Here is a 58,615-nt window from a genome sequence, read left to right as displayed (position 1 = left end):
GTAGATATGTGGTAGTAGAGTAGGGGTCTGAGGGACACAGTGTATTGTAGATATTGTTGTAAGTGGAGTAGGGGGCCTGAGGGACACAGTGTATTGTAGATATGTGTAGTGGTGGAGTAGGGGGCCTGAGGGACACAGTGTATTTGTAGATATGTGGTAGTAGAGTAGTGGTCTGAAGGACCCCAGTGTATTGGTAGATATGTGGTAGTGGAGGTAGGGGTCTGAGGGGAACACAGTGTATTGTAGATATGTGGTAGTAGAGTAGTGGTCTGAAGGAACACAGTGTATTGTAGATATGTGGTAGTGGTGGAGTAGGGGGCCTGAGGGAACACAGTGTATTGTAGATATGTGGTAGTGGTGGAGTAGGGGGCCTGAGGGAACACAGTGTATTGTCTATATTGGGTAGTAGAGTAGGGGTCTGAGGGAACACAGTGTATTGTAGATAGTGGTAGTAGAGTAGGGGGTCTGAGGGAACACAGTGTATTGTAGATATGTGGTAGTGGTGGAGTAGGGGCCTGAGGGAACACAGTGTATTGTAGATATGTGGTAGTAGAGTAGGGGGTCTGAGGGAACACAGTGTATTGTAGATATGTGGTAATAGAGTAGGGGTCTGAGGGAACACAGTGTATTGTAGATATGTGGTAGTAGAGTAGGGGGTCTGAGGGAACACAGTGTATTGTAGATATGTGGTAGTGGTGGAGTAGGGGTCTGAGGGAACACAGTGTATTGTAGATATGTGATAGTAGAGTAGGGGGTCTGAGGGAACACAGTGTATTGTAGATATGTGGTAGTAGAGTAGGGGGTCTGAGGGAACACAGTGTATTGTAGATATGTGGTAGTAGAGTAGGGGGCCTGAGGGAACACAGTGTATTGTAGATATGTGGTAGTGGTGGAGTAGGGGGTCTGAGGGAACACAGTGTATTGTAGATATGTGGTAGTAGAGTAGGGGTCTGAGGGAACACAGTGTATTGTAGATATGTGGTAGTAGAGTAGGGGGTCTGAGGGAACACAGTGTATTGTAGATATGTGGTAGTAAGTAAGGGGTCTGAGGGAACACAGTGTATTGTAGATATGTGGTAGTAGAGTAGGGGGTCTGAGGGAACACGTGTATTGTAGATATGTGGTAGTGTGGAGTAGGGGTCTGAGGGAACCAGTGTATTGTAGATATGTGGTAGTGGTGGAGTAGGGGTCTGAGGGAACACAGTGTTTGTAGATATGTGGTAGTGGTGGAGTAGGGGGCCTGAGGGAACACGTGTATTGTAGATATGTGGTAGTAGAGTAGGGGTCTGAGGGAACACAGTGTATTGTAGATATGTGTTGTAGTAGGGGTCTGAGGGAACACAGTGTATTGTAGATATGTGGTAGTAGAGTAGGGGCTCTGAGGGAACACAGTGTATTGTAGATATGTGGTAGTAAGTAGGGGTCTGAGGGAACACAGTGTTGTAGATATTTGGTAGTGGAGTAGGGGTCTGAGGGAACACCAGTGTATTGTAGATATGTGGTAGTAGAGTAGTGGGGTCTGAGGGAACACAGTGTATTGTAGATATGTGGTAGTAGAGTAGGGGCCTGAGGAACACAGTGTATTGTAGATATGTGTAGTGGTGGAGTAGGGGGCCTGGGGGAACACAGTGTATTGTAGATATTGGTAGTGGTGGAGTAGGGGGGCTGAGGGAACACAGTGTATTGTAGATATTGGTAGTGGTGGAGTAGGGGCCTGAGGGAACACAGTGTGTTGTAGATATGTGGTAGTAGAGTAGGGGGTCTGAGGGAACACAGTGTATTGTAGATATGTGGTAGTGGTGGAGTAGGGGCCTGATGGAACACAGTGTATTGTAGTATTGTGGTAGTGGTGGAGTAGTGGGTCTGAGGGAATACAGTGTATTGTAGATATGTGGTAGTAGAGTAGGGGTCTGAGGGAAGACAGTGTATTGTAGATATGTGGTATTAGAGTAGGGCCTGAGGAACACATGTATTGTAGATATGTGGGTAGTAGAGTAGGGGGTCTGAGGGAACACAGTGTATTGTAGATTTTGGTAGTGGTGGAGGAGGGCCTGAGGGAACACAGTGTATTGTAGATATGTGGTTATGGTGGAGTATGGGGGGCTGAGGGAACACAGTGTATTGTAATATGTGGTAGTGGTGTAGTAGGGGTCTGAGGGAACACAGTGTATATTAGATATGTGGTAGTGGTGGAGTAGGGGGTCTGAGGGAACACAGTGTATTGTAATATGTGGTAGTAAGTAGGGGCCTGAGGGAACACAGTGTATTGTAGATATGTGGTAGTAGAGTAGGGGGTCTGAGGGAACACAGTGTATTGTAGATATGTGGTAGTAGAGTAGGGTCTGAGGGAACACAGTGTATTGTAGATATGTGGTAGTGGTGGAGTAGGGGGTCTGAGGGAACACAGTGTATTGTAGATATGTGGTAGTAGAGTAGGGGGGTCTGAGGGAACACAGTGTATTGTAGATATGTGGTAGTAGAGTAGGGGGTCTGAGGGAACACAGTGTATTGTAGATATGTGGTAGTGGTGGAGTAGGGGTCTGAGGGAACACAGTGTATTGTAGATATGTGGTAGTAGAGTAGGGGGTCTGAGGGAACACAGTGTATTGTAGATATGTGGTAGTGGAGTAGGGGCCTGAGGGAACACAGTGTATTGTAGATATGTGGTAGTGGTGGAGTAGTGGGTCTGAGGGAATACAGTGTATTGTAGATATGTGGTAGTAGAGTAGGGGTCTGAGGGAAGACAGTGTATTGTAGATATGTGGTAGTAGAGTAGGGGCCTGAGGGAACACAGTGTATTGTAGATATGTGGTAGTAGAGTAGGGGGTCTGAGGGAACACAGTGTATTGTAGATATGTGGTAGTGGTGGAGTAGGGGGGCCTGAGGGAACACAGTGTATTGTAGATATGTGGTAGTAGAGTAGGGGTCTGAGGAACACAGTGGTATTGTAGATATGTTGGTAGTAGAGTAGGGGGTCTGAGGGAACACAGTGTATTGTAGATATGTGGTAGTAGAGTAGGGGCCTGAGGGAACACAGTGTATTGTAGATATGTGGTAGTGGTGGAGTAGGGGGTCTGAGGAACACAGTGTATTGTAGATATGTGGTAGTAGAGTAGGGGGGTCTGAGGGAACACAGTGTATTGTAGATATGTGGTAGTAGAGTAGGGGGGTCTGAGGGAAACACAGTGTATTGTAGATATGTGGTAATAGAGTAGGGGTCTGAGGGAACACAGTGTATTGTAGATATGTGGTAGTAGAGTAGGGGGTCTGAGGGAACACAGTGTATTGTAGATATGTGGTAGTGGTGGAGTAGGGGTCTGAGGGAACACAGTGTATTGTAGATATGTGGTAGTGGTGGAGTAGGGGGCCTGAGGGAACACAGTGTATTGTAGATATGTGGTAGTAGAGTAGGGGTCTGAGGGAACACAGTGTATTGTAGATATGTGGTAGTGGTGGAGTAGGGGGTCTGAGGGAACACAGTGTATTGTGGGATATGTGGTAGTGGTGGAGTAGGGGGTCTGAAGGAACACAGTGTATTGTAGATATGTGGTAGTAGAGTAGGGGGTCTGAGGGAACACAGTGTATTGTAGATATGTGGTAGTAGAGTAGGGGGTCTGAGGGAACACAGTGTATTGTAGATATGTGGTAGTAGAGTAGTGGTCTGAAGGAACACAGTGTATTGTAGATATGTGGTAGTGGTGGAGTAGGGGTCTGAGGGAACACAGTGTATTGTAGATATGTGGTAGTAGAGTAGGGGGTCTGAGGGAACACAGTGTATTGTAGATATGTGGTAGTAGAGTAGGGGGTCTGAGGGAACACAGTGTATTGTAGATATGTGGTAGTAGAGTAGGGGGGTCTGAGGGAACACAGTGTATTGTAGTGGTGGAGTAGGGGGTCTGAGGGAACACAGTGTATTGTAGATATGTGATAGTAGAGTAGGGGGTCTGAGGGAACACAGTGTTGTAGATAGTGTTAGGACAGTTATGATGTGGTAGTGGGTGTGAGTAGGGGGCTAGAAGGAACACAGTGTATTGTAGATATGTGGTAGTGGTGTACTAGAGGGGGTCTGAAGGAACACAGTGATATTGTAGTTATGTGGTAGTAGAGTACGGGTGGCCTGAGGGAACACAGTGGAATTGTAGATATGTGGGAGTAAGAGTAGAGGGGCCTGAGGGAACACAGCTGTATGTAGATATCGTGGTAGTGGTGGAGGTAGGGGGTCCTGAGGGAACACAGTGTAATGGGTAGACTATGTGGTAGTAGAGTAGGGGTCGGAGGGAAACACAGTGTATTGGTAGATATGTGGTAGTAGAGTAGGGGGTCTGAGGAACACAGTGTATTGTAGTGGTGGAGTAGGGGGCCTGAGGGAACACAGTGTATTGTAGATATGTGATAGTAGAGTAGGGGGTCTGAGGGAACACAGTGTATTGTAGATATGTGATAGTAGAGTAGTGGTCTGAGGGAACACGCTTCATGTGTTATGAATTGTAATGTCATATAATATTTTTTTATTGTTTAATACCGTTGAAGTCGGAAGTTTACATACACCTTAGCCAAAAAACATTTAAACTCAGTTTTCCACAATTCCTGACATTTAATCCTAGTAAAAATTCCCTGTCTTAGGTCAGTTAGGATCACCACTTTATTTTAAGAATGTGAAATGTCAGAATAATAGTAGAGAGAATTATTTATTTCAGCTTTTATTTCTTTCATCACATTCCCAGTGGGTCAGAAGTTTACATACACTCAATTAGTATTTGGTAGCATTGCCTTTAAATTGTTTAACTTGGGTCAAATGTTTCAGGTAGCCTTCCACAAGCTTCCCACTATAAGTTGGGTGAATTTTGTCCCATTCCTCCTGACAGCTGGTGTAACTGAGTCAGGTTTGTAGGCCTCCTTGCTCGCACACGATTTTTCAGTTCTGCCCACAAATGTTCTATAGGATTGAGGTCAGGGCTTTGTGATGGCCACTCCAATACCTTGACTGTGTTGTCCTTAAGCCATTTTGCCACAACTTTGGAAGTATGCTTGGGGTCATTGTCCATTTAGAAGACCCATTTGTGACCAAGCTTTAACTTCCTAACTGATGTCTTGAGATGTTGCTTCAATATATCCACATAATTTTCCTCCCTCATGATGGCATCTATTTTGTGAAGTGCACCAGTCCCTCCTGCAACAAAGCACACCCACAACATGATGCTGCCACCCCCATGCTTCACAGTTGGGATGGTGTTCTTCGACTTGCAAAGCCTCCCACTTTTTCCTCCAAACATAACGATGGTCATTATGGCCAAACAGTTCTATTTTTGTTTCATCAGACCAGACGACATTTCTCCAAAAAGTACGATCTTTGTCCCCATGTGCAGTTGCAAACCGTAGTCTAGCTTTTTTATGGCGGTTTTGGAGCAGTGGCTTCTTCCTTGTTGAGCGGCCTTTCAGGTTATGTCGATTATAGGACTCGTTTTTACTGTGGATATAGATACTTTTGTACCTGTTTCCTCCAGGGGACAATGCAAATAGTTATATCATTATAATAGTTATATCCAATAAAAAATATTACATGACATTACATTTCAAAACACCTTTCACAAGACATTAAGTGTGTTTCCTCAGGCCTGTGGAACAGGAAGTGCTTCAAGGTAACACAGCTGGGAGTCGGTTAGGTGGGCCAACCCAACACAGGTGTCCTACAACAACGGCAGTCTGGGTTTTGTGTGTCTAGACAGACCCACGTAAGAGGATCTATATGCAAACAGATGACATAGAAAGAACCATCTAGGCTATGTATCTGTTGGAGAGAGAGAGAGTATGTCTCTGTACCCTGAAGACTTAGTCAGGACTGTTAGAGGGAGAGAGAGTATGTCTCTGTACCCTGTAGACTTAGTCAGGACTGTTGGAGAGAGAGTATGTCTCTGTACCCTGTAGACTTAGTCAGGACTGTTAGAGAGAGAGAGAGAGAGCATGTCTCTGTACCTTGTAGACTTAGTCAGGACTGTTGGAGAGAGAGAGAGTATGTCTCTGTACCCTGTAGACTTAGTCAGGACTGTTAGAGAGAGAGAGAGAGCATGTCTCTGTACCTTGTAGACTTAGTCAGAACTGTTAGAGAGAGAGAGAGAGCATGTCTCTGTACCCTGTAGACTTAGTCAGGACTGTTGGAGAGAGAGAGAGAGCATGTCTCTGTACCCTGTAGACTTAGTCAGGACTGTTGGAGAGAGAGAGTATGTCTCTGTACCCTGTAGACTTAGTCAGGACTGTTGGAGAGAGAGAGAGAGCATGTCTCTGTACCCTGTTGACTTAGTCAGGACTGTTGGAGAGAGAGAGAGAGTATGTCTCTGTACCCTGCAGACTTAGTCAGGACTGTTGGAGAGAGAGAGAGAGTATGTCTCTGTACCCTGTAGACTTAGTCAGGACTGTTGGAGAGAGAGAGAGAGCATGTCTCTGTACCCTGCAGACTTAGTCAGGACTGTTAGAGAGAGAGAGAGAGAGAGAGTATGTCTCTGTACCCTGCAGACTTAGTCAGGACTGTTAGAGAGAGAGAGAGAGTATGTCTCTGTACCTTGTAGACTTAGTCAGGACTGTTAGAGAGAGAGAGAGAGAGAGCATGTCTCTATACCCTGTAGACTTAGTCAGGACTGTTGGAGAGAGAGAGAGAGTATGTCTCTATACCCTGTAGACTTAGTCAGGACTGTTGGAGAGAGAGAGAGTATGTCTCTATACCCTGTAGACTTAGTCAGGACTGTTGGAGAGAGAGAGAGAGAGTATGTCTCTATACCCTGCAGACTTAGTCAGGACTGTTGGAGAGAGAGAGTATGTCTCTATACCCTGCAGACTTAGTCAGGACTGTTGGAGAGAGAGAGAGAGAGTATGTCTCTGTACCCTGTAGACTTAGTCAGGACTGTTGGAGAGAGAGAGAGAGAGAGTATGTCTCTGTACCCTGTAGACTTAGTCAGGACTGTTAGAGAGAGAGAGAGAGAGAGAGAGAGTATGTCTCTGTACCCTGCAGACTTAGTCAGGACTGTTAGAGAGAGAGAGAGTATGTCTCTATACCCTGTAGACTTAGTCAGGACTGTTAGAGAGAGAGAGAGAGAGAGAGAGAGAGAGAGTATGTCTCTATACCCTGTAGACTTAGTCAGGACTGTTGGAGAGAGAGAGAGAGAGTATGTCTCTATACCCTGCAGACTTAGTCAGGACTGTTGGAGAGAGAGAGTATGTCTCTATACCCTGCAGACTTAGTCAGGACTGTTGGAGAGAGAGAGAGAGAGTATGTCTCTGTACCCTGTAGACTTAGTCAGGACTGTTGGAGAGAGAGAGAGAGAGAGAGAGAGTATGTCTCTGTACCCTGTAGACTTAGTCAGGACTGTTAGAGAGAGAGAGAGAGAGAGAGAGAGAGAGTATGTCTCTGTACCCTGCAGACTTAGTCAGGACTGTTAGAGAGAGAGAGAGTATGTCTCTATACCCTGTAGACTTAGTCAGGACTGTGAGAGAGAGAGAGAGAGAGAGAGAGAGAGAGAGAGAGAGAGAGAGAGAGAGGAGAGAGAGAGGGAGAGAGAGAGGAGAGAGAGAGAGAGAGAGAGAGAGAGAGAGAGAGAGAGAGAGAGAGGAGAGAGAGAGAGAGAGAGAGAGAGAGAGAGGAGAGAGAGAGAGAGAGAGAGAGAGAGAGAGAGAGAGAGAGAGAGAGAGGAGAGAGAGAGAGAGAGAGAGAGAGAGAGAGAGAGAGAGAGAGAGAGAGAGAGAGAGAGAGAGACTCTGTGCCCTGTACCCAGACTGCCGTTGTTGTAGGACACCTGTGTTGGCTTGGCCCACCTAAACGACTCCCAGCTGCGTTACCTTGAAGCTTTCATCTCCTCTTTAAAGCACTTCCTGTTCCACAGGAAATGGTTACGTCAGCTGACCAACCAGACTTTACTGCACACATGTGCAAAACCACTTGTTTTGATAGGAGCAGTCCCATTAAAGTGTCCGTTTCTCCCCTCCCTTTCTGTGTGTGGAGTTGAGCAGCGGTCTGTGTGGACTGCAGAGTGGAGGCAGGCCTGTTTCTGTCTTTCCATAGCCAAGCGGTGGTTTCCCCCCTCTGGTTTCATCACTACCAGTCCCACCGTGGACAGCTATGAACAACACTGCTAGTTTTCACAGCGCTCTGTGGTTTGGGAGGGAGGTTCTCTGGGAGTTCTCCCTGTTTGGAACGACAGCCTGCCCACAATTCCTCCTCCATTCAGACCTTCCATCCAGGGATACACACCACCCCTAAAACAGACCTCTACCCAGATACACACCACCCCTAAAACAGACCTCTACCCCAGATATACACCACCCCTAAAACAGACCTCTACCCCAGATACACACCACCCCTAAAACAGACCTCTACCCCAGATACACACCACCCCTAAAACAGACCTCTACCCAGATACACACCACCCCTAAAACAGACCTCTACCCCAGATACACACCACCCCTAAAACAGACCTCTACCCAGATACACACCACCCCTAAAACAGACCTCTCTACCCAGATACACACCACCCCTAAAACAGACCTCTACCCCAGATATAAACCACCCCTAAAACAGACCTCTCTACCCCAGATACACACCACCCCTAAAACAGACCTCTACCCCAGATACACACCACCCCTAAAACAGACCTCTACCCCAGATACACACCACCCCTAAAACAGACCTCTACCCCAGATACACACCACCCCTAAAACAGACCTCTACCCCAGATACACACCACCCCTAAAACAGACCTCTACCCCAGATACACACCACCCCTAAAACAGACCTCTACCCCAGATACACACCACCCCTAAAACAGACCTCTCTACCCCAGATACACACCACCCCTAAAACAGACCTCTACCCCAGGGACACACCACCCCTAAAACAGACCTCTACCCCAGATACACACCACCCCTAAAACAGACCTCTACCCCAGATACACACCACCCCTAAAACAGACCTCTCTACCCCAGATACACACCACCCCTAAAACAGACCTCTACCCCAGATACACACCACCCCTAAAACAGACCTCTACCCAGGGACACACACCCCCTAAGACAAGCAACTGTCCAATGACTAAACCCTGAGGGACTGCTCCCCCGAGACACAATGCATAACCCTATTGTGTGTGTGTGTGTGTGTGTGTGTGTTGTGTGTGTCTGTGTGTGTGTGTGTGTGTCTGTGTGTGTGTGTGTGTGTGTGTGTGTGTGTCCCTATGTAGAAGGATACTATCCTGTGGGAGAATCGACACCACACGTGTTTGTGTTTTGTTGCAAAACGTTTTGAAACGGTGTACCTTTATGAACACCAGACTGCAGGTTCAGGGGGGGTTCTAATCTGGAGGCTTGTCTCTGGAACAGCGTTGTCCAGGGGGTTCTAATCTGGAGGCTTGTCTCTAGAACAGCGTTGTCCAGGGGGGGTTCTAATCTGGAGGCTTGTCTCTAGAACAGCGTTGTCCAGGGGGGGTTCTAATCTGGAGGCTTGTCTCTGGAACAGCGTTGTCCAGGGGGTTCTAATCTGGAGGCTTGTCTCTAGAACAGCGTTGTCCAGGGGGGGTTCTAATCTGGAGGCTTGTCTCTAGAACAGCGTTGTCCAGGGGGGGTTCTAATCTGGAGGCTTGTCTCTAGAACAGCGTTGTCCAGGGGGGGTTCTAATCTGGAGGCTTGTCTCTAGAACAGCGTTGTCCAGGGGGGGTTCTAATCTGGAGGCTTGTCTCTAGAACAGCGTTGTCCAGGGGGGGTTCTAATCTGGAGGCTTGTCTCTAGAACAGCGTTGTCCAGGGGGTTCTAATCTGGAGGCTTATCTCTGGAACAGCATTGTCCAGGGGGGTTCTAATCTGGAGGCTTGTCTCTAGAACAGCGTTGTCCAGGGGGTTCTAATCTGGAGGCTTGTCTCTGGAACAGCGTTGTCCAGGGGGGGTTCTAATCTGGAGGCTTGTCTCTGGAACAGCGTTGTCCAGGGGGTTCTAATCTGGAGGCTTGTCTCTAGAACAGCGTTGTCCAGGGGGGTTCTAATCTGGAGGCTTGTCTCTAGAACAGCGTTGTCCAGGGGGGTTCTAATCTGGAGGCTTGTCTCTAGAACAGCGTTGTCCAGGGGGGGTTCTAATCTAGAGGCGTGTCTCTAGAACAGCGTTGTCCGGGGGGGGGGGGGGGGTCTAATCTGGAGGCGTGTCTCTAGAACAGCGTTGTCCGGGGGGGGGGGGTCTAATCTGGAGGCTTGTCTCTAGAACAGCGTTGTCCAGGGAGGGTTCTAATCTGGAGGCTTGTCTCTGGAACAGCGTTGTCCGGGGGGGGGGGGGGGGGGGGGTTCTAATCTGGAGGCTTGTCTCTAGAACAGCGTTGTCCAGGGGGGGGGGGGTCTAATCTGGAGGCGTGTCTCTAGAACAGCGTTGTCCAGGGGGGGGGGGGTCTAATCTGGAGGCTTGTCTCTAGAACAGCGTTGTCCAGGGGGGTTCTAATCTGGAGGCTTGTCTCTAGAACAGCGTTGACCAGAGGCAGGAGGATACCTGTCTAGAACAGCGTTGACCAGACACCAGAGGGTTAGGGTAGAAGGGAAGCCATTCAGAGTCCTCCTGTCACACTGATCCCACCCAGGATCCTAGAATCCCAGAGCTGAAGGGATACCTCCTCGTCTCAACCCCAGGTTGCGTCCCAAAATGGCACCCTATTCCCTACGTAGTGCACTATTTTTGACCAGGACCTATAGGGTAGTAGTGCGCTATGTAGGGAATAGGGTGCCATTTTGGGACATAAGCCCTTGAATGTCTTTTAATGAATCAGAGCATTTGTCAGTTAACCCTCAGACGACGTGAGCAGGCTAGATCCTTGAGACATGGGGCCGTGCATTATCATGCTATTATCATGCTATTATCATGCATTATCGTGCCATTGACATGATATTACCGTGCTATTATCACGCTATTATCATGCTATTATCATGCATTATCATGCATTATCATGCTGAAACATGAGGTGATGGAGGCGGATGAATGGCACAACAATGGGCCTCAGGATCTCATCACGGTATCTCTGTGCATTAAAATTAACATCGAAAAAATGCAATTGTGTTTGTTGTCTGTAGATTATTCCTGCCCACATCATAACCCCACCACCACCATGGGGCCCATACCATACCCCACCTCCACCATGGGGCCCATACCATAACCCCACCTCCACCACGGGGCCCATACCATAACCCCACCTCCACCATGGGGCCCATATCATAACCCCACGTCCACCACCATGGGGCCCATACCATACCCCACCTCCACCATGGGGCCCATACCATAACCCCACCTCCACCACGGGGCCCATACCATAACCCCACCTCCACCATGGGGCCCATATCATAACCCCACCTCCACCACGGGGCCCATGCCATAACCCCACCTCCACCATGGGGCCCATACCATAACCCCACCTCCACCACGGGGCCCATACCATAACCCCACCTCCACCATGGGGCCCACATCATAACCCCACCTCCACCATGGGGCCCATACCATAACCCCACCGCCACCATGGGGCCCATACCATAACCCCACCTCCACCATGGGGCCCACATCATAACCCCACCTCCACCACGGGGCCCATACCATAACCCCACCGCCACCACGGGGCCCATACCATAACCCCACCTCCACCACGGGGCTCAAATCGTAACCCCACCTCCACCATGGGGCCCATACCATAACCCCACCTCCACCATGGGGCCCATATCATAACCCCACCTCTACCACGGGACCCATACCATAACCCCACCTCCACCATGGGGCCCATACCATAACCCCACCATGGGGCCCATACCATAACCCCACCTCCACCATGGGGCCCATACCATAACCCCACCTCTACCACGGGACCCATACCATAACCCCACCTCCACCACGGGACCCATACCATAACCCCACCTCCACCACGGGGCCCATACCATAACCCCACCTCCACCACGGGGCCCATATCATAACCCCACCTCCACCACGGGGCCCATGCCATAACCCCACCTCCACCATGGGGCCCATACCATAACCCCACCTCCACCACGGGACCCATACCATAACCCCACCTCCACCATGGGGCCCACATCATAACCCCACCTCCACCATGGGGCCCATACCATAACCCCACCGCCACCATGGAGCCCATACCATAACCCCACCTCCACCATGGGGCCCACATCATAACCCCACCTCCACCACGGGGCCCATACCATAACCCCACCGCCACCACGGGGCCCATACCATAACCCCACCTCCACCACGGGGCCCAAATCATAACCCCACCTCCACCATGGGGCCCATACCATAACCCCACCTCCACCATGGGGCCCATATCATAACCCCACCTCTACCACGGGACCCATACCATAACCCCACCTCCACCATGGGGCCCATATCATAACCCCACCGCCACCAAGGGGCCCATATCATAACCCCACCGCCACCAAGGGGCCCATACCATAACCCCACCGCCACCAAGGGGCACTCTTTTCACAACGTTGATGTCAGCTGTCTGCCATCTGCCCGATACAGTTGAAACCGGGATTCATCCGTGAAGAGAAGACATCTCCAGCACGTGCCAGAGGTCATCGAAGGTCAGCATTTACCCACTGAAGTCCGTTACGACACAGAACTGCAGTCAGGTCAAGACCCTGGTGAGGACGACGAGCAGGCAGATGAGCTTCCCTGAAACGGTTTCTGACACTTTCTGCAGAAATTCTTTGGTTGTGCAAAACCCACAGTTTCATCAGTTGTCTGGGTGGCTGGTCTCAGATGATCCCGCAGGTGAAGAAGCTGGATTTGGAGGTCCTGGGTTGGCGTGGTTACACGTGGCCTGCGGATGTGAGGCCGGTCGGACATCCTGTCAAAAATTCTCTAAAACGACTTGAGGCGGCTTATAGTAGCGAAATTAACATTAAATTCTCTGGCAACAGCTCTGATGGACATTCCTGCAATCAGCATGCCAATTACACACTCCCTTAAAAACTTGAGACATCTGTAGCATTGTGTTGTGTGACAAAACCTCACATTTTAGAGTGGCCTTTTGTCGTCCCCAGCACAAGGTGCACCTTTGTAATGATCATGCTGTATAATCAGCTTCTTGATATGCCACACCTGTCAGGTGGATGGATGATCTTGGCAAAGAAGAAATGCTCAGTAAACATGGGACCATGTTGTGTTCAGTATAGAATAGTAGAACGGACATGAACCTTCCTATGATGGGATGAAAGGTCAGACATTTTGCTCAGGGAGTTGGTCAACCATGGTCAGCCAGTGCTGTGATACCACTCTGTAAAACAATGAATTTTATTAATTTATTTACACCTTATGTTTGTTAGCCAGCCAGCCAGCCAGCCAGTCAGTCAGTCAGCCACCCAATCAGTCAGCCAGCCAGCCAGTCAGCCAGTCAGCCAGCCAGTCAGCCAGCCAGCCAGTCAGTCAGCCAGTCAGCCAGCCAGTCAGCCAATCAGCCAGCCAGTCAGCCAATCAGCCAGCCAGCCAGTCAGCCAGCCGGACAGTTTTAGAGAGATGATACAATATTGTTCTTCAAATTAACTGCCAACATTCTATTGAAACAATACAGTCGATCCACAGCGATACAGACTGGCAGACATCAGTTGATAGACTGGCTGACATCAGTTGATAGGACAGACTGGCTGATATCAGTTGATAGGACAGACTGACTGACATCAGTTGATAGGACAGACTGGCTGATATCAGTTGATAGACTGGCTGACATCAGTTGATAGGACAGACTGGCTGACATCAGTTGATAGGACAGACTGGCTGATATCAGTTGATAGACTGGCTGACATCAGTTGATAGGACAGACTGGCTGACATCAGTTGATAGACTGGCTGACATCAGTTGATAGGACAGACTGGCTGACATCAGTTGATAGGACAGACTGGCTGACATCAGTTGATAGACTGGCTGACATCAGTTGATAGGACAGACTGGCTGACATCAGTTGATAGGACAGACTGGCTGACATCAGTTGATAGACTGGCTGACATCAGTTGATAGGACAGACTGGCTGTGTAATTTCTGTCGCTAGGCAGATTAAAGGCTGTGGAGGTCGGAGAGGGTGTGTAATTTCTGTCGCTAGGCAGATTAAAGGCTGTGGAGGTTGGAGAGGGTGTGTAATTTCTGTCGCTAGGCAGATTAAAGGCTGTGGAGGTCGGAGAGGGTGTGTAATTTCTGTCGCTAGGCAGATTAAAGGCTGTGGAGGGGTGTGTGTGTGTGTCTCCACTCGTTTCCTTCTGAACTCACTGCCCCAACGAGGTCGACTCAGCCAAAACAAGCCTCCTTGTACAGAACAGCCAAGTTCTCTCTCTCTCTCTCTGTCTCTCTGTCTCTCTGTCTCTCTCTCCCTCTCTCTCTCTCTCTGTCTCTCTCTCTCTCTCTCTCTCTCTCTCTCTGACAAGGCCAACTTAGAAAAAGCTCGTTGTGCAAGTGGACAGATTCCTCTCAGGCGACAACATAATCCAATCCATTAAATAAATACCGATCGTCCCTCCCTCCCCCTCCCCCTTTTTAGTGTAGTTATTAAAGTCTCCAATTACTGTGTGTTGTGTTTGACATACCCGGTGTACAGCGTGTTAACCGGTGGAGAAGTTAGCCCGCTTGGACTACTGGAGGAGGAATGTTGTTCCAGCTACACGGCAGGCTGAGACTCATGTAGTATTTCATGACAAGAATCAGTAAAGGACATTGTGGTAGCAGGTCTGAACTGCGAGGCAGGGACAGCGGAGGCCCAAAGCCATGGCTGGTGACATACAGCTGTAGGAGCAGTGGGTGGAAAAAGTACCCAAATCTCATACTTGAGTAAAAGTTAAGATATCTTAATAGAAAATGTGAATGTCGCCCAGTAAAATACTACTTGAGTAAAAATATACTGAAAAGGACTTTAAAGTACTACTTACAGTGAGGGAAAAAAGTATTTGATCCCCTGCTGATTTTGTACGTTTGCCCACTGACAAAGAAATGATCAGTCTATAATTTTAATGGTAGCTTTATTTGAACAGTGAGAGACAGAATAACAACAAAAAATTCTGAAAAACGTATGTCAAAAATGTTATAAATTGATTTGCATTTTAATGAGGGAAATAAGTATTTGACCCCCTCTCAATCAGAAAGATTTCTGGCTCCCAGGTGTCTTTTATACAGGTAACGAGCTGAGATTAGGAGCACACTCTTAAAGGGAGTGCTCCTAATCTCAGCTTGTTACCTGTATAAAAGACACCTGTCCACAGAAGCAATCAATCAATCAGATTCCAAACTCTCCACCATGGCCAAGACCAAAGAGCTCTCCAAGGATGTCAGGGACAAGATTGTAGACCTACACAAGGCTGGAATGGGCTACAAGACCATCGCCAAGCAGCTTGGTGAGATGGTGACAACAGTTGGTGCGATTATTCGTAAATGGAAGAAACACAAAAGAACTGTCAATCTCCCTCGACCTGGGGCTCCATGCAAGATCTCACCTCGTGGAGTTGCAATGATCATGAGAACGGTGAGGAATCAGTCCAGAACTACACGGGAGGATCTTGCCAATGATCTCAAGGCAGCTGGGACCATAGTCACCAAGAAAACAATTGGTAACACACTACGCCGTGAAGGACTGAAATCCTGCAGCGCCCGCAAGGTCCCCCTGCTCAAGTAAGCACATATACATTCCCGTCTGAAGTTTGCCAATGAACATCTGAATGATTCAGAGGACAACTGGTGAAAGTGTTGTGGTCAGATGAGATCAAAATGGAGCTCTTTGGCATCAACTCAACTCGCCGTGTTTGGAGGAGGAGGAATACTGCCTATGACCCCAAGAACACCATCTCCACCGTCAAACATGGAGGTGGAAACATTATGCTTTGGGCGTGTTTTTCTGCTAAGGGGACAGGACAACTTCACCGCATCAAAGGGACGATGGACGGGGCCATGTACCGTCAAATCTTGGGTGAGAACCTCCTTCCCTCAGCCAGGGCATTAAAAATGGGTCGTGGATGGGTATTCCAGCATGACAATGACCCAAAACACACGGCCAAGGCAACAAAGGAGTGGCTCAAGAAGAAGCACATTAAGGTCCTGGAGTGGCCTAGCCAGTCTCCAGACCTTAATCCCATAGAAAATCTGTGGAGGGAGCTGAAGGTTCGAGTTGCCAAACGTCAGCCTCGAAACCTTAATGACTTCGAGAAGATCTGCAAAGAGGAGTGGGACAAAATCCCTCTTGAGATGTGTGCAAACCTGGTGGCCAACTACAAGAAAAGTCTGACCTCTGTGATTGCCAACAAGGGTTTTGCCACCAAGTACTAAGTCATGTTTTGCAGAGGGGTCAAATACTTATTTCCCTCATTAAAATGCAAATCATTTTATAACATTTTTGACATGCGTTTTTCTGGATTTTTTTGGTTGTTATTCTGTCTCACTGTTCAAATAAACCTACCATTAAAATTATAGACTGATCATTTCTTTGTCAGTGGGCAAACGTACAAAATCAGCAGGGGATCAAATACTTTTTTCCCCTCACTGTAAGTACTTTACACCCCTGTGTAGGAGTGAAGAAAAACAGAGAGAGACCCAGGAATCATACTATCAGTCACACCAGGGTGGAACTAGAGAGCCCAGTGGAGAGGGAGGGAGGGAGGGAGGACTAGAGAGCCCAGTGGGGAGGGAGGGAGGGAGGGAGGTGAGACAGGACTAGAGAGCCCAGTGGGGAGGGAGGGAGGGATGGAGGGAGGGAGGGGAGACAGGACTAGAGAGCCCAGTGGGGAGGGAGGGAGGGAGGGAGGGGAGACAGGACTAGAGAGCCCAGTGGGGAGGGAGGGAGGGAGGGAGGGGAGACAGGACTAGAGAGCCCAGTGGGGAGGGAGGGAGGGAGGGAGGGAGGGGAGACAGGACTAGAGAGCCCAGTGGGGAGGGAGGGAGGGAGGGAGGGAGGGGAGACAGGACTAGAGAGCCCAGTGGGGAGGGAGGGAGGGATGGAGGGAGGGAGGGGAGACAGGACTAGAGAGCCCAGTGGGGAGGGAGGGAGGGAGGGAGGGAGGGAGGGGAGACAGGACTAGAGAGCCCAGTGGGGAGGGAGGGAGGGGAGACTGGACTAGAGAGCCCAGTGGGGAGGGAGGGATGGAGGGAGGGAGGGGAGACAGGACTAGAGAGCCCAGTGGGGAGGGAGGGAGGGAGGGGAGACAGGACTAGAGAGCCCAGTGGGGAGGGAGGGAGGGAGGGAGGGAGGGAGGGAGGGAGGGAGGGGAGACAGGACTAGAGAGCAACGGAGAGAAGCAGCACCAACAGTCCTGACACATTCACAGCCGTCCGTCCGTCCGCCTGCCCTCTCCTCTCCTCCCTCCCCGTCCTCTCCTCCCTCCCCGTCCTCTCCTCCCTCCCCGTCCTCTCCTCCCATGTCACTGCTGCTCTTCAGATAAAAAGCCCCTTTGTTTCCCAGGAGGGAGGGAGAGAGGAAGGGAGGGAGAGAGAGAGAGAGGAAGGGAGGGAGGGAGAGAGAGAGAGAGGAAGGGAGGGAGGGAGGGAGGAAGGGAGGGAGAGAGAGAGGAAGGGAGGCCTCTAGGCTGCACTGCCACCATGCAACCCACCGTTTAAAAGGGACAAGAGGACTTCCCCCCTGGCCTGTCATCCCCCCCTGGCCTGTCATCCCCCCTGGCCTGTCATCCCCCCTGTCCTGTCATCCCCCTGGCCTGTCATCCCCCCTGGCCTGTCATCCCCCCTGGCCTGTCATCCCCCCTGGCCTGTCATCCCCCCCCTGGCCTGTCATCCCCCGCTGGCCTGTCATCCCCCCCTGGCCTGTCATCCCCCCTGGCCTGTCATCCCCCCCTGGCCTGTCATCCCCCCTGGCCTGTCATCCCCCCCCTGGCCTGTCATCCCCCCTGGACTGTCATCCCCCTGGCCTGTCATCCCCCCTGGCCTGTCATCCCCCCTGGCCTGTCATCCCCCCCTGGCCTGTCATCCCCCTGGCCTGTCATCCCCCCTGGCCTGTCATCCCCCCTGGCCTGTCATCCCCCCCTGGCATGTCATCCCCCCCCTGGCCTGTCATCCCCCCTAGGCCTGTCATCCCCCCCTGGCCTGTCATCCCCCCCTGGCCTGTCATCCCCCCCCGGCCTGTCATCCCCCCCGGCCTGTCATCCCCCCCGGCCTGTCATCCCCCCCGGCCTGTCATCCCCCCGGCCTGTCATCCCCCCCTGGCCTGTCATCCCTCCCTGGCCTGTCATCCCCCGCTGGCCTGTCATCCCCCCTAGGCCTGTCATCCCCCCCTGGCCTGTCATCCCCCCCTGGCCTGTCATCCCCCCCTGGCCTGTCATCCCCCCCGGCCTGTCATCCCCCCCTGGCCTGTCATCCCCCCCTGGCCTGTCACCCCCCCCTGGCCTGTCATCCCCCCTGGCCTGTCATCCCCCCCTGGCCTGTCATCCCCCCTGGCCTATTTACATACACCTAAGCTAAATACATTTAAACTCATTTTCACAATTCCTGCATTTAATCCTAGTAAAAATTCCCTGTTTTAGGTCAGTTAGGAACATCACTTTATTTTAAGAATGTGAAATGTCAGAATAATATTAGAGAGAATGATTTATTTCAGCTTTTATTTATTTCATCACATTCCCAGTGGGTCAGAAGTTTACATACACTCAATTAGTATTTGGTAGCATTGCCTTTTAATTGTTTAACTTGGGTTAAACGTTTCGGGTAGCCTTCCACAAGCGTCCCACAATAAGTTGGGTGCATTTTGGCCCATTCCTCCTGACAGAGCTGGTGGAACTGAGTCAGGTTTGTAGGCCTCCTTGCTCGCACACGCTTTTTCAGTTCTGCCCACAAATTTTCTATGGGATTGAGGTCAGGGCTTTGTGATGGCCACTCCAATACCTTGACTTTGTTGTCCTTAATCCATTTTACCACAACTTTAGAAGTATGCTTGGAGTCATTGTCCATTTGGAAGACCCATTTGCGACCAAGCTTTAACTTCCTGACTGATGTCTTGAGATGTTGCTTCAATATATCCACATAATTTTCCATCCTCATGATGCCATCTATTTTGTGAAGTGCACCAGTCCCTCATGCAGCAAAGCACCCCCACAACATGATGCTGCCACCCCCGTGCTTCACGGTCGGGAGGGTGTTCTTCGGCTTGCAAGCCTCCCCCTTTTTCCTCCAAACATAACGATGGTCATTATGGCCAAACAGTTCTATTTTTGTTTCATCAGACCAGACGACATTTCTCCAAAAAGTATGATCTTTGTCCCCATGTGCAGTTGCAAACCGTAGTCTGGCTTTTTTTATGCCGGTTTTTGAGCAGTTGCTTCTTCCTTGCCGAGTGGCCTTTCAGGTTATGTCGATATAGGACTCGTTTTACTGTGGATATAGATACTTTTGTACCTGTTTCCTCCAGTATCTTCACAAGGTCCTTTGCTGTTGTTCTGGGATTGATTTACACTTTTCGCACCAAAGTACATTCATTTCTAGGAGACAGAACACGTCTCCTTCCTGAGCGGTATGACGGCTGCGTGGTCCCATGGTGTTTATACTTGCGTACTATTGTTTGTACAGATGAACGTGGTACCTTCAGGCGTTTGGAAATTGCTCCCAAGGATGAACCAGACTTGTGGAGGTCTACAATTTTTTTTTTTAGGCTGATTTCTTTTGATTTTCCCATGATGTCAAGCAAAGAGCCACTGGGTTTGAAAGTAGGCCTTTGAAATACATCCACAGGTACACCTCCAATTGACTCAAATGATGTCAATTAGCCTATCAGAAGCTTATAAAGCCATGACGTCATTTTCTGGAATTTTCAATTCTGTGGAACTTCTTCAGTTTATGTCTCAGTTGTTGAATCTTGTGTTCATACAAATATTTACACGCTAAGTTTGCTGAAAATAAACACAGTTGACAGTGAGAGGACGTTTGTTATTTTTTTTGCTGAGTTTATATTCATATATCTGAAGACAGTAGATTAACATGTAAAACAACCATGTTTATTCCAATAGAAATATGTTCATGTTTTACTGACATAGCGTTGTAGTAATAACTTGTTAAAAAAAGAAAGAATATTAAACGCTATTAGCATCATCACTAAGTTTCTCTCAGACGAACGAGGAGAGAAGATTTCATTTCAATGTTATTGTGTGAAATGTTTCATTGATATACTCTGTATAGGCTGTGTGTGTTTGTGTGTGTGTGTGTGTGTGTGTGTGTGTGTGTGTGTGTGTGTGTGTGTGTGTGTGTGTGTGTGTGTGTGTGTGTGTGTGTGTGTGTGTGTGTGTGTGTGTGTGTGTGTGTGTGTGGCAGACCTGGGTTCAAATACTATTTGAAATCATTCCAAATACTTTTAACAGGGCTCGACTGATCTTGTCTGTTGCAATTTAACCAGAATAATAGTCCCATCTGGCAGTCCAGGCCTAAAGCAAACGATAAAAGTGTTTATCGTCGGATGGGGCCAGTGTCTTCCGACCCCTCCTGTCAGGGCCTCCAGTATTTATGCTGCAGTAGTTTATGTGTCGGGGGGCTAGTCTGTTATATCTGGAGTATTTCTCCTGTCTTATCCGGTGTCCTGTGTAAATTTAAGTATGCTCTCTCTAATTCTCTCTTTCAATCGGAGGACCTGAGCCCTAGGACCATGCCTCAGGACTACCTGGCCTGATGAATCCTTGCTGTCCACCTGGCCGTGCTGCTGCTCCAGTTTCAGCTGTTCTGCCTGCGGCTATGGAACCCTGACCTGTTCACCGGATGTGCTACCTGTCCCAGACCTGCTGTTTTGAACTCTCTAGAGACAGCAGGAGCGGTAGAGATACTCTCAATGATGGGCTATGAAAAGTCAACTGACATTTACTCCTGAGGTGCTGACCTGTTGCACCCTCGACAACTACTGTGATTATTATTATCTGACCCTGCTGGTCATTTATGAACATTTTAACATCTTGGCCATGTTCTCTTATAATCTCCACCCGGCACAGCCAGAAGAGGACTGGCCACCCCTCATAGCCTGGTTCCTCTCTAGGTTTCTTCCTAGGTTCTGGCCTTTCTAGGGAGTTTTTCCTAGCCACCGTGCTTCTACACCTGCATTGCTTGCTGTTTGGGGTTTTAGGCTGGGTTTCTGTACAGCACTTTGAGATATCAGCTGATGTAAGAAGGGCTTAATAAATAACATTTGATTTGATTTGTTTGAAAGATTTCAAATAGTATCTGAACCCAGGTCTGGGGGTGCTGCGTGTGAAATTAATTTTCCCCCATTAAAAAGACAAAGGAAGGAATGTATAGACAGACAGACAGTAGCTCTCCAAGTCCTCTCCATCGCCGTCCTCATGTCCCTGTTAATGTACTGTGGGAGGAAGTGGCGTTGAAAACAGAGCCCAATCCCAGACAGGCCCCTAGGCCCCTACGGAGAGGATTTGATTGGTATAGGCAATAGGGTGAAACTTCCACCTAGCCTATCAGAGGGAAAGGGGAGGGGAGCTACTACCATATTGATTGACCTAGTAATTATAAATCATTTATTGATTGCACCGGTCAAATTATCTCAGATCCCCAACGTGCATCGGGTTTAGGTGACCGATTGGGACGACATCCACTAGTCCTAGTGCAGAGAATTTATACAAACCAGCTGTTTATTCTGTTCATACCCAGGACATCGTTATAGTAACCAGCTGTGTATTCTGTTCATACCCAGTACGTCGTTATAGTAACCAGCTGTGTATTCTGTTCATACCCAGTACGTCGTTATAGTAACCAGCTGTGTATTCTGTTCATACCCAGTACGTCGTTATAGTAACCAGCTGTGTATTCTGTTCATACCCAGTACGTCGTTATAGTAACCAGCTGTGTATTCTGTTCATACCCAGTACGTCGTTATAGTAACCAGCTGTGTATTCTGTTCATACCCAGTACGTCGTTATAGTAACCAGCTGTGTATTCTGTTCATACCCAGTACATCGTTATAGTAACCAGCTGTGTATTCTGTTCATACCCAGTACGTCGTTATAGTAACCAGCTGTTTATTCTGTTTATACCCAGTACGTCGTTATAGTAACCAGCTGTGTATTCTGTTCATACCCAGTACGTCGTTATAAATAAGGCATTCAGGCTACGAGAGAAATGCTGATAGCCCAGACAGACAACAGACAGAGACCCTCCTTCACCTTTCACTCCTAGAGACATGACCCGTTCCCTTCACATGGACTACTGTACTCTACAGGGTTTAGACAGAGCCTGGTCCCTTCACATGGACTACTGTACTCTACAGGGTTTAGACAGAGCCTGGTCCCTTCACATGGACTACTGTACTCTACAGGGTTTAGACAGAGCCTGGTCCCTTCACATGGACTACTGTACTCTACAGGGTTTAGACAGAGCCTGGTCCCTTCACATGGACTACTGTACTCTACAGGGTTTAGACAGAGCCTGGTCCCTTCACATGGACTACTGTACTCTACAGGGTTTAGACAGAGCCTGGTCCCTTCACATGGACTACTGTACTCTACAGGGTTTAGACAGAGCCTGGACCCTTCACATGGACTACTGTACTCTACAGGGTTTAGACAGAGCCTGGTCCCTTCACATGGACTACTGTACTCTACAGGGTTTAGACAGAGCCTGGTCCCTTCACATGGACTACTGTACTCTACAGGGTTTAGACAGAGCCTGGTCCCTTCACATGGACTACTGTACTCTACAGGGTTTAGACAGAGCCTGGTCCCTTCACATGGACTACTGTACTCTACAGGGTTTAGACAGAGCCTGGACCCTTCACATGGACTACTGTACTCTACAGGGTTTAGACAGAGCCTGGTCCCTTCACATGGACTACTGTACTCTACAGGGTTTTAGACAGAGCCTGGTCCCTTCACATGGACTACTGTACTCTACAGGGTTTAGACAGAGCCTGGTCCCTTCACATGGACTACTGTACTCTACAGGGTTTAGAGAGAGCCTGGTCCATTCACATGGACTACTGTACTCTACAGGATTTAGACAGAGCCTGGTCCCTTCACATGGACTACTGTACTCTACAGGGTTTAGACAGAGCCTGGTCCCTTCACATGGACTACTGTACTCTACAGGGTTTAGACAGAGCCTGGTCCCTTCACATGGACTACTGTACTCTACAGGGTTTAGACAGAGCCTGGTCCCTTCACATGGACTACTGTACTCTACAGGGTTTAGACAGAGCCTGGTCCCTTCACATGGACTAAAAGTATAGTTCAGGGTCATGTTCATTCAGTCCCATTCCCCTGAGGGTGGTAAGTATAGTTCAGGGTCATATTCATTCAGTCCCATTCCTCTGAGGGTGGTAAGTATAGTTCAGGGTCATATTCATTCAGTCCCATTCCTCTGAGGGTGGTAAGTATAGTTCAGGGTCATGTTCATTCAGTCCCTTTCCCCTGAGGGTGGTAAGTATAGTTCAGGGTCATATTCATTCAGTCCCATTCCTCTGAGGGTGGTAAGTATAGTTCAGGGTCATATTCATTCAGTCCCATTCCTCTGAGGGTGGTAAGTATAGTTCAGGGTCATATTCATTCAGTCCCTTTCCCCTGAGGGTGGTAAGTATAGTTCAGGGTCATATTCATTCAGTCCCATTCCTCTGAGGGTGGTAAGTATAGTTCAGGGTCATATTCATTCAGTCCCTTTCCCCTGAGGGTGGTAAGTATAGTTCAGGGTCATATTCATTCGGGAACATGAGAAAAAAAATATGCAGTAACATTTTGCAGCATTTCTCATTGGACACATCCAGGTTCACCCTCCCCGTTTCAGTCTGTTTTCTTCCGTTTGGTGCCTAATGAACACGACCCGGTTCAGTTCCTCTCGATCTGATCGATGTCCAGATCTCCTCCCAGCTGATACACATCCTTCCTAATGCCAGTGGCTGTCACGTCATCGCAGACCGGGGAGCTCAGCCAATCCAGCTCCTCGATGGAGATGGCTGGATCCTCCTCCCTAGAGACACCGGTGACGACTCCGCCCTCTTTGGAGCTGGCGGTCGGATCGTCCAATCCCTGATCGCCTGCAGAGGCGAAGTCAGTCTCACGTTGATCAGTGGTCCTCAGAGGGATCGGGCACTGGGTTGATTGATAGCTGTCGTCCCCAGTGATCCCAGGGCAGCTGAGGCTTTGGAAATTCCGAAGTTTCTGTGGATAAAAACAACAACAACAAAAAACATTTTTGTTATGAATATTTATTTTGGTCACACAGGAAAAAGTAGAAACTAAAGCAAACCAGGACTGGACTGGGGTAGAGAGGAGAGAGATTTACACAACATGCAGGATATTGAACAGACATACTCAGTCAGTCCCCATGAGCAGCATTGGCAGTTACTCTACAGTTGGTTTCCACGGAGATGCAATATTTTGCTGGCTAGACGGACAGTATTGGACTTGTTCAATAATAGTGGTTGAAGAAACACACACACACATATATCTTGACCTTTTTAATTGTTTGGTTTACCCAACAGTACAGGAAAGATTTTAGCTTGCTAGCAGACCAGACCCTCCAGCTGAGTGTGGCTGACTGACTGAGCTAGCTAGCAGACCAGACCCTCCAGCTGGGAGTGTGGCTGACTGACTGAGCTAGCTAGCAGACCAGACCCTCCAGCTGGGAGTGTGGCTGACTGATTGAGCTAGCTAGCAGACCAGACCCTTCAGCTGGGAGTGTGGCTGACTGACTGAGCTAGCTAGCAGACCAGACCCTCCAGCTGGGAGTGTGGCTGACTGACTGAGCTAGCTAGCAGACCAGACCCTCCAGCTGAGAGTGTGGCTGACTGATTGAGCTAGCTAGCAGACCAGACCCTCCAGCTGGGAGTGTGGCTGACTGACTGAGCTAGCTAGCAGACCAGACCCTCCAGCTGGGAGTGTGGCTGACTGACTGAGCTAGCTAACAGACCAGACCCTCCAGCTGGGAGTGTGGCTGACTGACTGAGCTAGCTAGCAGACCATACCCTCCAGCTGGGAGTGTGGCTGACTGACTGAGCTAGCTAGCAGACCAGATCCTCCAGCTGAGAGTGTGGCTGACTGACTGAGCTAGCTAGCAGACCCTCCAGCTGGGAGTGTGGCTGACTGACTGAGCTAGCTAGCAGACCCTCCAGCTGAGAGTGTGGCTGACTGACTGAGCTAGCTAGCAGACCAGACCCTCCAGCTGGGTTGGCCATTTACTGAGGCTGACTCTCAGGTCATTGACCCAAAGAGACTACTTGAGTTATGACCATGATATGTAGACTCACGAGAGTCTCCAGTCCCTTATGTAGCCACCAAACCATGTAGAGTCCAGACCCCTTAATTAGTCTACTAATCAGCATGAATTATATTGATATTATTCCCCTTCTAACCTGTGTCATCTTGGTCAGGTCCAGAGAAGGCCTCTGTTTGTGTGAGTCGGCTGGTCTCCTCCGCTTCATACCCATCTTCTTGTCGTTGAGGACGCAGGGCTGAGAGCGACTCCGGGCCAGCCCCCCTTGCCCAGCACGACGCTTCATCTCTGGGGTGGAGTCTGGGGAGCTCAGGGGCGACGCCGGGCCTCCCTGGATCTCTGGGAGGCAGATCTGTTCATGAGAGAGGTAGAGGAAGGGCCTGGGGGGCTCTGAGGACACGGAGGAGTAAGAGGGGGGGGCTAAGCCGCTGAAGTAAGAAGAGCAGGGGGTAAAGCCAGGGAGATCCAGGGAGAGGGTGTTGGAGCGAGCTGGTAGGCTGAAGCTGGAGCTACGCTGCATGGCAGGGAACCCAAGCTGCTGAGAGCGTGTCCCTCCTCCTGTTGCAAATCCTCTCTGGACACTTCCTCCGCTGTGGCATCGCCTCTTCGCCACAGCCGTCCACACCCCGGACCCCTGGGGCCTCCAGGCCGACCGACAGCCTCCCAGGTCCTCTGAGCAGGAGAGGGAGCGGCACTGGCGCTTGGAGGGTGGAGCGGTGGAGGGTGAGGAGGCCGAAGCGGCTGAAGCCTCACCCAGGCTCAGGTCCTGTAGCAGACTGGTGATGGTGCCTGGGATGGAGGTGATGCTGGTGGGACCCAGTCCTGCGTCTCTGTCCCCCCAGCGGACTGGGCTCTGGTAATAGTGGGGGGGTAGAACCTCAGAGGGCAGGACATCCCAAAGGTTCTCCAGGCAACTGGACTCCACTGAGGGTCTCTGGTGATGCAGAGCTCCATAACACCCCAGGCCCAGACCCACGTCACCCCACCTGCTGCCGGTCTCTGAAACACAACATGGTAATAGTCAGGGGGGAACATATAGCCGACAACACATTGGGCCTAGTCCATGGGCCACTCCTAGAGTCATTAGACCTAATCCATGGGCCACTCCTACAGCCATTGGGCCTAGTCCATGGGCCACTCCTACAGCCATTAGGCCACTCCTACAGCCATTAGGCCTAGTCCATGGGCCACTCCTACAGCCATTAGGCCTAGTCCATGGGCCACTCCTACAGCCATTAGGCCTCCCCTACAGCCATTAGGCCTAGTCCATGGGCCACTCCTATAGCCATTAGGCCACTCCTACAGCCATTGGGCCTAGTCCATGGGCCACTCCTACAGCCATTAGGCCACTCCTAGAGCCATTGGGCCTAGTCCATGGGCCACTCCTACAGCCATTGGGCCTAGTCCATGGGCCACTCCTACAGCCATTAGGCCACTCCTACAGCCATTAGGCCTAGTCCATGGGCCACTCCTACAGCCATTAGGCCTAGTCCATGGGCCACTCCTACAGCCATTAGGCCTCTCCTACAGCCATTAGGCCTAGTCCATGGGCCACTCCTACAGCCATTGGGCCTAGTCCATGGGCCACTCCTACAGCCATTGGGCCTAGTCCATGGGCCACTCCTACAGCCATTAGGCCTAGTCCATGGGCCACTCCTACAGCCATTAGGCCACTCCTACAGCCATTAGGCCTAGTCCATGGGCCACTCCTACAGCCATAAGACCTAGTCCATGGGCCACTCCTACAGCCATTAGGCCACTCCTACAGCCATTAGGCCTAGTCCATGGGCCACTCCTACAGCCATTAGGCCTAGTCCATGGGCCACTCCTACAGCCATTGGGCCTAGTCCATGGGCCACTCCTACAGCCATGATATCCACACTCACCCATGACTCCGCAAGAGAAGAGTGCTGTCCCCTGGAGGCTCATGGTCTCTGCCTTGATCTGTGGAAACACAAGACATCACATCAGTAAACAACATCTCCCTTTGGGTTGGAAAGCCCTTCCACCAAGTCAACCTACCTCACCACTGGAGCTTAACGTTCTGTCACCAAGTCACCTCACCACTGGAGCTTAACGTTCTGTCACCAAGTCACCTCACCACTGGAGCTTAACGTTCTGTCATCAAGTCACCTCACCACTGGAGCTTAACGTTCTGTCACCAAGTCACCTCACCACTGGAGCTTAACGGTCTGTCACCAAGTCACCTCACCACTGGAGCTTAACGTTCTGTCACCTCACCACTGGAGCTTAACGTTCCGTCACCAAGTCACCTCACCACTGGAGCTTAACGTTCTGTCACCAAGTCACCTCACCACTGGTGCTTAACGTTCTGTCACTAAGTCACCTCACCACTGGAGCTTAACGTTCTGTCACCAAGTCACCTCACCACTGGAGCTTAACGTTCTGTCACCAAGTCCCCTCACCGCTGGAGCTTAACGTTCTGTCACCTCACCACTGGAGCGTAACGTTCTGTCACCTCACCACTGGAGCTTAACGTTCTGTCACCAAGTCACCTCACTGCTGGAGCTTAACGTTCTGTCACCAAGTCACCTCACCGCTGGAGCTTAACGTTCTGTCACCTCACCACTGGAGCTTAACGTTCTGTCACCTCACTACTGGAGCTTAACGTTCTGTCACCTCACCACTGGAGCTTAACGTTCTGTCACCAAGTCACCTCACCACTGGAGCTTAACGTTCTGTCACCAAGTCCCCTCACCGCTGGAGCTTAACGTTCTGTCACCTCACCACTGGAGCTTAACGTTCTGTCACCAAGTCACCTCACCACTGGTGCTTAACGTTCTGTCACCAAGTCACCTCACCACTGGAGCTTAACGTTCTGTCACCAAGTCACCTCACCACTGGAGCTTAACGTTCTGTCACCAAGTCCCCTCACCGCTGGAGCTTAACGTTCTGTCACCTCACCACTGGAGCGTAACGTTCTGTCACCTCACCACTGGAGCTTAACGTTCTGTCACCAAGTCACCTCACCGCTGGAGCTTAACGTTCTGTCACCTCACCGCTGGAGCTTAACGTTCTGTCACCTCACTACTGGAGCTTAACGTTCTGTCACCTCACTACTGGAGCTTAACGTTCTGTCACCTCACCACTGGAGCTTAACGTTCTGTCACCAAGTCACCTCACCACTGGAGCTTAACGTTCTGTCACCAAGTCACCTCACCGCTGGAGCTTAACGTTCTGTCACCAAGTCACCTCACCACTGGAGCTTAACGTTCTGTCTGTACATACACAGAACTCTACACAATGAAACAGGAAGTGTAAGCTAGCATCACCTACCCCCTAGATATGTAATGCAAAGATGGGTCTACTGCAAACCACAAAAACAATAGTCTCTACCAGTGTGTGTGTGTGTGTGTGTGTGTGTGTGTGTGTGTGTGTGTGTGTGTGTGTGTGTGTGGTATTTTTGTAGGTCTATGTAAATGTGGCATGAAAGAGGACGTTAGAGAGGGTGACTGCAGCTGTGACTGTGGAATGGATTCCCCCTGGGGAAATCTAAAATGGCCTCTTATCCACTACATATTGGCCTATAGAGCTCTGGTCCAAAGTCATGTGACTGTATTAGAAATAGGGTGCCCTTTAAAAGACACAGTCATAGTCAGTCCAGTCTCGACTTTAAACTGAGGATCAGTCCTGAGATTGGGCATGATGATGACGTTTCACGTGGACAGAGAGCAAACTCAGTCCACATTACAGGGAGAATTTTCACTCTGAACACTTCTCTTCTCCGGTGAGAAACACAAGTCAGAGTTGACCAGCCTTGTTGTTTCTAAAGGTTGAGTGATATAGTCCACTACTGTTGACCAGAACCCTATGGGCCCGGGTCAAAAGTAGTGGACTTTATAGATAACGGCCCTTTGTTTTTCAGAAGACTAATGAATGGGAGGAAACAAGAGGCCTCCGGAATGGGAGGAAACAAGAGGCTTCCGGAATGGGAGGAAACAAGAGGCTTCCGGAATGGGAGGAAACAAGAGGCCTCCGGAATGGGAGGAAACAAGAGGCTTCCGGAATGGGAGGAAACAAGAGGCCTCCGGAATGGGAGGAAACAAGAGGCCTCCGGAATGGAAGGAAACAAGAGGCCTCCGGAACGGAAGGAACTACATGACACAGCCTTCCTTCAGTCCCTCGTGATAACATGCTGAGCTTTTACCATTCAATCATGATTCAATGTAATAAAAACTACCATTTTAATCAAGTGAGTAATGTTCAAATAATGTAAGAGCGTTTTCCATCACTTCCTGAATGGAAACGATGGCAGTAGAAAGCAATCCAAGTCCATTAGTAAAGGCTTACAGCATCAAACCCAACCGCTGTAGTCACAGGACGCATCCCAAATGGAACAGCCATATTCCCCTTTATAGTGGAATAGGTTGATAGATAGTCTTTATATTGAATAGGACAATCATTTATTATACTGTAAGGCAGTAAACGGTTCCATCTTTGGGATGGTGAAGAACGTGGCAGTTAGATTAGACAGCTTGAAGACGTTATTCTACACTGAGCTTGGTGTTTTCCTACCGACTGACAGGATGGTTAACATCAGCATACTGACTAAACACTGAGCTTGGTGTTTCCCTACCGACTGACAGGATGGTTAACATCAGCATACTGACTAAACACTGAGCTTGGTGTTTCCTACCGACTGACAGGATGGTTAACATCAGCATACTGACTAAACACAGTACAAACATACAATCCCATAGAATATACGCAAATAACAAAGTCATATACAACGGTGTGTGTGTGTGTGTGTGTGTGTGTGTGTGTGTGTGTGTGTGTGTGTGTGTGTGTGTGTGTGTGCGTGTGTGTGCGTGGGGAGGACTTCTCACCAGCTCCAAATCCGTCTCTTTGACTTTGGACTTTACATCGTCGACGCCCGGGCTTCTTTTCCAGTAATTTGTGCGTAAATGATCACCATGGCAACGCCGCCCCGCATCTCCGCCGCCACACTCTGTTCCAGCGCATTGGGCCGTGAATGGGGTTGGTGGTGGAGGCCATCTTGACGATCCTCAGCGCCTCCTGGAATGTCTTACTTCCTGTCACTCCGTCTGTCGACAGAAACACGCAGACGATCAAAGGGATTAGAATTCTGTCCATTTCTGGAGTTCAGGACCTTAATTTCTCGAACGACCATCAACCCAGATCTCATGTTCCAGCTGAACTGTGGGGCGGTCAGTAAGAATCCCTGAAGGGGCTCCTCTGTAGGAGCTCTCTCGTAAGCCTGATCCAAGATCTGTTTGCAATGGAAATGACAATGATCACGGGAGTTGGCGATACCGTACAAACAGATCTGGGACCAGGTTACTGCATCTGTCCAGACCCAGGCGCAGTGCTGTTTTAAGCTCTCTGGCAGCTCAGCTCAGACAGACACAGTCAGAGTCTCATCAGAATTTGAGGATTCCAACGACACGCTCTTGCAGATACCAAAAGGAGAAAGTCAGTGGTTGGACAAGATCCATTCAATCCAGAACCACAGTAGGAGATGAGATGAGGACTGCACAGAGGGTCTGAGATGAGGACTGCACAGAGGGTCTGAGATGAGGACTGCACAGAGGGTCTGAGATGAGGACTGCACAGAGGGTCTGAGATGAGGACTGCACAGAGGGTCTGAAGATAGTAGGAGCTGAGATGAGGACTGCACAGAGGGTGTGAAGATAGTAGGAGATGAGAGGAGGACTGCACAGAGGGTCTGAAGATAGGAGGAGCTGAGAGGAGGACTGCACAGAGGGTCTGAAGATAGGAGGAGCTGAGAGGAGGACTGCACAGAGGGTGTGAAGATAGTAGGAGCTGAGAGGAGGACTGCACAGAGGGTGTGAAGAGGGGTTGGGTGAAGAGAGGGTCAGATGAATGACAGAACTGCAGAGAGGAGGAAAGCGCTGGGAGGGAGGAGAGCGCGAGGAGGGAGGAGAGAGTGAGGAGGGAGAGGAGAGAGCAGGGAGGCAGGAGAGAGAGGAGAGCGAGGAGGAAGGGGGGAGAGAGCGAGGAGGAAGGGGAGAGAGCGAGGAGGAAGGGGGGAGAGCGAGGAGGAAAGGGGGAGAGAGCGAGGAGGAAGGGGGGAGAGAGCGAGGAGGAAAGGGGAGAGAGCGAGGAGGAAAGGGGAGAGAGCGAGGAGGAAAGGGGAGAGAGCGAGGATGAAAGGGGGAGAGAGCGAGGAGGAAGGGGGGAGAGAGCGAGGAGGAAGGGGGGAGAGCGAGGAGGAAGGGGGGAGAGCTGTTGTCTGTGGAACAAAGGCGTTTTGTCTTGATCATAATGAACAGAGAGGGGAAACAATACGAGCTGACAGAGAGGAGAGAAGTCAGAATATAAACTCGTCACAAGACGGCAGGGGGCTGACTGACCATCGTGACCGTACCGCATGATCTCCATCACTAGGCCTAACAGTGATCACATCAAGTCACAGCAACTTGAGACAGGACGTCACGCCATTTCCTGTTTGCTAAAATTCTAATAGGTTGCCTAATTGGGCTCCCGATTGGTGCAGTGGTCTGTATCACAACCGGCCGTGATTGGGAGTCCCATAGGGCGGCACACAATTGGCCCAGCGTCGTCCGGGTTAGGGTTTGTACCATCTTAACCGCTGGGAAATATCTTGTCAATAAACAAAAAAATATTGTATTTTCATCCGTTTGAAACAAAACCAAAAAGACGCAAAAAATGAAACTTAAGAACGCGAAGCCTAGAAATTGTGCACATAGAACATATCTACCGCTTCTTAGACTTGCTTTCAATAAGAACTACAGATCTATAACTCACATTTCTATGAGAATTTGATCAGGTCAGAAAAAAAGTTACATATTGCAGCTTACAGTCCAATAACACAATAGAAAAATCTATATACAGTCTGTGCAAGTGAGGTAAGATTAGGGAGCTAAGGCAATAAATAGGCCGTAGTGGCGAATTAATTACAATTTAGCAATTAAACACTGGAGTGATAGATGTGCAGAAGATGAATGTGCAAGTAGAGATACTGGGGTGCAAAGGAGCAAAAAAATAAATAACAATATGGGGATGAGGTAGTTGGATGGGCTATTTACAGATGGGCTATGTACAGATGGGCTATTTACAGATGGGCTATTTACAGGTGCAATGATCTGTAAGCTGCTCTGACAGCTGATGCTTAAAGTTAGTGACAGTCTGGCTGTCCCAGGAGTACCTAGACTAGACATGCTGCTAGTGCTGTCTGTTACTTTAGTTTTTACAGGGACAGTGCACATTAATAAACAGGTCTGCAAATGTGCCAGTTTTAACCAGCGAGCTGGTTCTCGACCGCGGCAGACTATTTTGGGGTGTTAGAAGTTGCGACGTCTCTCTGCAGTTTTGGGCTTGATTAGTGATGGAGAACGGAGACAAAGACTTCCTCTGTGATCACAGTCAGCCTTTCAACAGTGGCATTTCTGAGGTGTATAGAGTTGCTGAAACAGCTAAGGCCATCTCGTGCATTAAAACACCAGAGAGAAACAACTGGGTCTAGAGGAAACCACAGTACCAAATGAGGACAGGAGGATGGATATACACAACGGTGTAGAATACTCTGAACTGAGTCACCCTGAGCTGTTCTGGGGCTGATAGGAGGAGAGCTGGGTCACCCTGAGCTGATAGGAGGAGAGCTGGGTCACCCTGAGCTGATAGGAGGAGAGCTGGGTCACCCTGAGCTGATAGGAGGAGAGCTGGGTCACCCTGAGCTGATAGGAGGAGAGCTGGGTCACCCTGAGCTGATAGGAGCAGAGCTGGGTCACCCTGAGCTGATAGGAGGAGAGCTGGGTCACCCTGAGCTGTTCTGGAGCTGATAGGAGCAGAGCTGGGTCACCCTGAGCTGTTCTGGGGCTGATAGGAGCAGAGCTGGGTCACCCTGAGCTGATAGGAGCAGAGCTGGGTCACCCTGAGCTGTTCTGGAGCTGATAGGAGGAGAGCTGGGTCACCCTGAGCTGATAGGAGGAGAGCTGGGTCACCCTGAGCTGTTCTGGAGCTGATAGGAGCAGAGCTGGGTCACCCTGAACTGTTCTGGAGCTGATAGGAGCAGAGCTGCAAGGTTTCTGTGTTCAGTACAGAACAAATTGAGACATGGGGAGACTATTCAGTTAGAAGAATTGCATTATGCGTTAGTGTGATCCTGTAGAGAACAAGTTGAGACTGCAGTTTAAGAGAGCCTTAAAAAAAATGTTACATCATATTTGTGTCTCTGAGAAATGTTCTATCGATTCCCAGGGTCATCTCATGGTCTCATGGTATCTGAGCTAGCATCGATTCCCAGGGTCATCTCATGGTATCTGAGCTAGCATCGATTCCCAGGGTCATCTCATGGTCTCATGGTATCTGAGCTAGCATCGATTCCCAGGGTCATCTCATGGTCTCATGGTATCTGAGCTAGCATCGATTCCCAGGGTCATCTCATGGTATCTGAGCTAGCATCGATTCCCAGGGTCATCTCATGGTATCTGAGCTAGCATCGATTCCCAGGGTCATCTCATGGTCTCATGGTATCTGAGCTAGCATCGATTCCCAGGGTCATCTCATGGTATTTGAGCTAGCATCGATTCCCAGGGTCATCTCATGGTATCTGAGCTAGCATTGATTCCCAGGGTCATCTCATGGTCTCATGGTATCTGAGCTAGCATCGATTCCCAGGGTCATCTCATGGTCTCATGGTATCTGAGCTAGCATCGATTCCCAGGGTCATCTCATGGTCTCATGGTATCTGAGCTAGCATCGATTCCCAGGGTAGTCTCATGGTCTCATGGTATCTGAGCTAGCATCGATTCCCAGGGTCATCTCATGGTCTCATGGTATCTGAGCTAGCATCGATTCCCAGGGTCATCTCATGGTCTCATGGTATCTGAGCTAGCAGGCAGAAATACAGTTGTATGATGTTTTGCATCATTCAATGATAATAATTCAAAATGATTGAAACAAACTATAGTTTTGGCAAGTCGGTAAGGACATCTACTTTTGTTGGAAAAATTACTTGTCATGCACAATTGTTTACAGACAGATTATTTCACTTATAATTCACTGTATCACAATTCCAGTCGGTCAGAAGTTTACATGCTTTTAAACAGCTTGGAAAATTCCAGAAAATTATGTCATGGCTTTAGAAGCTTCTGATAGGCTAATTGACGTCATTTGAGTCAATTGGAGGTGTACCTGTGGATGTATTTCAAGGCCTACCTCACTGTCCATTTGGAAGACCCATTTGCGACCAGCTTTAACTTCCTGAGAACGTCTTGAGATTTTGCTTCAATATATGCACATAATTTCGCTTCACCATGATGCCATCGATTTTGTGAAGTGCACCAGTCCCTCCTGCAGCAAAGCACCCCCACAACATGATGCTGCCACCCCCGTGCTTCACAGTTGGGATGGTGTTCTTTGGCTTGCAAGCCTCCCCCTTTTTCCTATAACATAACGACGGTCATTATGGCCAAACAGTTATATTTTTGTTTCATCAGACCAGAGGACATTTCTTCAAAAAGTACGACCTTTATCCCCATGTGCAGTTGCAAACCGTAGTATGGCGCTTTTGGAGCATTGGCTTCTTCCTTGCTCCCTCCTGAGCCTTTCAGGTTATGTTGATATAGGACTCGTTTTACTGTGGATATAGATACATTTGTACCTGTTTCCTCCAGCATCTTCACAAGGTCCTTTGCTGTTGTTCTGGGATTGAGTTGCACTTTTCGCACCAATATATGTTCATCTCTAGGAGACAGGGGTCCCTGATGATGTTCTTGGCCTTCCTGTGACACCTGGTGTTGTAGGTGTCCTGTAGGGACCAATGGTGTGTTCGGCTGCACGTGTAACCCTCTGAAGAGCCTTTACGGTCCGCGGCGGTAGAGTTGCTGTACCAGGCTGTGATGCAGCCCGACAGTATGCTCTCGATGGTGCTCCTGTAGAACACTGAGGGCCCTCAGGGACAGGCCGGAATTCTACAGCATCCAGAGGTTGAAGAGTCGCTGTTGTCACTTTACTACGGTGTCCGTGTGGTTAGACCATTTCAGCTTCTCGGAGATGTGTACGCCGAGGAATTAGAAATTATTGACCGTCTCCACGGTGGCCCTGTTGATGAGGATGGAGGCGTGTCCAGCTTTGTTCCTCTTGAAGTCCACAATCAGCTCCTTTGTTTTGTTAACGTTGAGGAAGAGGTTGTTTACCTGGCACCACGCCGTCGGAGTGCCTACTTCCTCCCTGTAGGCCGTCTGGTCGTTGTTGGTAATCAGGTCTACTACTGTCAGAGTGTCTACCTCCTCCCTGTAGGCCGTCTGGTCGTTGTTGGTAATCAGGTCTACTACTGTCAGAGTGTCTACCTCCTCCCTGTAGGCCGTCTGGTCGTTGTTGGTAATCAGGTCTACAACTGTCACGTCGTCAGCCAACTTGATGATGGAGTTGGAACGGTGTGAGGCCACGCAGTCGTAGTTATACAGGACGGGACTGAGGACACAACCTTGTGGAGCCCCCGTGTTGAGGATCAGTGTAGACGAGGTAATGTTTCCTACCTTCACCACCTGGGTGGCGGCCCGTCAGGAAGCCCAGGACCCAGTTGCGCAGGGAGGAGTTCAGACCCAGGGCCGTGAGCTTTGTAACGAACCGATAGGACACTGTGGTATTGAAGGCCGAGCTGAAGTCAACGAACAACATCCTCACATATCCGTTCCTTTTATCCAGGTGGGTGAGGGCAGCGTGCAGTGATATTGCGATTGTGTCATCGGTGGAGCTGCCAGGGCGGTAGATGAATTGGAGAGGGTCGAGTGTGTCGGGGAGGACGGAGGAGGTGATGTGGTCTTTGACTAGCCTCTCGAAGCACTTCATGACGACGGAAGAGAGCGCTACCCGGTCGGTAGTCATTCAGTTCAGATCCCCCCCCCTCATCATCTCTCCCCAGAACCTACTGACACATACTAGCTTTCAGTTCAGGGTTTCTGTGATTACCTTATTAGAAAACACCCAACAGACTAGCTCACGGGATCAAATCATTCAATATTCTGAAACCATTTCAAACTGAGAACTGACCTACATACAACATCTGAGGCCCAAAATGACACCGTATTTATTCCCAATATAGTGCACTACTTTTGACCAGAGCCCGTGATACTCTGACTCCACATTTGACAATTGCCCCCTATCTGAAATCGATGGGACATCAAAGTAGCCTATATAGGTCTACAGTAGGATAACTCTACTGGTAATTAGTAGGAAGCTTATTGGTGACCAGAAGCTGTAAGCATCAGATCTAATGTACAACTTTTAAAAAAGGGATAAATGTGAGATTCTGGCTAGTTAGCATTGGCTCGCAAAACTACCCCTTACTTCCGTCATACTGCACACAGAGACATATACAAACAGTATCCACTAGTTCATCTGACGCTGGGTAAGTGTTCCACCAGAGACCCGGGCTGTGTTCCACCAGAGACCCGGCTGTGTTCCACCAGAGACCCACTGGGTCCCACCAGAGACCCGGCTGTGTTCCACCAGAGACCCGGCTGGGTCCCACCAGAGACCCGGCTGTGTTCCACCAGAGACCCGGCTGGGTCCCAACAGAGACCCGGCTGTGTCCCACCAGAGACCCGGCTGTGTTCCACCAGAGACCCGGCTGTGTTCCACCAGAGACCCGGCTGTGTTCCACCAGAGACCCGGCTGTGTTCCACCAGAGACCCGGCTGTGTCCCACCAGAGACCCGGCTGTGTTCCACCAGAGACCCGGCTGTGTTCCACCAGAGACCCGGCTGTGTCCCACCAGGCACCCGGCTGTGTCCCACCAGGCACCCGGCTGTGTTCCACCAGAGACCCGGCTGTGTTCCAACAGAGATCCGGCTGTGTTCCACCAGAGACCCGGCTGTGTCCCACCAGGCACCCGGCTGTGTTCCACCAGAGACCCGGCTGTGTTCCACCAGAGACCCGGCTGTGTTCCAACAGAGATCCGGCTGTGTTCCACCAGGGCCCAGGCTGTGTTCCACCAGAGACCCGGCTGTGTTCCACCAGAGATCCGGCTGTGTCCCACCAGAGACCCGGGCTGTGTCCCACCAGAGACCCGGCTGTGTCCCACCAGAGACCCGGCTGTGTCCCACCAGAGACCCGGCTGTGTCCCACCAGAGATCCGGCTGTGTCCCACCAGGCACCCGGCTGTGTCCCACCAGGCACCCGGCTGTGTTCCACCAGAGACCCGGCTGTGTTCCAACAGAGATCCGGCTGTGTTCCACCAGAGACCCGGTCTGTGTTCCACCAGAGACCCGGTCTGTGTTCCACCAGAGACCCGGTCTGTGTTCCACCAGAGACCCGGGCTGTGTCCCACCAGAGACCCGGGCTGTGTCCCACCAGAGACCCGGCTGTGTCCCACCAGAGACCCGGCTGTGTCCCACCAGAGACCCGGCTGTGTCCCACCAGAGACCCGGCTGTGTCCCACCAGAGATCCGGCTGTGTCCCACCAGGCACCCGGCTGTGTCCCACCAGGCACCCGGCTGTGTTCCACCAGAGACCCGGCTGTGTTCCAACAGAGATCCGGCTGTGTTCCAACAGAGACCCGGCTGTGTTCCACCAGAGATCCGGCTGTGTTCCACCAGAGACCCGGCTGTGTCCCACCAGGACCCCGGCTGTGTCCCACCAGAGACCCGGCTGTGTCCCACCAGAGACCCGGCTGTGTCCCACCAGAGACCCGGCTGTGTCCCACCAGAGACCCGGCTGTGTCCCACCAGAGACCCGGCTGTGTTCCAACAGAGACCCGGCTGTGTTCCACCAGAGATCCGGCTGTGTTCCAACAAATGCCCGGCTGTGTTCCACCAGAGACCCGGCTGTGTTCCAACAAAGACCCGGCTGTGTTCCACCAGGGCACCAGGGACTGGGTCAAATGGTCTCAGGATTGTAGCCCTCGTCTGTACTGTAGCCTAATCCTAGTGTCTGCTAGCTGGTGATCAAGTAGCCTGGTCCCAGATCAGTTTCTGCTGTCTTGCCAACCTCTACGGTCATTGTCATACGTGTGAGAATGACCATAAGAGTTGTCAAAACAGCGGAAACAGATCTGGGACCAGAGGCTAGTGCTTGAGAAGAACCAGTCATGTTCTTGAAATGTCTCTACTAGCTAACTCTGTCCCTTAGCTATTGGCTGCTGGTACATTCCTTTCAGGGCTGCATTCAGCTTGGAAATGATCCACACGTCATCTCATATACCTCGGGTTCATATGCCCTAGACGTCTTCCTATGTCCTGATGGTCTATGTTGACATGGTATACAGGACAGGAACAGTGGGAACACTAAAAAGACTGAGAAAAAAGAAAACCCATTTCAGACCTCTTGTTGCTACATCAGCAAATCTTCACTATTAAAATACCAGTAAGATACCAGAACCTTGACAGTTAGGTCTGGGTTGGTGAACGGGTTGTACGATACCAGAACCTTGACAGTTAGGCCCGGGTTGGTGAACGGGTTGGTACCAGAACCTTGACAGTTAGGTCTGGGTTGGTGAACGGGTTGGTACCAGAACCTTGACAGTTAGGTCTGGGTTGGTGAACGGGTTGTATGGTACCAGAACCTTGACAGTTAGGCCCGGGTTGGTGAACGGGTCGTATGGTACCAGAACCTTGACAGTTAGGTCTGGGTTGGTGAACGGGTTGTATGGTACAGAACCTTGACAGTTAGGTCTGGGTTGGTGAACAGGTTGTATGGTACCAGAACCTTGACAGTTAGGCCCTGGTCGATGAAAAGTATTCAAATTTGCCAAAGCAGGATTTTGGTGGTTAAAGTGCTCCGGAGATAACAGTACATCAATTAGTCCTATTTTTGGCCGGCTAAAGGCTTATTACAGAGAGGAGACGACCACATCACAGAGAGGAGACGACCACATCACAGAGAGGAGACGACCACATCACAGAGAGGAGACGACCAGAGAGGAGACGACCACATCACAGAGAGGAGACGACCACATCACAGAGAGGAGACGACCACATCACAGAGAGGAGACGACCACATCACAGCGAGGAGACAACCACATCACAGAGAGGAGACGACCACATCACAGAGAGGAGACGACCAGAGAGGAGACGACCACATCACAGAGAGGAGACGACCACATCACAGAGAGGAGACGACCAGAGAGGAGACGACCACATCACAGAGAGGAGACGACTAGACATCGTCTTAGGTTTCCCTGAAGTTGACTTGGGGACATGACACTATAATTCTCCCATGGTAGAATGCCATTCTACCATACTGAAACATCTAGGTTGGGTGCACCCTCATCGTGCGGTACTGCGAAGCTACACTACTGCTTTATAAAACTATAGGACATCTAAGAGGGTTCCAGCTATGCATCTGGTTTGCTAACTTGCTAGCTAAGCGGCTACATGTCAAGATCAAGCTTCATGGTTACAGCGGATATTCAACCCCCTTCTGAATTAAGATCCCCTGTTGCCTAAATTGTTTTGTGCGTCAAAAACAATTTGAGCCGTGTCTGAGAGACTAGTGGGACACAGTAATGGTTTAGGAGGCCCTGACCCGTGTCTGAGAGACTAGTGGGACACAGTAATGGTTTAGGAGGCCCTGACCCGTGTCTGAGAGACTAGTGGGACACAGTAATGGTTTAGGGTTTAGGAGGCCCTGAGCCGTGTCTGAGAGACTAGTGGGACACAGTAATGGTTTAGGAGGCCCTGAGCCGTGTCAGAGAGACTAGTGGGACACAGTAATGGTTTAGGAGGCCCTGAGCCGTGTCAGAGAGACTAGTGGGACACAGTAATGGTTTAGGAGGCCCTGAGCCGTGTCAGAGAGACTAGTGGGACACAGTAATGGTTTAGGAGGCCCTGAGCCGTGTCAGAGAGACTAGTGGGACACAGTAATGGTTTAGGAGGCCCTGAGCCGTGTCAGAGAGACTAGAGGGACACAGTAATGGTTTCATAAGCATGCAGCTGCCCCAGCCACTTACCATAAACACAAAGACACACCCAGCAAGCCTATCCATGGCAGCCAAGGCAAAGAGGCCTGCTTTTTAGTGGGTTTACTTTATATAAAGAAGGCCTACAGCCTGCAACAACAGCACTGTATACATGGGTTAGGAAACAACAACACCACCACCGTGGGTTAGGAAACAACAACAGCACCACCGTGGGTTAGGAAACAACAACAACACCGTGGGTTAGGAAACAACAACACCGTGGGTTAGGAAACAACAACACCGTGGGTTAGGAAACAACAACAGCACTGTATACATGGGTTAGGAAACAACAGCACCGTGGGTTAGGAAACAACAACACCGTGGGTTAGGAAACAACAACACCGTGGGTTAGGAAACAACAACACCACCGTGGGTTAGGAAACAACAACACCACCGTGGGTTAGGAAACAACAACACCACCGTGGGTTAGGAAACAACAACACCACCGTGGGTTAGGAAACAACAACAACGGGTTAGGAAACAACAACACCACCGTGGGTTAGGAAACAACAACACCACCGTGGGTTAGGAAACAACAACACCACCGTGGGTTAGGAAACAACAACACCACCGTGGGTTAGGAAACAACAACAACGGGTTAGGAAACAACAACACCACCGTGGGTCAGGAAACAACAACACCGTGGGTTAGGAAACAACAACAACACCACTGTGGGTTAGGAAACAACAACAACAACACCACCGTGGGTTAGGAAACAACAACACCACCGTGGGTTAGGAAACAACAACAACACCGTGGGTTAGGAAACAACAACACCGCCGTGGGTTAGGAAACAACAACACCATGGGTTAGGAAACAACAACAACATCCTGGGTTAGGAAACAACAACACCGTGGGTTAGGAAACAACAACAACATCCTGGGTTAGGAAACAACAACACCGTGGGTTAGGAAACAACAGCAACACCCTGGGTTAGGAAACAACACCGTGGGTTAGGAAACAACAACACCACCGTGGGTTAGGAAACAACAACACCGCCGTGGGTTAGGAAACAACAACACCGCCGTGGGTTAGGAAACAACAACACCACCGTGGGTTAGGAAACAACAACAACACCGTGGGTTAGGAAACAACAGCACCGGTTTGGTTGACGTCTATACAGGCCTCCATGGTTCAGAAACGAGAGAATGGTGGAGGTGTTTAAACAACATGTCTTTCCACCAGCCCTGTCAATGTCGACATGAATATGCCCATTAAAATAACAGGGCCAACCTACACTGCAGGTAGGGCAGGCCTATTGAATGTCATAAGATAACATGGGAAGAAGGCTACATCCCAAGTGGCATCCTATTCCCTATATCGTCCACTACTTTGAGCCCCTATGGGCCCAAAAGTAGTACACTATAAAGGGAATAGGGGAACGACTTAGGACACAGGCTTAAGAGTCCCTTTTCTAAAATGTTAGGCTTGTCAGCATTAGGCCAAATATCTAGTCCACGGGAAGGTGAGGTACTGTGAGTAATCTCGAGACACTCCCAATCAACCTTTTAAAAAAACAACAACAAAAAACACGTCTAACTGCATTGTCACTGACCTATTTAATAGGGTACATGGACAATAACCGCAAGAGTCATCGCAACACTCTGTCCTGCTGCCTCGGCTAAACGGAGCCCTGTCACTGTAATAACTAAACCACAACTGTCGAACATGTTCTCACATCCAGTTGTGATACAGATCAAGAGGTGTAATACCACATGTTAACGTATGACTCAAAACGCCTGTTTACCATGAACGATCCCCTTCTCTGGCTCCACTTCCTCAAATGACTATGATAAGGCTTAATAACTACCTAAATATACGGCCCAAGCAACCCACATAAACTATCTAGGTCTGGTTGTTTCCAAAGTCCCTCTGAAAAGGAAAGGAGTTTGGCAGGAAGGTTGGTGTTGCAGAAGACCACCGAATGTTACAATGAGGCTACGGAACACACACACACACACACACACACACACACACACACACACACACACGCACACACACACACACACACACACTTTAACCTTGGGGGAAAAGGCCACAAACTGCTATATACAGTAATAACACAATATGAAGAGACCTGCTTCGAAAAACTAGTTGGCGTAGCAATCACCGACTACCTTATTGGATCCCTCTATCTCTCTCTCTCTCTCTCTCTCTCTCTCTCTATCTCTCTCTCTCATCTGACAACATGTTGATCAGCAAGAAATAGCACCGTATTGAGATACAGGCTAAATATCATGGTCCTACACATTGTTAATAGAGAAAGTTGAATAGCAAGCCAACATCCTGTCCTTGACCACATTATGGGTCCACGTTATATTGGGTAGCATGTCAACCCGACCTACCTGAGAGGAACATTATTCATTATGAACATTCTCTTATGGTAAAATAAGTTCTGAATAAGTGAAATGTTAACATCTATAAATGCTGCTTGATACTTTATGGTCCAAAAGATACATGTTCCTGCCACAGGATCTGCTTGTCAAAGTCATGGGATGAAAATGATAGTAACAATGCGCCCAATTAATTACAACAGCCATTAAAAAGGGAACAAGAACTCCCCTATTTCCTACAGTTCATTCTGGATTGATTTGATTTAAGGGGACAGCAACGCAGCATTACAAAAGCCAAGTTCAGACCCGACAAAATCTCTCCTGGATAAAGTCGCTTAACGCAATGACATGGTTTTGAAAAGAGAAAGGCATCTCGCAGAGCAGGACTTTGCAACATAACACCACTAGCTAGCAGACTGCTATAGTAGAGGCTAGTTGGTAGTAGTAGATACCCATAAAAACTAGCTACTACTGAGTCCAAGCCATGCTCCTCGAAGGCAGAGCTAGTAAACACATTTTAGTTAGTTTTACAGAAAAGTGTTATCCGCAGTACAATAAAGAACATTCAACCTCCATTTCTTTGACAGTTGTGATGAAATGTAGCAACATATTCACACATCAATTGCTAACTAATTTTTACAAATGAGACCATTTTAATCAACCAGCTACCTCATGAACATCTTCGCTAATATACCAGTTGTTTTTCTATGCTTACTAACTAGGGCTGAACAACTGGCTAGACAAAAGGGAGCAAAGTAGCCAACTTTGTAGCTGTAACTTTTTCCTTCCTATCAGACATAGTTACATAGCAAGCTTAATGACTGAATAATAACTTGTTAAATCATACAAACACACAATTATTTGTCTTTGACATAAGTCCTACCTCGGGGTAAGCACGTTTACTACTAGCTAGCTTTCTATGCAGCCAGCTAGATGGCTTGGTAGCCTAGCAGCACAGCTACCTAACATGCTAACCTAGAATCTCCTAGCTAACATGTGTAACTATAGTAGCTAAACAGTGTTACTATAGTAGCTAAACAGTGTTACTATAGTAGCTAAACAGTGTAACTATAGTAGCTAAACAGTGTTACTATAGTAGCTAAACAGTGTTACTATAGTAGCTAAACAGTGTTACTATAGTAGCTAAACAGTGTAACTATAGTAGCTAAACAGTGTTACTATAGTAGCTAAACAGTGTAACTATAGTAGCTAAACAGTGTTACTATAGTGGGTAAACAGTGTTATAACTATAGTAGCTAAACAGTGTAACTATAGTAGCTAAACAGTGTTACTATAGTAGCTAAACAGTGTTACTATAGTAGCTAAACAGTGTTACTATAGTAGCTAAACAGTGTAACTATAGTAGCTAAACAGTGTTACTATAGTAGCTAAACAGTGTTACTATAGTAGCTAAACAGTGTAACTATAGTAACTAAACAGTGTAACTATAGTAGCTAAACAGTGTAACTATAGTAGCTAAACAGTGTAACTATAGTAGCTAAACAGTGTTACTATAGTAGCTAAACAGTGTAACTATAGTAGCTAAACAGTGTAACTATAGTAGCTAAACAGTGTTACTATAGTAGCTAAACAGTGTAACTATAGTAGCTAAACAGTGTAACTATAGTAGCTAAAGTAACAGTGTTACTATAGTAGCTAAAGTAACAGTGTTACTATAGTAGCTAAACAGTGTAACTATAGTAGCTAAAGTAACAGTGTAACTATAGTAGCTAAACAGTGTTACTATAGTAGCTAAACAGTGTTACTATAGTAGCTAAACAGTGTAACTATAGTAGCTAAACAGTGTTATAACTATAGTAGCTAAACAGTGTAACTATAGTAGCTAAACAGTGTTACTATAGTAGCTAAACAGTGTTACTATAGTAGCTAAACAGTGTTACTATAGTAGCTAAACAGTGTAACTATAGTAGCTAAACAGTGTTACTATAGTAGCTAAACAGTGTTACTATAGTAGCTAAACAGTGTTACTATAGTAGCTAAACAGTTTTATAACTATAGTAGCTAAACAGTGTTACTATAGTAGCTAAACAGTGTTATAACTATAGTAGCTAAACAGTGTAACTATAGTAGCTAAACAGTGTTATAACTATAGTAGCTAAACAGTGTTATAACTATAGTAGCTAAACAGTGTTATAACTATAGTAGCTAAACAGTGTAACTATAGTAGCTAAACAGTGTTATAACTATAGTAGCTAAACAGTGTAACTATAGTAGCTAAACAGTGTTATAACTATAGTAGCTAAACAGTGTTACTATAGTAGCTAAACAGTGTTACTATAGTAGCTAAACAGTGTTACTATAGTAGCTAAACAGTGTTACTATAGTAGCTAAACAGTGTTACTATAGTAGCTAAACAGTGTTACTATAGTAGCTAAACCGTGTTACTATAGTAGCTAAACAGTGTAACTATAGTAGCTAAACAGTGTAACTATAGTAGCTAAACAGTGTAACTATAGTAGCTAAACAGTGTTATAACTATAGTAGCTAAACAGTGTTATAACTATAGTAGCTAAACAGTGTTACTATAGTAGCTAAACAGTGTTATAACTATAGTAGCTAAACAGTGTTACTATAGTAGCTAAACAGTGTTACTATAGTAGCTAAACAGTGTAACTATAGTAGCTAAACAGTGTTATAACTATAGTAGCTAAACAGTGTTACTATAGTAGCTATAGTAACAGTGTAACTATAGTAGCTAAACAGTGTTATAACTATAGTAGCTAAACAGTGTAACTATAGTAGCTAAACAGTGTAACTATAGTAGCTAAACAGTGTTACTATAGTAGCTAAACAGTGTTACTATAGTAGCTAAACAGTGTAACTATAGTAGCTAAACAGTGTTATAACTATAGTAGCTAAACAGTGTAACTATAGTAGCTAAACAGTGTTACTATAGTAGCTAAACAGTGTAACTATAGTAGCTAAACAGTGTAACTATAGTAGCTAAACAGTGTAACTATAGTAGCTAAACAGTGTTACTATAGTAGCTAAACAGTGTTACTATAGTAGCTAAACAGTGTAACTATAGTAGCTAAACAGTGTTACTATAGTAGCTAAACAGTGTTACTATAGTAGCTAAACAGTGTTACTATAGTAGCTAAACAGTGTTACTATAGTAGCTAAACAGTGTTACTATAGTAGCTAAACAGTGTTACTATAGTAGCTAAACAGTGTAACTATAGTAGCTAAACAGTGTTACTATAGTAGCTAAACAGTGTTACTATAGTAGCTAAACAGTGTTACTATAGTAGCTAAACAGTGTTACTATAGTAGCTAAACAGTGTAACTATAGTAGCTAAACAGTGTTACTATAGTAGCTAAACAGTGTTATAACTATAGTAGCTAAACAGTGTTACTATAGTAGCTAAACAGTGTTATAACTATAGTAGCTAAACAGTGTTACTATAGTAGCTAAACAGTGTTACTATAGTAGCTAAACAGTGTAACTATAGTAGCTAAACAGTGTTATAACTATAGTAGCTAAACAGTGTTACTATAGTAGCTATAGTAACAGTGTAACTATAGTAGCTAAACAGTGTTATAACTATAGTAGCTAAACAGTGTAACTATAGTAGCTAAACAGTGTAACTATAGTAGCTAAACAGTGTTACTATAGTAGCTAAACAGTGTTACTATAGTAGCTAAACAGTGTAACTATAGTAGCTATACAGTGTTACTATAGTAGCTAAACAGTGTTACTATAGTAGCTAAACAGTGTTACTATAGTAGCTAAACAGTGTTACTATAGTAGCTAAACAGTGTTACTATAGTAGCTAAACAGTGTTACTATAGTAGCTAAACAGTGTTACTATAGTAGCTAAACAGTGTAACTATAGTAGCTAAACAGTGTTACTATAGTAGCTAAACAGTGTAACTATAGTAGCTATACAGTGTTATAACTCACGAGAATCAAGCTGCACATCTCGATGGTCCAATACTTGACAAACTAACACACCAACTTAAAGTTAGAAATGCTAAATCGTCTTTTAAGTTGTTGTTTTTTTGTTGCAAAAACATAGCTACTGCAACAACAACAACAAACCCCAAAAAAAAAAGACTTAAAAGCAGTGAGTTGAAAGTTCCCGTGTTGGACACAAGCAGGGGACTGAACTCTCAACTACCAGACACTGAGCCAGAGTCTACATGTGACAACATGCACTTTGGAGCGAACCGTTTATAACTCGTAGGGGGGGGGGGTGGTCGGTCTACTGATTAATATCATCAACAAGGTTGTCGCACCATTTAGCGATACATTATGTGGTTATGAAAGTTTTGATACGGTCAATAATCAAAACTTTTGTAAAGATAGTGAGAGATACTGTACCAGACGTTTACCGATCACATAGCGGCCGCCTCACCTAAACTATGGTCTCATCCACACCGCTGTAATCGGAAGGCACATATAAAAAAACATTAATCAGTTTTAATGTTTGTAATAGTTGTTGTCTGACCGTAAACAACTTTGTGAAAAATGTGGTAATATGTACAAGGATTACACAATGCACATGTATGTGTAAACCACGATGAAAGATTGGTTAATAACCATAGTTATATTGCCAAAACTACTGAAATGTGTTTTTTTTAGACTTTCTGAGCAAATAGTCTCACAGTGGAAGTTTATTTTAAAGTGTTTTCAAATGACCTAAAAGCATTATGGGTTGGGATGATGGAATACCACCAGATATTTGCATAATATTATGCAGTATGTCAATAGAACACTTGTTTTTGGTCCAGGAAAAGTTGCAAATGTGGTCCAATTTATTTGAGGGTTAACTGCATTTCACCACTAGTCATGTTTGATTATATATTCTAATTGTCGGATTAGAGGAGAACCTCCTGTATATATAGCCTCGCTACTGTTATTGAATTGTTGCTCCTTAACTATTTGTAATATTTATACATATATATTTTCAATTTTCTTAAAACTCATTGTTGGTTAAGGGCTTGTAAGTAAGCATTTCACTGTTAAGGTTTACACCTGTTGTATTCGGCACATGTGACAAATAAAGTTTGATTTGAATAGAAAGGTCTTGTGAATAACCAGTTTTTGCCGTGCATAATGAGATGTGTCCTAATCAATGATTTATAAATTACACTAGAAGACCACCCAGGGAGCGCTGTTTTGAAGCCACCATGCCTCCATCTTGGCACTCCCCCACCGACGTAAAGAATATTTAGAAACTTATAGAAATACATTTATTAATGTCTACATTTGTTCTTGACACGTTTATACGGTTATAGACACCTTAATACATACTTTAAAATTATATTATGTGAGCTAAACATACAAATAAAATATATACAAACCTATAATTTTTAGAAAGTACTAAAATTATTGTCCCCACTACAACAACAGAAATACTTTAAACACATGTAATTTTATCCTTGAAACATTTCAATGAAATACTGTAGATTTCCATTAATTCCTAGGAAGGACTGCTTTTCTGAGTTCCAACATGGCTGACCGATAGCTTTCAAAACATCTTATTGGCCGATGCATAGCATCAGAAATCCAGGGTTTATATGCATCATTGGTCCTCATAGCGTGAGTCATGGGATGCATCCAAAATGGCACCCTATTCCCTATGTAGTGCACTACTTTTGACAAGCAGATGTGTGGCGAGATGCCGGCGGAAGCTTTGAATAGGTCAGTAGCCGACAGTAATATGAGAATGCAATTGCTGAATCTAAACTAGGTGTTTTGATAACTTTCAAGTGTAGTATCAGGTCCATGAAGAATAAACAACCCTTTACAGAATACCATAGAATCAGTGATCTACTTATATAACAATGTGCACCTTTCACCTTTCATTGCCATTCCCTTATATAGGGAATGGCAATGACATTATATAGGAATGACATTATATAGGAACACGGTGATCAGGCTGGTTCCACCAGGCTAGGTTATACCCTGGACATTATATGGTGATCAGGCTGGTTCCACTAGGCTAGGTTATACCCTGGACATTATATGGTGAACTCAGTGATCAGGCTGGTTCCACCAGGCTAGGTTATACCCTGGACATTATATGGTGAACACAGTGATCAGGCTGGTTCCACCAGGCTAGGTTATACCCTGGACATTATATGGTGAGCACAGTGTTCAGGCTGGTTATACCCTGGACATTATATGGTGAACACAGTGATCAGGCTGGTTCCACCAGGCTAGGTTATACCTTGGACATTATATGGTGAACACAGTGATCAGGCTGGTTCCACCAGGCTAGGTTATACCCTGGACATTATATGGTGAGCACAGTGTTCAGGCTGGTTATACCCTGGACATTATATGGTGAACACAGTGATCAGGCTGGTTCCACCAGGCTAGGTTATACCCTGGACATTATATGGTGAACACAGTGATCAGACATGAGACATGAGTTAACTAGTAACCATTATTCCACCTAATTATTTGCCGACTTTAGCAATGCCATCGCATTTCCATACCACTCTATATTAGTGTCAATTAGACGAAACAGTCACATTATCTTCCCGAGGTTACAACGCATGTATAGGGCACAAATAAATATTGGGATGCAGCTATAGTGGTTACTAGTTAACTCATGTCTGACTACAACAGTGTACCTAACTAGTAGGTAACCAACTCAAACCAACCCAGGGCTATAGCAAAACGTAGCATTGAGTGGCATTGGAATATGATGACATTGGCTAAAGCAGGTAAATATAATTAGAAGGATACAACTTTGCCATGTTGTGATGTCGTCTAATTTATTTTAGAGAGATGGCAATGTTTCCATTACTGTTACCAGCAAAGTTCGTTAAAAAAAAATAGCTAGCAATGATAATGTTAGCTAGCTAAAACACAGTTGTCCCCAGTCTTAGTTAGCTAACGTTAGCTGGCTAACCTAAAGTTATACTGCATCTAAGGTCAATCTGGCGACATCACAATCATGACAAACAGGGGGTAGGCTAATTATATTGAGGTAGGCTAATAATTATTATCAAAATATACATAAGCAGCAGTCTATGGTCTAGCTGGTGGTACACTGACCAATTCCAAACACTTATTCCCACATGACAGGGCATGCAAACCATAGCTGGTGGCTGGTCAATGCCTTTTCAGTATCAGGATATACATGTGCTGTGTCCTTGTCCTTTCAAACCATACGGGGCAGTGTTAACCAACATGCAGACTAACAGTCTACTGTACATGAAGGACAGTATCTTTTACGCTTTGTGTTTGAAAGTCTTGTATGTAACGCCAATTGGATCACCTTCTGTTCAGTAACTTCAGTAAGTACAGTAAGTAAGGCAAACAAAATCTATCCATTTCTGGATCCAAATCCATCCGTACTGTCTGGTACGTTATAATGGTCATGGATCAGCATCAGAAATCTGCTAACATTTCTGGCTTCTGTAAATATTTGTCCCAAATAGCACCCCATTCCATAGTGCACTTATTTTGCTCAGAGCCCTATGCACTACACAGGGAGCCATTTGGGACGAATTCAAGGTCTGTTTTATAGCGCATGTCAAGCAGCTACCATGTCAAGCAGCTATGGCCAGAACCCCATGCAGGAAGTAATGATCCTAGCTCCAGAACCTCATGCAGGGAGTAATGATCCTAGCTCCAGAACCTCATGCAGGGAGTAATGATCCTAGCTCCAGAACCTCATGCAGGAAGTATGCCAGTCCAGAACCCCATGCAGGGAGTAATGATCCTAGCTCCAGAACCCCATGCAGGAAGTAATGATCCTAGCTCCAGAACCCCATGCAGGGAGTAATGATCCTAGCTCCAGAACCTCATGCAGGGAGTAATGATCCTAGCTCCAGAACCTCATGCAGGAAGTAATGGTCCTAGCTCCAGAACCCCATGCAGGGAGTAATGATCCTAGCTCCAGAACCTCATGCAGGAAGTAATGGTCCTAGCTCCAGAACCTCATGCAGGAAGTAATGATCCTAGCTCCAGAACCTCATGCAGGAAGTAATGATCCTAGCTCCAGAACCTCATGCAGGAAGTAATGATCCTAGCTCCAGAACCTCATGCAGGGGATGTGTGCAGCCATCTGGGTTTCTAATTAAAATGATAATTAATTGAAACATACAGTAGCCTATTTTTGATCTAAAAGCTCTCAAAAAAAGCAATCCACCTCTCATCAGGTGGCTCAGTTGGTAGAGTATGGTGTTTGCAATGGTGTTTGCAACGCCAGGGTTGTGGGTTCGATTCCCACGGGGGGCCAGTATGAGAAAAAAAAAATGTATGAATTGAAATGTATGCATTCACTACTGTAAGTCGCTCTGGATAAGAGCGTCTGCTAAAATGACTAAAAAATAAAATCAATAAAACAAAAGCAAAAAAAACAATTTAAAATAAGTTGATACAATTCTACACAATTTATTTAATGGTCATTCTTGCCATTTCATGTCTGTCTTGGTGTCTTGTCTTTGCTGTAACAAACATTTTATTGCACTGTAAGTAATTTGCGGTCCAGGTTACAAATTTTGAATGCACAAACTGTCACTATGTAATGCGAGTCGTATAAAGGGGACCAAGGTGCAGCGTCTATAGTGCTCATATTCACTTTTATTATGAAGACACTAGAACAAAACAACAAAACGACCGACAACAGTTCCGTCAGATGAACATACACTAAACAGCAAACAACTACCCACAAAAACCCAGGAAGAAAAACCCCTACTTAAATATGATCTCTAATTAGAGGTAACGAGGTTCAGCTGCCTCCAATTAGAGATCAACCTAAACAATCCCAACATAGAAATAGAAAAACTAGAACGTAAACGTAGAAATAGAAAACATAGAAAACCCCAAAACACCCCCTGTCACGCCCTGACCAACTCTACTATAGAAAGTGACATCTTACTAGGGTCAGGACGTGACACACTAATCTTCACTACCGTAGCCGGTGTACTGGTGCTAACTGAGGATTGTGTGTTGCAGTTAGCCATCTACCAATAAAGGGCCCTTACCCGCAGTAGACCATCAAAGCTAAGTATTATCTCTTTTATTACAAATCCGAGACAAGGCAGGCTACTACAGACAAGACAACGTTTAAGTGAAAGGAAAACAGGGACACCAACTGGCAGAGTTGCAGAACTACATCCATATGACTGACATCTGTTGAGCAACTCTTTTTGCTGAGTGGAATCATCAATTAGTAGTTGGGACGATTGACCAAATGGGAAATGTACTAGCGTCCGACTGTTGTCATGGAAACAGTTGACCAAATGGGAAATGTACTAGCGTCCAACTGTTGTCATGGAAACAGTTGACCAAATCCAAGCAGGTAATTATTTTATTTGTAATTATTTAACATTTATTTAACTAAGCAAGTCAGTTAAGAACAAATTCTTATTTACAATGACGGCCTACCCCGGCCAACGCCGGGCCAATTGTGCACCGCCCTACTGGTCTCCCAATCACAGCCGGATGTGATTCAGCCTGAATTTGAACCAGGGACTGTAGTGACGCCTCTTGCACTGGGATGCAGTGTCTTAGACCGCTGCGCCACTCGGGAGCCCAGTTCAACAGAGTTGTCTTCCAAATGGCACACTATTCCCTACGTAGTGCACTACTTTTCACCAGAGCCCTATGAACCCTGGTCAAAAGTAGTGCACTACATAGGGAATACAAGGTGCCATTTTGGGGGGTCAGACAGTGACCTTTGGAAACTAATATGAGACCAGAAGACATGAAAGGACCATCTGCTCTCCATAGACAGCCATTTATTGACACAGCCACCCATCAGACATCTAGTTCATCCACAGCTCATAGCAGAGAGATGAGATCATTGAACCTTAATAAAGACCCTCCAGGATAATGTAGTTAATTGGGGGGAGGCGAAGGACCCTAGGACGTAGGGGTCCATTTGGAATTGGGCCTTGTCTTTGGCTCTGCGAGCCCATGACTCAGGAGTAGAGATGGAGGCCATTTTGGAGGGATGGGACAGAGTTTCAAAGGGAGGGGGGGGGGGGATCAATGCCCATCAATGTTGTTAGTTGTGGAGAGCAAAGTGTGCAGAAGTGTAGTGTCCATGCTTGACAGTCATCTTCAGTGTGTTGTGACTAACTGGCATTTTCTATGTGGGGTCAGTGGGGTCAGAGTCATTGGAAAAGTACTGAACTGGATCTTCTAGCAAGAACTGTGCAGCAAGTCAAATAGCTATTTTCCCAGCATTCATTTCATTATTATTTAGCAAACATCACAAAGACATGATCAATTACAGTAATAACTTGAGGTACCACTATGATCAATTACAGTAATGACTTGAGGTACCGCTTTATGATCAATTACAGTAATGACTTAAGGTACCACTTTATGATCAATTACAGTAATAACTTGATCTACCACTTTATGATCAATTACAGTAATAACTTGATCTACCACTTTATGATCAATTACAGTAATGACTTGAGGTACCACTTTATGATCAATTACAGTAATGTCTTGAGGTACCACTTTATGATCAATTACAAGTCCATGGTGCTTGCCTACGGAGCTGTGAGGGGAATGGCACCTCCGTACCTTCAGGCTCTGATCAGGCCCTACACCCAAACAAGGGCACTGCGTTCATCCACCTCTGGCCTGCTCGCCTCCCTACCTCTGAGGAAGCACAGTTCCCGCTCAGCCCAGTCAAAACTGTTCGCTGCTCTGGCACCCCAATGGTGGAACAAGCTCCCTCACGATGCCAGGACAGCGGAGTCAATCACCACCTTCCGGAGACACCTGAAACCCCACCTCTTTAAGGAATACCTGGGATAGGATAAAGTAATCCTTCTAACCCCCCCCCCCCAGTTGTTCCACTGGATATCTTAAGGTGAATGCACCAATTTGTAAGTCGCTCTGGATAAGAGCGTCTGTTAAATGACTTAAATGTAAATGTAAATGTAAATTACAGTAATGACTTGAGGTACCACTATTTGTTTACAGTTTCAGCGTGGCTGCATTTCTTTGGTCAAGTCAGTCCTCCTCATATACAATAACATACAGTACCGGTCTCTAAATTGTTTTTTGACACAAATAAAATAAAATCAGAAAATACATCTTCTGAATGTGTTCATTGTATACCGAACAAACAAAAAAAATAGAAAATGCAACAATTTCAAAGATTTTATTGAGTTACAGTTCATATAAGGAAATCAGTCAATTGAAATAAATGTATTAGGCCCCAATCTATGGATTTCATAAAGTAGGGGCGTGGATTAAAAAAAACTGTCAGTATCTGGTGTGACCACCATTTGCCTCATGCTGCCATGACACATCTCTTTCGCATTGAGTTGATCAGGCTGTTGATTGTGGCCCGTGGAATGTTCCCCCACTCCTCTTCAATTTCTGCGCGAAGTTGCTGGATATTGGTGGGAACTGGAACACTCTGTCATACACGCCGACCCAGAGCATCCCAAACATGCTCAATGGGTGTCATGTCTGGTGAGTATGCAGGCCATGGAATAACTGGGACATTTTCAGCTTCCAGGAATTGTGTACAGATCCTTGCGACATGGGGCCGTGCATTATCATGCTGAAACATGAGGTGATGTTGGCACGACAATGGGCCTCAGTATCTCGTCACGGTATCTCTGTGCATTCAAATTACCATCAATAAAATGCAATTGTGTTTGTTGTCCGTAGATTACGCCTGCCCATACTATAACCCCACCATCACCATGAGGCACTCTGTTCACAACGTTGACATCAGAAACACAACACCATAAATGTGGTCTGCGGTTGTGAGGACGGTTGGACGTACTGCCAAATTCTCTAAAACGAGGTTGGAGGCGGTTTATGGTAGAGAAATTAATATTAAATTCTCTGGCAAAAGCTCTGGTGGACATTCCTGTAGTCAGCATGCCAATTGCATGTTCCCTCAAGACTTGAGACATCTGTGGCATTGTGTTGTGTGACAAAACTGCACATTTATTGTCTCCAGCACAAGGTGCACCTGTGTAATGATCATGCTGGCAAAGGAGAAATGCTCACTAACAGGGATGTTAACAAACTTGTGTGCAAAATTTGAGACAAATAAGGTTTTTGTACGTATGGAACATTTCTGGGATCTTTTATTTCAGCTCATGCAACATGGGACCAACACTTTACATGTTGCATTTATATTTTGTTCAGTGTATAATTGAGATGCAGTGAAATGACATTGAATTCATAAAGTACAATTTCTAAAAACACATTTATAACTTATAGATGATAAATAATTTATTTATGGTATTGTATTTATTTAAAAATTACAACTGGTCACAAAGTGTAAATATGTGTTTTTATAAATGGTTTGATTGTTAATAATGTTGACTAGTTTGGCCAGTTACATTAGGAGTTCTCTGTCCCCATCCTTATTGTGTCTCTGCCTTCTCTGTACCGGTAGACTTCCAGTCATTGCTGTAAGGCTTGTGAACATTGGAGCGCAAAACTACCTGTAACTTCCTTCATACCGCATGTAAAGACATAAAAATGGAATCCACGAGTTCATCGGACTCTGGGTAACTAGATAAAATGATAGTGGAATATTTTGTTTAAGTTAAAAGGCTTTGCAGGTAGTTAATATTGACAAATTTGCATTGTAATGTTAGGAGTGCTCTGTCCCTGTTGTGTCTGCCCTCAAATCAAATCACATTTTATTTGTCACGTGCCGAATACAACAGGTGGAGACCTTATTACCGTGCTTACCCAAGGATGCCGAATACAACAGGTGGAGACCTTACCGTGCTTACCCAAGGATGCCAAATACAACAGGTGTAGACCTTACCGTGCTTACCCAAGGATGCCTAATACAACAGGTGGAGACCTTATTACCGTGCTTACCCAAGGATGCCGAATACAACAGGTGGAGACCTTACCGTGCTTACCCAAGGATGCCGAATACAACAGGTGTAGACCTTATTACCGTGCTTACCCAAGGATGCCAAATACAACAGGTGGAGACCTTATTACCGTGCTTACCCAAGGATGCCAAATACAACAGGTGGAGACCTTATTACCGTGCTTACCCAAGGATGCCGAATACAACAGGTGGAGACCTTATTACCGTGCTTACCCAAGGATGCCGAATACAACAGGTGTAGACCTTATTACCGTGCTTACCCAAGGATGCCGAATACAACAGGTGTAGACCTTATTACCGTGCTTACCCAAGGATGCCGAATACAACAGGTGTAGACCTTATTACCGTACTTACCCAAGGATGCCGAATACAACAGGTGGAGACCTTACCGTGCTCACCCAAGGATGCCAAATACAACAGGTGTAGACCTTATTACCGTGCTTACCCAAGGATGCCGAATACAACAGGTGGAGACCTTACCGTGCTTACCCAAGGATGCCGAATACAACAGGTGTAGACCTTATTACCGTGCTTACCCAAGGATGCCGAATACAACAGGTGTAGACCTTATTACCGTGCTTACCCAAGGATGCCGAATACAACAGGTGTAGACCTTATTACCGTGCTTACCCAAGGATGCCGAATACAACAGGTGTAGACCTTATTACCGTGCTTACCCAAGGATGCCGAATACAACAGGTGGAGACCTTATTACCGTGCTTACCCAAGGATGCCGAATACAACAGGTGTAGACCTTATTACCGTGCTTACCCAAGGATGCCGAATACAACAGGTGTAGACCTTATTATCGTGCTTACCCAAGGATGCCGAATACAACAGGTGGAGACCTTATTACCGTGATTACCCAAGGATGCCAAATACAACAGGTGGAGACCTTATTACCGTGCTTACCCAAGGATGCCGAATACAACAGGTGGAGACCTTATTACCGTGCTTACCCAAGGATGCCGAATACAACAGGTGGAGACCTTACCGTGCTTACCCAAGGATGCCAAATACAACAGGTGTAGACCTTATTACCGTGCTTACCCAAGGATGCCGAATACAACAGGTGTAGACCTTACCGTGCTTACCCAAGGATGCCGAATACAACAGGTGGAGACCTTATTACCGTGCTTACCCAAGGATGCCGAATACAACAGGTGGAGACCTTATTACCGTGCTTACCCAAGGATGCCGAATACAACAGGTGTAGACCTTACCGTGCTTACCCAAGGATGCCGAATACAACAGGTGGAGACCTTATTACCGTGCTTACCCAAGGATGCCGAATACAACAGGTGGAGACCTTATTACCGTGCTTACCCAAGGATGCCGAATACAACAGGTGTAGACCTTACCGTGCTTACCCAAGGATGCCGAATACAACAGGTGGAGACCTTATTACCGTGCTTACCCAAGGATGCCGAATACAACAGGTGGAGACCTTATTACCGTGCTTACCCAAGGATGCCAAATACAACAGGTGGAGACCTTATTACCGTGCTTACCCAAGGATGCCGAATACAACAGGTGTAGACCTTACCGTGCTTACCCAAGGATGCCGAAAACAACAGGTGTAGACCTTACCGTGCTTACCCAAGGATGCCGAATACAACAGGTGGAGACCTTATTACCGTGCTTACCCAAGGATGCCAAATACAACAGGTGGAGACCTTATTACCATGCTTACCCAAGGATGCCGAATACAACAGGTGGAGACCTTATTACCGTGCTTACCCAAGGATGCCGAATACAACAGGTGTAGACCTTATTACCGTGCTTACCCAAGGATGCCGAATACAACAGGTGTAGACCTTATTACCGTGCTTACCCAAGGATGCCGAATACAACAGGTGTAGACCTTATTACCGTGCTTACCCAAGGATGCCAAATACAACAGGTGGAGACCTTACCGTGCTTACCCAAGGATGCCGAATACAACAGGTGGAGACCTTATTACCGTGCTTACCCAAGGATGCCGAATACAACAGGTGGAGACCTTACCGTGCTTACCCAAGGATGCCGAATACAACAGGTGTAGACCTTATTACCGTGCTTACCCAAGGATGCCAAATACAACAGGTGTAGACCTTACCGTGCTTACCCAAGGATGCCGAATACAACAGGTGTAGACCTTATTACCGTGCTTACCCAAGGATGCCGAATACAACAGGTGGAGACCTTATTACCGTGCTTACCCAAGGATGCCGAATACAACAGGTGGAGACCTTATTACCGTGCTTACCCAAGGATGCCGAATACAACAGGTGTAGACCTTATTACCGTGCTTACCCAAGGATGCCGAATACAACAGGTGGAGACCTTACCGTGCTTACCCAAGGATGCCAAATACAACAGGTGGAGACCTTACCGTGCTTACCCAAGGATGCCGAATACAACAGGTGGAGACCTTATTACCGTGCTTACCCAAGGATGCCGAATACAACAGGTGGAGACCTTACCGTGCTTACCCAAGGATGCCGAATACAACAGGTGTAGACCTTATTACCGTGCTTACCCAAGGATGCCAAATACAACAGGTGTAGACCTTACCGTGCTTACCCAAGGATGCCGAATACAACAGGTGTAGACCTTATTACCGTGCTTACCCAAGGATGCCGAATACAACAGGTGGAGACCTTATTACCGTGCTTACCCAAGGATGCCGAATACAACAGGTGGAGACCTTATTACCGTGCTTACCCAAGGATGCCGAATACAACAGGTGGAGACCTTATTACCGTGCTTACCCAAGGATGCCGAATACAACAGGTGTAGACCTTATTACCGTGCTTACCCAAGGATGCCGAATACAACAGGTGGAGACCTTACCGTGCTTACCCAAGGATGCCAAATACAACAGGTGGAGACCTTACCGTGCTTACCCAAGGATGCCGAATACAACAGGTGGAGACCTTATTACCGTGCTTACCCAAGGATGCCGAATACAACAGGTGGAGACCTTATTACCGTGCTTACCCAAGGATGCCAAATACAACAGGTGGAGACCTTATTACCATGCTTACCCAAGGATGCCGAATACAACAGGTGGAGACCTTATTACCGTGCTTACCCAAGGATGCCGAATACAACAGGTGTAGACCTTATTACCGTGCTTACCCAAGGATGCCGAATACAACAGGTGTAGACCTTATTACCGTGCTTACCCAAGGATGCTGAATACAACAGGTGTAGACCTTATTACCGTGCTTACCCAAGGATGCCAAATACAACAGGTGGAGACCTTACCGTGCTTACCCAAGGATGCCGAATACAACAGGTGGAGACCTTATTACCGTGCTTACCCAAGGATGCCGAATACAACCGGTGGAGACCTTACCGTGCTTACCCA

The 58,615-nt window shown here is 47.3% G+C and overlaps 1 protein-coding gene across 1 annotated transcript; it reads right to left on the bottom strand.

Moving 5' to 3' along the window:
• Positions 1-21,586: 21,586 nt before the first annotated feature.
• Positions 21,587-46,605, bottom strand: LOC115183941 (protein FAM53B-like). The gene is given in 7 exon segments (XM_029744923.1): positions 21,587-24,121; positions 25,315-26,174; positions 27,062-27,119; positions 30,023-30,040; positions 30,042-30,071; positions 30,073-30,241; positions 46,359-46,605. Coding segments are annotated over 6 exon segments (1,356 nt in total). The 5' UTR covers positions 30,130-30,241; positions 46,359-46,605; the 3' UTR covers positions 21,587-23,788.
• Positions 46,606-58,615: the final 12,010 nt, after the last annotated feature.

This window comes from Salmo trutta, unplaced genomic scaffold, assembly GCF_901001165.1.
Source record: "Salmo trutta unplaced genomic scaffold, fSalTru1.1, whole genome shotgun sequence".
NCBI lineage: Eukaryota > Metazoa > Chordata > Actinopteri > Salmoniformes > Salmonidae > Salmo > Salmo trutta.
The sequence above is the reverse complement of the archived record's forward strand: the minus strand, read 5'-3'. Positions and strand labels throughout refer to the sequence as shown.